This window comes from Jatropha curcas, chromosome 11 (genome assembly GCF_041381405.1).
Source record: "Jatropha curcas cultivar XTBG-Jc1 chromosome 11, XTBG_Jcur_1.0, whole genome shotgun sequence".
Taxonomy (NCBI): domain Eukaryota; kingdom Viridiplantae; phylum Streptophyta; class Magnoliopsida; order Malpighiales; family Euphorbiaceae; genus Jatropha; species Jatropha curcas.
In genome coordinates this window covers 5,490,645-5,558,243 of record NC_143161.1, presented here as the reverse complement: position 1 = coordinate 5,558,243, position 67,599 = coordinate 5,490,645, and the positions used below count along the sequence as shown (strand labels likewise).

At 32.7% G+C, this 67,599-nt stretch overlaps 14 protein-coding genes across 18 annotated transcripts in view; 7 read left to right on the top strand and 7 right to left on the bottom strand.

The window, feature by feature from the left end:
• The window catches only part of LOC105631851 (putative E3 ubiquitin-protein ligase ARI2), a 5,321-nt gene extending 472 nt beyond the window's left edge, over positions 1 to 4,849 (top strand). Inside the window, exons 2-7 of one of the 2 annotated variants that reach the window (XM_037641722.2) lie at positions 513 to 545; positions 642 to 924; positions 1,495 to 1,975; positions 2,248 to 2,796; positions 2,874 to 3,040; positions 4,356 to 4,849. In XM_037641722.2, the coding sequence (XP_037497650.1) occupies positions 513 to 545; positions 642 to 924; positions 1,495 to 1,975; positions 2,248 to 2,796; positions 2,874 to 3,040; positions 4,356 to 4,468 (1,626 nt within the window). In that variant the 3' untranslated portion in view covers positions 4,469 to 4,849. Of the gene's footprint in view, positions 1 to 512; positions 546 to 641; positions 925 to 1,494; positions 1,976 to 2,247; positions 2,797 to 2,873; positions 3,041 to 4,343 lie in introns of both variants that reach the window. The other variant, XM_012214052.4, reaches the window with a different exon arrangement.
• Positions 4,850 to 10,316: 5,467 nt separating this feature from the next.
• LOC149492414 (uncharacterized) lies at positions 10,317 to 10,739 on the bottom strand. The gene has a single exon (XM_089716429.1). It carries the CDS (start codon positions 10,737 to 10,739, stop codon positions 10,317 to 10,319), a length of 423 nt encoding a protein of 140 aa, XP_089572555.1.
• Positions 10,740 to 15,653: 4,914 nt separating this feature from the next.
• Positions 15,654 to 20,233, top strand: LOC105631832 (ternary complex factor MIP1 leucine-zipper protein). 3 transcript variants are annotated; one of them, XM_020678463.3, is made up of 12 exons: positions 15,654 to 15,790; positions 15,972 to 16,078; positions 16,507 to 16,579; positions 16,720 to 16,806; positions 17,167 to 17,292; positions 17,469 to 17,900; positions 18,014 to 18,423; positions 18,518 to 18,617; positions 18,720 to 18,779; positions 18,862 to 18,948; positions 19,137 to 19,265; positions 19,403 to 20,233. In XM_020678463.3, exons 2-12 carry the CDS (start codon positions 15,990 to 15,992, stop codon positions 19,700 to 19,702), a joined length of 1,893 nt encoding a protein of 630 aa, XP_020534122.1. In that variant the 5' UTR covers positions 15,654 to 15,790; positions 15,972 to 15,989; the 3' UTR covers positions 19,703 to 20,233. The 3 variants fall into 3 exon arrangements, with proteins under 3 accessions (XP_020534122.1, XP_012069414.1, XP_037497660.1); XM_012214024.4 differs by lacking the exon at positions 15,654 to 15,790 and having other exon boundaries at positions 15,936 to 16,078; XM_037641732.2 differs by lacking the exon at positions 15,654 to 15,790 and having other exon boundaries at positions 15,936 to 16,078; positions 19,137 to 19,279; positions 19,403 to 19,608.
• An 827-nt stretch (positions 20,234 to 21,060) lies between these two features.
• Positions 21,061 to 24,279, top strand: PDV2 (plastid division2). The gene is made up of 2 exons (XM_037641733.2): positions 21,061 to 21,578; positions 23,450 to 24,279. The coding sequence occupies exons 1-2, from the start codon at positions 21,258 to 21,260 to the stop codon at positions 24,089 to 24,091; spliced, it is 963 nt and encodes a 320-aa protein (XP_037497661.1). The 5' UTR covers positions 21,061 to 21,257; the 3' UTR covers positions 24,092 to 24,279.
• A 447-nt stretch (positions 24,280 to 24,726) lies between these two features.
• On the top strand, positions 24,727 to 26,301 carry LOC105631821 (anaerobic nitrite reductase MHB1). Its single transcript, XM_020678832.3, has 6 exons — positions 24,727 to 24,909; positions 25,019 to 25,177; positions 25,268 to 25,391; positions 25,530 to 25,644; positions 25,810 to 25,926; positions 26,025 to 26,301. Exons 1-6 carry the CDS (start codon positions 24,852 to 24,854, stop codon positions 26,169 to 26,171), a joined length of 720 nt encoding a protein of 239 aa, XP_020534491.1. The 5' UTR covers positions 24,727 to 24,851; the 3' UTR covers positions 26,172 to 26,301.
• Positions 26,302 to 27,189: 888 nt separating this feature from the next.
• HB1 (hemoglobin 1) lies at positions 27,190 to 28,250 on the top strand. Its single transcript, XM_012214000.4, has 4 exons — positions 27,190 to 27,366; positions 27,497 to 27,611; positions 27,734 to 27,850; positions 27,967 to 28,250. Exons 1-4 carry the CDS (start codon positions 27,254 to 27,256, stop codon positions 28,102 to 28,104), a joined length of 483 nt encoding a protein of 160 aa, XP_012069390.1. The 5' UTR covers positions 27,190 to 27,253; the 3' UTR covers positions 28,105 to 28,250.
• A 6,743-nt stretch (positions 28,251 to 34,993) lies between these two features.
• On the bottom strand, positions 34,994 to 35,697 carry LOC105634361 (uncharacterized). Its single transcript, XM_012217212.4, has one exon. It carries the CDS (start codon positions 35,661 to 35,663, stop codon positions 35,133 to 35,135), a length of 531 nt encoding a protein of 176 aa, XP_012072602.1. The 5' UTR covers positions 35,664 to 35,697; the 3' UTR covers positions 34,994 to 35,132.
• A 1,524-nt stretch (positions 35,698 to 37,221) lies between these two features.
• On the bottom strand, positions 37,222 to 37,632 carry LOC149492413 (uncharacterized). The gene has a single exon (XM_089716428.1). The coding sequence runs from the start codon at positions 37,630 to 37,632 to the stop codon at positions 37,222 to 37,224; it is 411 nt and encodes a 136-aa protein (XP_089572554.1).
• Positions 37,633 to 40,214: 2,582 nt separating this feature from the next.
• On the bottom strand, positions 40,215 to 41,202 carry LOC105631795 (Cysteine/Histidine-rich C1 domain family protein). The gene has a single exon (XM_012213975.4). The coding sequence runs from the start codon at positions 41,134 to 41,136 to the stop codon at positions 40,396 to 40,398; it is 741 nt and encodes a 246-aa protein (XP_012069365.1). The 5' UTR covers positions 41,137 to 41,202; the 3' UTR covers positions 40,215 to 40,395.
• A 4,736-nt stretch (positions 41,203 to 45,938) lies between these two features.
• LOC105631786 (CASP-like protein 5C1) lies at positions 45,939 to 47,483 on the bottom strand. The gene is made up of 3 exons (XM_012213967.4): positions 46,845 to 47,483; positions 46,328 to 46,460; positions 45,939 to 46,229 (listed from the first exon to the last, which is right to left on the bottom strand). Exons 1-3 carry the CDS (start codon positions 46,973 to 46,975, stop codon positions 46,035 to 46,037), a joined length of 459 nt encoding a protein of 152 aa, XP_012069357.1. The 5' UTR covers positions 46,976 to 47,483; the 3' UTR covers positions 45,939 to 46,034.
• A 2,001-nt stretch (positions 47,484 to 49,484) lies between these two features.
• On the bottom strand, positions 49,485 to 52,478 carry TOM6 (translocase of the outer mitochondrial membrane 6). Its single transcript, XM_012213958.4, has 2 exons — positions 52,177 to 52,478; positions 49,485 to 49,644 (listed from the first exon to the last, which is right to left on the bottom strand). The coding sequence occupies exon 1, from the start codon at positions 52,361 to 52,363 to the stop codon at positions 52,199 to 52,201; it is 165 nt and encodes a 54-aa protein (XP_012069348.1). The 5' UTR covers positions 52,364 to 52,478; the 3' UTR covers positions 49,485 to 49,644; positions 52,177 to 52,198.
• A 689-nt stretch (positions 52,479 to 53,167) lies between these two features.
• Positions 53,168 to 56,060, top strand: LOC105631775 (hypothetical protein). Its single transcript, XM_012213951.4, has 2 exons — positions 53,168 to 54,920; positions 55,706 to 56,060. Exons 1-2 carry the CDS (start codon positions 53,359 to 53,361, stop codon positions 55,731 to 55,733), a joined length of 1,590 nt encoding a protein of 529 aa, XP_012069341.1. The 5' UTR covers positions 53,168 to 53,358; the 3' UTR covers positions 55,734 to 56,060.
• Positions 56,061 to 56,572: 512 nt separating this feature from the next.
• On the bottom strand, positions 56,573 to 58,655 carry LOC105631763 (RING/U-box superfamily protein). Its single transcript, XM_012213936.4, has one exon. It carries the CDS (start codon positions 58,334 to 58,336, stop codon positions 57,047 to 57,049), a length of 1,290 nt encoding a protein of 429 aa, XP_012069326.1. The 5' UTR covers positions 58,337 to 58,655; the 3' UTR covers positions 56,573 to 57,046.
• Positions 58,656 to 62,694: 4,039 nt separating this feature from the next.
• Positions 62,695 to 67,599, top strand: part of LACS2 (long-chain acyl-CoA synthetase 2) — a 4,955-nt gene continuing 50 nt past the window's right edge. The window contains exons 1-19 of one of the 2 annotated variants that reach the window (XM_037641721.2): positions 62,695 to 63,034; positions 63,697 to 63,760; positions 63,993 to 64,088; positions 64,214 to 64,270; positions 64,372 to 64,420; positions 64,534 to 64,610; positions 64,735 to 64,774; positions 64,868 to 64,962; positions 65,064 to 65,228; positions 65,447 to 65,557; positions 65,651 to 65,738; positions 65,816 to 65,882; positions 65,968 to 66,043; positions 66,127 to 66,244; positions 66,347 to 66,592; positions 66,690 to 66,829; positions 66,897 to 67,079; positions 67,156 to 67,275; positions 67,356 to 67,599. The exon at positions 67,356 to 67,599 is cut by the window's right edge and continues 50 nt beyond it. In XM_037641721.2, the coding sequence (XP_037497649.1) occupies positions 62,886 to 63,034; positions 63,697 to 63,760; positions 63,993 to 64,088; positions 64,214 to 64,270; positions 64,372 to 64,420; positions 64,534 to 64,610; positions 64,735 to 64,774; positions 64,868 to 64,962; positions 65,064 to 65,228; positions 65,447 to 65,557; positions 65,651 to 65,738; positions 65,816 to 65,882; positions 65,968 to 66,043; positions 66,127 to 66,244; positions 66,347 to 66,592; positions 66,690 to 66,829; positions 66,897 to 67,079; positions 67,156 to 67,275; positions 67,356 to 67,403 (1,989 nt within the window). In that variant the 5' untranslated portion in view covers positions 62,695 to 62,885 and the 3' untranslated portion in view covers positions 67,404 to 67,599. The remainder of the gene's footprint in view (positions 63,035 to 63,696; positions 63,761 to 63,992; positions 64,089 to 64,213; positions 64,271 to 64,371; positions 64,421 to 64,533; positions 64,611 to 64,734; positions 64,775 to 64,867; positions 64,963 to 65,063; positions 65,229 to 65,446; positions 65,558 to 65,650; positions 65,739 to 65,815; positions 65,883 to 65,967; positions 66,044 to 66,126; positions 66,245 to 66,346; positions 66,593 to 66,689; positions 66,830 to 66,896; positions 67,080 to 67,155; positions 67,276 to 67,355) is intronic. The other variant, XM_012213947.4, reaches the window with a different exon arrangement.

Below are 67,599 nucleotides of genomic sequence, written 5' to 3'. Positions count from 1 at the left end.
GATTTTTGGATGAAAATTGTGTTTGATTTTGAGGATTTATCGGTGGTTTCACTGTAAAGACTGTATTTTTATGTCAATTTGGTTTGGTCTAGTTGGCGCTTTGTTGCTTTGTGGCTGAGGAATAGCTGTATTTAGGGGGATATGGTTTTGAAATTAACATTTCTTTTTATTTTGGGGGGGTTTGGGAAGGGGGCGAGAAAGGGGCCTTACTTTGTATCTTTAATTTGATTGTGCTTTCATTTTATAGTATTTTCTTATATCAGCTACAAGAAATTTGGCAATGTTGCACATACAGCTTACCATGTTGAGAAACAAGACATCCATTAAGCAGCAAATGCAGTTAATACTAGCTCAATAAAGTTTATCTTCTATGGAAACGAGTCTGGAATTCCGCCCAGCATGATATTAGTTAATGGATAACCAATATGAAAAAGGGATTAAAAATTCAGTCATTCAATACTTGATATGGAGAAGTGATTAAGTTTTTAAGTTATGGCTGGGCTTTTTTGCAGATAATCACGAAGGCGTCCCTCTTGGCAGCACAGGTAAAAAGAAAATAGCTCTCAAGCTGTTTCAATTTTCTTCTTGTATATGTACCTTTCTGCTCCAATAACTGATGTTTGTCTTGGGGGAATATGTAGAGGGAAGATCTGCGCAGAGTAATGGAGCTGCTATCATTGAGAGAACATCACGCAAGGACCTTGTTGATACATTACCGTTGGGATGTTGAGAGGCTGTTGGCTGTGTTTGTAGAGAAGGGGAAATCATACTTATTCACTGAAGCAGGTGTTACTGTTGTTGAGCAACTAGATATTGATTCACCACTGACTTCATCTTCTACGATAACATGTGATATATGCATAGAGGACATATCTGGTGATAAGGCAACCAGAATGGACTGTGGCCATTGCTATTGCAACGATTGTAAGCACTCAGTGAGCTTTAGTTATGGTGGCTTTTCTCTTTATGCCTGGCTATAGTGTTTGTGATGTCTTTAAAATATGGTTTGTTATTGGACCTTAACCTTCAATTGAAAGCAATGTGAACATTTCTAGAGGCAAGTAGGACAGACACATATGTATAATGAGGTTTACTGATATTGGGATTTTGGGACTTTAGCAATTCATCTCATGGATTTTAAACCTTTGTTTCTGTGGTTTCTGTTTATCCTACTGTATCCATTTTGCACATATTATGCACTTAAAAATTGGACAAGGGAACTCTGGGTATTATTCTACAATTACGAGGCAAAGGTACAAAAAGATGGATTTGCATTTCACAATGACATGCAAACAACATAGCTGTAAATATACTGGTGGTGTGGTAGCATATTGTAGGGGCTACCTTGTGTTGATTTTTCATATCAAAGTGTTCTTTTTAATACACACACACACACACACACACACACACACACACACACACACACATTCTTGTTACTCCAAAATGCAACAGATGTTACTGATTGATTTGATATAATGATATTGCTTTTCAAAGGTTGGACAGAGCACTTCATTGTTAAAATAAATGAGGGTCAGAGCAGGCGCATCCGGTGCATGGCACACAAATGTAATGCTGTATGTGATGAAGCTGTTGTCAGAAATCTAGTCAGCAAAAGGCATCCTGATTTGGCAGAGAAATTTGATCGATTTCTTCTCGAATCATATATTGAGGACAATAAAATGGTTAAATGGTGTCCAAGTACTCCTCACTGTGGGAATGCTATAAGAATTGAAGAAGATGAATGTTGTGAGGTAGAATGTTCATGTGGTTTACAGTTTTGTTTCGGTTGCTTGTCGGAAGCGCACTCTCCTTGTTCATGTTTGATGTGGGAGCTCTGGAGCAAGAAATGCCGAGATGAATCTGAAACAGTTAATTGGATCACAGTTCATACAAAGCCTTGTCCTAAGTGTCACAAGCCAGTTGAGAAGAATGGTGGCTGCAACCTTGTGAGCTGTATATGTGGTCAAGCATTTTGGTAAGTATCGCTTTCTTTCTTACCCCTCATCCTTCAACACCCTTTCCCATCTCTTCCTCTTCCTCCAACACACACACACACACACACACACACACACACACAGAGTCGTATTATGCTGTTTTTTTCAGCTACCTCGTTAATAGTGTGACTATTCTTCAATGTTCAAGTATGTCCTGGCTTTGACTTCATATGGTTGAACTGCTATTTCGCTGTTATATCTTTCTTCCATTCACATAGTTGCTTTTCTCCTCCACTTTATCCTTTTGACACAGTTGGCTGTGTGGCGGAGCTACTGGGAGAGACCATACTTGGTCTAGAATATCTGGTCACAGTTGTGGACGCTATAAAGAAGACCGAGAGCAAAAAACAGAACGGGCAAAACGAGATCTCTATCGATATATGCACTATCATAACCGCTATAAAGCTCATACAGATTCCTTTAAGCTTGAAAGTAAACTTAAGGAGACAATACTGGAGAAGGTTTCAATATCAGAAGAGAGGGAATCAAGACTTAGAGATTTCAGTTGGGTAACTAATGGACTCCACAGACTTTTCAGGTCAAGACGAGTTCTTTCATATTCATATCCATTTGCTTTTTATATGTTTGGCGAAGAGCTGTTTAAGGATGAGATGACGACAGAGGAAAGGGAAATTAAACAGAATCTATTTGAGGATCAGCAACAACAGCTTGAGTCAAATGTTGAAAGACTCTCCAAGTTCCTGGAGGAGCCCTTTGAGCAGTATGCTGATGATAAAGTTGTGGAAATAAGGATGCAGGTCATCAATCTAACTGCAGTTACCGATACTCTATGTAAGAAAATGTGAGTGTAACTGTTACATTTGATCTGAATGTTTTTTAGGCCTTTTGAAATTCATAAACTAATGAACTCATCTGCAGGTATGAGTGCATAGAAAGCGATTTATTGGGTTCTCTTCAACTAGGTACCCATAATATAGCCCCCTACAAGTCGAAGGGCATTGAGAAGGCATCTGAACTTTCGTCTTGTTGGAGCAACAAAGTGAATGCTACTCATAAGTTCCTGACATCAGATGGCAATGCAAGTGGTAAGCACTTTTTTATGGTGTTATGATTGAGAAAAGAAATTTTGACATTTGGTATGTTATACCTGTCATATACAATTAACAAAGCAACCTTGTAATACCTGATACACCCTGCTTCAACCTGCAACTGAACCTTCCCTGTCCCTGAATACTATGGGTCAGGTATGTGAATTCTGAAATTTGCTCTAAACCTGAAATAGTTCCCTGTACATAGCAATCTCTCATTTCTGTTGCTTATGATTTTTTACACACATATTGCTCAGCATTGTTATTTCACTTGCCTCTGGTTTTTTAAGTTGTGCCCTTGATTGCCTGACTTTTTATGTCATGGCCCAGCCCCACCTTTTTCACATAAAATAAAATTCAGTATTATACATTTGCATCAGAGTGTCAGATGGAAATAGCAAGTTTCCTTTCTGGAGTGAAGATACTCAATTTGTGAACACATTGTTCCATCCTGAATAATCTATGGTGGTCTCGTGAATCTTGTTTGCTCTGATCCTGTCAACAGAATTTTTCTTTATTGTTACCTAATCAATAATTAAGCTAGTTAATGTGTTCAGTTTTTTATGGCTGAACTTTTGTGTGAGCTAACAGCAACTGATGCATATGAAGGAACATTAGGAAAACTTAGAAATTTAAAACCTCATCCAAAAGTACACAATATTGTTATGCCTCACCCATGTATGATGGATTTCTTTTGATGTTATTGTTGTATTTAGGATAACTGATTCAATTCGAAGACACAAAATAATTGCCACTGTTGGTGCTCTGTGCGTGTGTGTCTGCAGTACTGCCATAGCGAACTTAATGGTCATTCAGATTTCTCCCCCAAACCTAGTAGAACTGATTCTCTCTCATTTCTTCTTCTCTAAGAATTTTCTTTCCAGAGATAACTATAGTTGAGAAACACGTGTCTTTCTTCTTCCCAAGATAGCTAATAGAGGAAAGAGATTTTGTTTTCGTTCTCTCAGGCTCAGCTCATCTAGGTAAAATGTTTAGTGACATTTCCTAATTAGTGATAGATTCTTAATGAGTGTGTAGACGATGTAAAATTAATTGTTAAAAATTGGGCTGATTGGTAAAAGTTAAAAGTTGAGTCCTGATTTGACTGAAAAAGATTTTGGGTTCAATTGGACAAAGCTAAAAATTTGAAGCTTGACGTCAGTTTTTCTCCCTGCATTTAGTGCATGGAGTTCCAAATTGGATATGATTCCTTGTGCAGGGGTGCTCTTATGCTTGGAAATTTCGAAAGGTTGTTGAAACTATTTTATATAAAATAAAAAGTACTGACACTGCATTGTAGGTGGTATATCAGAACTCGACAGACCTTCGGATGATAGTGGATGCTCTTCCCGGAAGCGTGCTAGGAAGGAGGGTGGTGGCTTTTTTGATCTGAACTTGCCGGCAGAGATTATGGATAGGAACTGAATTCAGAGACTGCAGACTTCATACGGGTACAAAGTGTACAGCTCTAACTTGAGGCCGTCCTCTTCTTCATGGAATTTGATCTTTTGTGGATTAAGAACCAAATTCTTTGCCCTTTACCCTAAATAGCCTTTTGTTCTGCATTTGACATTGCTTTCTGTTGATGGGATATCTTGGGAAAGAAATTTATTTCCACTTTTATCCAGTCTTTCTTTTTGTTGTATATAGCCGTTTATTGGGTTTTTGTGGGGGATAGATATGTAAATTCTCTAGCTGGGGACTTGGACTAGACTTCATTACATCCTTGACATAGTTTGCGGAATTTGATAATCTTATTGATTTCTGCATAATTGAATGCTGTACTCTTTGAGGCAGGTTTTCTTCTCTCTTCGCCAATGATTCACAAATTAGGAAAGCTATGGTTTCACTTTTGTATTTATTTATATCCATATATTCTGTCATTGTGGAAAATGTACAAAGAATTAGTTATATTCTCCCATTTTTGTTATCGTACTTGCTAACGAATAAAACAAGAAGCCTGTGGTGGAAGTGTTGGTTCTGCAGAATGGTTCTAGCTCTCATTATCACTCTTTAATTAAACTATGTAGGTTTCTTCAGCGAACTCTTTCGGATCAGATGTGGGTTAGACTGGGTACAGAGTTGCATTCCTGTTGTGTTTTGTATTTTTTATTTATTTTGCATTTTCATGCTCATAGATCATAACTCTTCGTGTTCTGTACAAGTCCGGACCTGTGAACCTCTGCATTATGGATGGAGAGATGGAGATGAGTTCTGTCTTGGTCGCATGATATCACAACATTTCAGCTTCTGTTTGCAGGCATGTGATACCAACACTAACCGAGTCTTGTTTTCAAATTCATACTAGTTGTATTCGGCTATATGGACTTTTTGTTTGCATGCACATAGCTGTTGGAGAAAAAGGAAATACAGTTTACAAATATGTAGCGGGAGTTTTGTTTGGTGTGAATGATTTTTTTATAAAATTTTGAGGCATTCATCGGGAATTTTACCTTTTCATGAAAATATTCCTTTCAATTGTATGAATTTAATTTTGTGAAATTCGATATAATTAAGTTTTCAGTAAATTGGCCAAATATATAAATAATACATTCATACTGTATGTTTTGCAGGTATTTAAAACTTATGGAAAATTATTATACTATTAAAAGTTGTAGATTTTCATGATGTTTTTTTTTTTTTGAAAGCAAATAAGATCATATATTTATAATGAATCCTGAGAAATAAGATTTGCAATACAATGGGGGGTCGAGTCCCATAGACAGAAACAAGAATATATACATGCCACACGAGCAAGAGTATGTGCAGGCTTGTTACCTTGCCTCCTAGCCCAAACCAATTCACTAAATGGTATTTGAGAAAGCAGTTGTTTAATCTCTGCTAGCACTGGTGCCCAATCGGAATAATATTCAAAATCGGTAGTTACAGCTTGAAACAGTCGCAGGCAATCTGTTTCCACCAGGACCTTTGATATGGATCCATTGGTGCTTCCTAGTGGGCTTGGATGTGTTCTTATCCTTTGTTGCTTGTTTTGGTCTAATTAATATGTAAGGGATGTGGGCTCATAGTGTTTATTTAAGTTGTTTTGGGTTGGTTTTATGATGCATGCAATCTGCCCAATATCTAGTTGTTTGTTTTGGGCTGGAAATGACTTTATTTTGTGTTTTAGAGTTAAGCCCATGTGTTTTGGCCCTAGGGCAGCCTAGTTAGATGCTCTTCTTTAGGGTTATGTTTGTTTAAGGCATATAAATAGCCTCCTTAAGATGTAAAACGAGATTTTTGGCATAATTTGAATCAAAGACAGATTGTTCATGCTCTTGCATGTTCTTCTTGATTAGAGAGATTGTGAGAATTTACTATCCTCTAATTGCATCAAGAATTAAGGTAAACTTATCAACTCGTTGTGGCGTTTATCTTGTTCTTTGCTCGATTATTGGTGTTACCGTTTCCTTATAAACGTGGGGTGCCATAGAGCGTTTTAATCTCGATTATTGGTGTTTCCGTTTCCTTATAAACGTGGGGTGCCATAGAGGCGAACTTATATCCCATTCCTTTGATTCCCGATCCCGGATCCTTATCATTTGGTATCAGAGCCAAATCAAAGTTTTGGGGTAAGTTCTGTTATCTTAGTTTAGGAATTTGAGTTTTCTATTTGCTGGATTTCCTTTGATGTTATCTTAATACTTGCTTTCATTCTAGATCTGGATTTTTCTCTTTAGATCGTGTTGGATCTAGACATTTTCTCTTTAGATCTTGTTTAGACATTATCTCTTTAGATCTTATTGGATCTAGACAATTTCTCTTTAGATTTTGTTGGATTTAGATAATTTCTATTTAAATCTTCTTGAATCTAGTTTTCTTTTGTATCTTCTTATTGTTTGCATCATTTTCTAGTTACCCTTTTGACTAATTCAATATCTATCTTTGAATATTCTTGTTGTTTGCTTGTTTCTTGATTAAAAAAAAAAAAAAAGGTCATTGATAAAGAGAGATAAGTCAGAATTTGTTAAGGTCATTACCTACTTAAGTTGAATTGGGAGACACAAAATTGTTGGACAACCTACATACTAAGTCAATATCTACCTAGATTGAAATTGGAAGACACAATTGCTGGGCAACCTAAAGGCATTTTGACTTGATTTGGAAATTTATTGATAGTCTATCTTACATTCAATTGAAGGATATTATATTTTGACTTGATTTGGGATCTTATCTTGAGAAAACACAAAATTCATTGTTGGACCACCTAAATATTAATTCATTACCTACCTAAATTGAAATTGGGAGACACAAACCATCCACTTATACCTTGTTAAGCCCTTACCCTACCTAAATTGGGTCACATTTGTAGGTTAAGTGAGGATATAAGTCAAAAACGTGTGCTACAGTAACTTGCTACAGGAACTCAGAAGCAAACTTGCTACAGTACCTTAAAACGTCTGCTACAGTAACTTGCTACAGGAACTCAAAAGCAAACTTGCTACAGTACCTTTAAAAAAAAAAATTTTTTTTTTTGGGTTTTCTTTGTTTGCTTGCTTTGATTGGGTAGAATTAATTAGGTCCATATTTGGTTTGCTTTGTAGTGAACTAAATTCATGCAATATATCCAAAAATTGTCTTTCAAATTCTAGTTTCTATTTCTTGTTTTTGTGCTATCTTTGCTTCATTTATATTGTTAGGGTGTATTTGCTTGTTCCAACACTCTAATTAATAATCAAGTAGTACATTGTTTTGTTCTTGTGCTACCATTCATTTTGTTTGAGTTTTCTTTCTAGAATTGTGCTTACGTTTCTTTTGTTAAGGTTTATTTTCCTTGTGTTCTAAACGTGCTTTGAGATTGATTGGTTGGCCTGAAATTCTGAAGTACAATTGGAGGATTTGCATGGAGTGATTAAAGAGTGTAAACACGTGAGGGAGTGCTTTATCACTGACTCAAATGTTTTTGTGATTTCTATTTTGAATACTAACCGTGAGTGCAGGCACATTTGGAGATAATAGTGGGGAGGGAAGTCAAATGGAGGATCCCCAGTTGAAACTTGTAATGGATTCAATCCTAGGACAGTTTAGAACTTTCAACAATTCCGTCCAAGATATGAGAAAGGAGTTACAGGAGTTTAAAGCTACCCAACGCTCTAATACAAGAAGAGCTCGACCTAGTGGTACACCAACTAGATTTCAAACTCATGAAGAGAAGAAGGTCGATAATCCTGATCGTTACTTTAAGGATTTGACTAATGAGTTAGGAAGGGTGCAGGGAAGGAAGAATGTGGATTACCTCAATAGATATTCATCCACAAAGGAAGAGCGGAAGACCATTCTAACACCAGTTTGGTCAAAGGAAGTATATGTAGATCAATGTAAAAATGAAAGTATGAGACTTCATGTTGAAAATAAAGAAAAAGAGTGTAAAAATAAAATGAGTGAAAATATACTGAGTGCAAATAAAAAGAAAGAGGGAAAAGAAAAAGAAAACAATGTGAGTTTGATAGCTAGAGCAAGTAAGGATACACATGCTTTGTACCACAATCAGCCTATACTTGTACCTTTGTGTAAGGGACCTTATTTGGCCACTAATGATCTTAACCCATCCTTGCCAAGTGTGTTTGTTGATCTTTTGCGGGACTTTGAACATGTGGTTCCAGAAGAGATTGCCCAATCTTCATGTGAGGGTGAAAAGGTGGTTCTTGCACCATTGACACCTCAAGAAGTGAATATTGATCAGAAAAAGTTGCTTGAGAGAGAGAAAGAGGAGTTCACTGATGTCTTTCTTGAAGAGTTGCCTAGTGGATCGCCACCTTTGAGAGGGATAGAACATCAAATCGATTTCATTCTTGGCTCCACCATTCCAAATCAACCAGTCAATAGAAGTAATCCAATGGAGACAAAGGTGTTGCAAAGGCATATTCAGGTTGTAGCAAACAATGGAGTTCAATATGGTCTAAAAAGGAGAAGAAGAGTAAAGAAAAGGGCATGGATTCTAAGGAGAAGTGGACTTATCCTAGCAAGCAAAAGGATACCTCAACTTTTAACTAAAATTCGAGGACGAATCTTTTTGAGGAAAGGGGGAATGATATGGATCCATTGGTGCTTCCTAGTGGGCTTGGATGTGTTCTTATCCTTTGTTGCTTGTTTTGGTCTAATTAATATGTAAGGGATATGGGCTCATAGTGTTTATTTAAGTTGTTTTGGGTTGGTTTTATGATGCATGCAATCTGCCCAATATCTAGTTGTTTGTTTTGGGCTGGAAATGACTTTATTTTGTGTTTTAGAGTTAAGCCCATGTGTTTTGGCCCTAGGGCAGCCTAGTTAGATGCTCTTCTTTAGGGTTATGTTTGTTTAAGGCATATAAATAGCCTCCTTAAGATGTAAAACGAGATTTTTGGCATAATTTGAATCAAAGACAGATTGTTCATGCTCTTGCATGTTCTTCTTGATTAGAGAGATTGTGAGAATTTGCTATCCTCTAATTGCATCAAGAATTAAGGTAAACTTATCAACTCGTTGTGGCGTTTATCTTGTTCTTTGCTCGATTATTGGTGTTACCGTTTCCTTATAAACGTGGGGTGCCATAGAGCGTTTTAATCTCGATTATTGGTGTTTCCGTTTCCTTATAAACGTGGGGTGCCATAGAGGCGAACTTATATCCCATTCCTTTGATTCCCGATCCCGGATCCTTATCAACCTTACTAGTAGATCTCGTGTGCAACCAAGATAAAACCTCCCTGAGGCCGATGGCCTCTGCGATGTGAGGTTTTAATACCCCCGCAAAATGACCCGTGCAAGCTACCAAGAACTGTCCAGCTTCGTTTCGGACAAGGCCGGCATACGATGAACGACCAGTCATATGGACAGCTGCATCAACGTTACATTTTACAACCCCAGTCGGAGGAGGAGCCCATGTAGGAACTGAAGCCGACGATACAGAGAGATTGCTTCGATCAATCTGCGCATTCTTCCATTCTCTAAGAAAGCTGGTAGCTGCCGTGACAATGTTGTAAGGAGCAATATTAGTTTGTTGCCAAACCCTCCGGTTTCTGTCGAACCAGATAAAGTAGCACAACACACCGAATAACAAGCAGTGATCAGTACTGCGCCGATCAATAAACCCCAATAGAGTATCACTGAAACTAGTGGTTGATCCATCCAACGGAATCCCTGTTAAAGTCCAGCACAGACGAGCTTTCTCACAAAGGAATAGCATGTGCATTGTTGTCTCGATTTCACCGCAAAAAGGGCAATAGTCATCCTCTATAATCCGCTTGCCAAAAAGTATAGATTTCGTTGGTAGAATATTACGACACGCTCGCCACAGCTAGTGCTTAACCTTCGGAGGGGAATCTAATTGCCATAATTTAGCCCAAATTGGTGAAGTTGCAGTCGCTTCAGGTTTCACAAAATTAGGTAGGACAAGTTTGTATCCTGATTTAACAAGGTATTCCCCTGAAGTAGAGAAATTCCATATTAGTGTATCTGCCTGGGTAGCCCGAGTAAACGGGATAGATAGAACCTTTGACACCTCCTCTGGAAGGAACAGTCCGGCAATTAAATCCACGTTCCAACCATTAAACATCCTTAGGTTTGCAACTGACAGATTCTTAGAACCAGGGACAACAGGGCTACGTGGGTAGAAATCACTATCATTTGGTAACCACGGATCGTGCCAAATGTTAACACTTGAACCGTTGCCAATTCTCCATCTAAACCCTTTTTTGAGAAGGGACTTAGCCGAAACCATGCTCCTCCATATAAGGCTGGGATTGTGCCCTAGGGGCGCATCCAAAACATTCCCCCCCGGAAAGTATTTTGCTCTGAGAACGGAACAAAGAAGAGTATTCGGTTCGGAGATAAGTCGCCAAATCTGTTTGCCAACTAGGGCAATGTTAAAGGAATAAAGATGTCGGAAGCCAAGGCCGCCCATAGACTTTCCCACGCACATTCAGTCCCAACAAAGCCAATGAATCCCTTTACCACCCGGACCCTGTGTACCCCACCAAAAGGAGTTCATAATTCTTTGCAGTTCATCACAGAAGGAAGTAACGGTTTTTGCACAAATTCTTTGCAGTTCATAATTCTTTGCACAAATTTTTACACTAAAAACAACGGTTTTTAGAGTTTTAATTTTATATTAAAAATATAAATGAGGTTACTACAACTTTAATACTTAACAAGTGCATTTTTATATTATAAATTTAAGTGTTCAACGAGTCAAAATTAATAAAATTGAATATGTTACAAAAACTTTGGTAAAAATTTATGTATTGAGGCAAATAAAATTGTTTACCGTTTTATAAAAGTTGAACATGTTGCATTTTACAATTGTTGAAGAGAGAGAGAGAGAGAGAGAGAGAGAGAGAGTAATATTTAATTGTCTCGCATCGCATCGGACCACACGTTGCACTGCAGATACAGCTTGAGAAGGCTCAAAAACCAACAGAAGAAGATGCTCTTTGTTTGCTATTGCCATTGGCATTGACTGAGTTGCCTTTTTTTTTTTTTTTGTCTGAGTAATTTCTTTACATTTTCTTCTTAAAAGTTGATGAAAAGATTGGATTTGAAGAAACTCTCTTGCTTAGGCCCTAACATATATATATATATATATATATATATCATCAAACAAATTTAATCACCTTAACAAGCAAATGAACATTTTTTGGAATAATTTCACATATCATTTAAAACAAACAACACTCTAATTTTATGAAGTACATCCATCCATATTAAAAAAGTTTTTCTAAATATATTTTTTTGTTGATAAGCTTTAAAAAATTTTTATGTGCATGATCTTAGTTGCCATCCAAATTCGAAAACCAAGACAAAGCTTTACCTACTCCAATGTTTTGCTGAAAATTTGGATTTTCTTAACTACATTTGAGGTTAGTAGTTGACCTATCTTTCTTAATAAAAAATCAATGGGATCCCAAAATTAGAGAAACATTTTCTAATCTAATTAAATTAATCTTGAGATGCTAATCAAAATGACATTGGAGTTAGTAGAATCTTTGTTTTGTAATACGGCTCTTGCTTTTAATTAATCCAGGAAGCATGTCTGTCAGTTTCCTTTGAACATTGGTGCATGGCTTCGCTCAAAAAACCAGTCTGTTGTCTCTATTATTATTATTATTATTATTATTATTATTATTATTATTATTATTTTTATAAATTATGTATCTTTCTGACTTATTTTTTGATTAAATTTGTGCATCGCACCAAATTAGAAACTTCTTCTAATGCCAAGATTTTCAATTTCAGTAGCCTATAGATAATAAAAGTTCATATCCAGAAGCAACTCACTCTAATCGATTTAATTATATATTTATTATTTTTATTTTTATTTCATGTTTATATAGCTATATGCAATAAAACAATTTGAATGCATGATGTAACATTATATTTCTTTTAATTATTAGTTTTTCATATTTATTATTATTATTATTATTATTAAATCTCAAATGTATAAATTAATTAAATAGTCTTGAAATCTAGGATCATAGTGCCTTTCCAGTCGTCTTGAAATCTGAAATGTTAAAAATCTTTTCAAGGTCTTGTATATCTGAAAATCTACGTTAATTGTGCATTAATTCAAATAACTTTGGATTATGTAAAAATTTTGTTTGTTCTTGTTTTAAAAAAAAAAAATTCTTCCAAGAAAACCACAAGCATGTCTGCCAATTTTGTCCACAAAATTTTAATGCTTGACTTGCTCAAGATCGAGACTGTATAACATTTTTTTTTTTTACATGAATTCCTGCATGCATTTTTGTTTAAAGATGATAATGATAATTTTATATATATATATAATCTATAATGATTAATTAATTACATTTTATACATGTTGTAGTAATTAATTACTTAAACCTGATTAGAAATAAGTGCCTGCAGGATCTTCCATGTTGACCCTTTGCCTCGATCCAAATTAGAAACTTCTTTTTTTATATATATATAAATTAGAAACTTCTTGAGATATCCAAACTATGATTAAAAAACTTATCCTCACAACAGACTATATATCTTAATTACCTTCCAAAAATTGAATAAATATTATACATACATATATAACATAAGATAATATTTCTTTTATTTTTAATAAATTTTCAATTTCACTTTGTTTTGATTTTTTTTTTTTTTTTTGACATTGAATATTGGGCATTTTATTATTAAGAGAAGAAACGAGCAATACAAGTAGGAACAATATCTCAAGTTCAAAAATAAGCCTCACGAGGAGCTGATTTAGCCAAAACATGAGCTATATCATTAGCTTGTCTTCTTATCCAAGCCAAGGTGACATTAGGCAATTGGACTAATTGTAGCTTACATTCAGAAATAACAACTCCAAACTCGGACCAGTCTTGGACAGAATTCCTCATAGCAAAGTAAACTTGCAGAAAATCGGTCTCAATCTGAATCTTCAAGCTGGAGTAGCCCGACAGCAATCAGGACAACACCGCTCTTAGCGCTTGAGCTTTTGCTGCTGCTGGAGAAGAAAAACCTTGCAATGAAGACGTTGCTGCTGATACAAACCCGCTATTACAATTTGAAATTACAGCACCAACGGCTCCGTGGCCGATAGAGGGGAGAAGAGTTGCATCAAAGTGTCAACAGGTGGCGGAAACCATTGACTACCTGCATGAGCACCTGTACCTGTATCTGAACCTGGCGACTTCCGCTGTGCGTTCTTCCAAGATGCTAGCATACTTCTGGCCCAAGTAACCACTTGATAGGGTCCTTCTTCCACTTGATTCTATTTCAACTCATTATAGCTCAACCAAACACTCCATAGTCCTATAATAAAACTCTAAAAAAAATTCGTTCTCCCACACCTTGTGTAAATGTCCAACAGGTGTAAGAAAGTTGGAAAATTCCTAATAGTAAGTTGAATGCCAAAAAGCTGCCAACAAACACTTACTCTTTGTTTTGATTTTAATAATCTACATTGCAGCACTTTATATATCAAAAATAAAAAGGCAACAGGCTTTCTCCTTGTTCTTTGACTAGCTAGAAACTAACAAAAGGGACTTTATCAGAATGTTATATGAATTTGTAAATATTCGGTCTATTTGGTAAATTAGCTGTTGTTGAAACGTTTAGCTGTTTGATTAGTTTTTCATAAAATACTACAAATGAAACGTTATATAAGTTAATTTTTTATAAAATACAATCTTAATCTCTAAAACTAGTCAAAACGTTATATTACCAAACACTGTCAAAATACTAAAATATAGTTAAAAATTTAATAACGAACACTAAAGAGAATTAGGCAATGGTAAGCCCACCAAAGACATTTCATGGCAAACAAAAACAATCCATTTGACCTATAACTTTCAGCCCTTTTGATGAGGCTACCTGCTTTATCTTTTGTAAATGTTACTTTCTTTTAGTTTTTAGAAACCAACACCACCCACTTTTTGTGTTAAGGGTTCAGAATGTTGCTAGCTAGCAGTAACCAGCAGCACCCTTCCGTTGTATGATCGAAAAAAATAAAGACAATATCTAATAAGTGGGAAAGAAGGATAATCCCCACTAATTATTTTAATATAAAATTTCCAACTTTCACATTTAATCATAAATAAATAAATAAATAATGAACACCGAGACATAATTTAATAGTTGTTTGTGATATCTTGAAAACTTTGTTAATCCCCAATTACGTGTAATGCAATAACAATAGCATTAGTTATCTAGGATTTGTAATTTAAAAAGAAATGGGGTTTTAGGGTTTAAACTTCTACTCTTTTATATTATTAGATTAGATAACTATTCAATCATTAGCTTATTAGGCTAATAATTTTTTTCCTTAGTCATTTGATTGAGCTCTTATGCAATACTAGTGTCATTAAATTTGTTAATTATGGCTAGAATAATAAAAATATTGACACTAATTACGATAGGCTATTATCTTTTTCTATAAATATTATATTTGGGCTAAATATATAAATTTAGTTAATTTTGTGGCGTCTTTAACTAAATATATAAACATTCAACTTGCAAAATAATAAAATCAATTAAAAATCTATTCGATTATTGAAAAGTGAAAACTATTGCTTTAAAATTTATGTTAATCATATATCAAATCAATATTTTATAGATAAAAATTAAAATTTTTAAAAATTGTCATTATTAATGTGAAAAGTGTATAATATTATCAAAATTTGTAATTTAAAAGACATAATATATCTCTCTCAAAATTGAAAGTGGATAAGATTAAAATAATAAAGACGAGGGGTAAAATTATGTATTTTGGCTATAATATTCATTGTTTGAATGTTTAATAGCATAAAGGCCATGTAATATAAAACGTAATTTGGTTGAAGCTCAAATCCCATGAATATTTTCTTGCTATGCACAAGTCAGTGATATCACCTCTAAGTTTCTTGTCTCTTTCTTCTTTTTTGGATAGCAGATTTTACTTTTAGGTATAAACCCCCTCCATCAATCAAACCCACGAGCTGATTTGCTCCTTTTCATGCAATGAAAAAAAAAAAAAAAAAAAGGCCATCAATGCAAAAAGCTCCAAAGGTGGAATTGCTTTCTAGGACAAGGGACTAGTAAAAAAAAAGAAAAATTGACAAACTTTTTAAGCACTATAAACTACACACACATATATATAGTACCTTCACATAAGCATGTCATGCTTTGCCCTATTCTTCATATCTCTACACTTGTTTTGTATGCTTCATATCAATAAGACAAATGGGTTTTTGGGTTTTGCATTAGATTTGCCAAGAATATATAATATAGTATATTCAGCTTTTTTATAAGAGCAAAAAAAGAAAAACTTGCCCATTTCTTGTGAGTAGTCTCTCTCCACTTCTGTGGTATCTCATATTAGAATTTAATGTTTTTTGGAATTTTCCATTATGTGGTGTGTTTTTCTTTGCATATTACTTTGTCAATATCTTATGGTGCTACTTGCTCTGCATTTAATGCTATTTCAGTGAACTTTTTTTTTTCTACTGTGGGGTCTGAACAGAATTTTCTTTGCCACACTATGCATGAATTGATGTGGCGGGCAGATTCAACTTTGAAGCCATTCAAGTTCATGGAAACAAGAGTTTCAAAGCATAAACGTTCTGTTAGGTACTCTTTTCATTCTTTTCTACTACTATAATCACTTTTCATGTTTGTTAAATGTTTTAACTCTTAATCTTTTTGTAGGATGATGGTTTCTTGGTATTTATAGGTATAATTTAGGTGCAGTCGCTTCTTTCATTTTTGGGTTGACAATATTATATATAAGCTGTTAGATGATTTGCTCTGTGAGCCTCTGAACCATTATTTTTCAAAGAATGAACTGGTTTTGCTAGATATTAGAATTTGAGCTTTCTCTAATATAAAAGATTTTCACCTTAAGATAGTGTAGATAGTTTCCCTTTTGCTTTTATTTTTGGCTATATTTTCTTTCTCACCTTCTTGCTAATGAATTATCGTTATATCCATTAAGTCTATAAGTACTTGTTCTGCATTATAATAACTTGACAATTAATCTGTCTTCTTCCCATTGACAGTGATCCAGTTGAAAGAAAAGTGGAGAAACACCAAGCAAGTAAATTTTATTTAGCTTCTCATAATATAAAATTGGTACGAATTGAATTTTTCTTTTAAAAGTTTATGCTTATATAATTTTTAAAAAACAATGTTGGATTTAAAAACCAATAAGTTCTGTCCATGTTTGATTCCATTAAGTTTGAGCTATTTTCTTGTTGATTTTTTTTCTATAGAACAAAATGGAACAACTGAAGGACTGTGTTGAAGACAACAACAGGCAACCTCCCAGCACAGAGGTTGAAGATTCTTTAAAGGAAGAGGTGAATATCTCTTAAATTTTGTCTGTGCTCACTGCCTAGAATATTCACAGAGCTCACGTAGAAATGCAAAATATGTGGGCACCAAACCTTAAAGCCCCTGCTTATTTCCAACCTATAAAGTTAAGGGCTTCATTGTATTCTCTTTCTGAGTTTCTATTATTTCTCTCTAAAGTGCATAGACTCTAGGCCAAAAATTCAAACTAAAACAGAAAAATATAAGTAAAAGGGGAAATTTTAAAGGGCTGAAAGAATTTAAAATAACACGGCAGCAGCTTGCACCATCAAAGTTTAATGCATCGAACTCTTATTCATTTGGGGAATTTTTGAGTTATGATATGGTTTTTCCCCTTTATTGTGCAGATTGTGGCGCTTCAGGACCAATTGCAGGACCAGTTTGTGACACGCAATGCATTGGAGAAGGCAATGAGAAGTTACTCTTACACCCCTTTTTCCTATGCAGCTATGAATAATAAGTCAGTCCCAAAGGTTAAATTCCTCCTCTTGAAAAATTATAGAATAAGTTTATACATCCTAAAATAAAAGCTTATGCACAAATATAACTATATTGAATTTTTTGACGTGAATAGTTCTCTCTGTATTGTAACTCTGGCTCTTGGAGTTTTAGCAAGTGGGTTAAAACTTGTTCTAAAAAATTTTTGCAGGAAACTAAAGAACTGATTAAGGAAGTTGCAGTGTTAGAACTAGAGGTTGTATACATGGAACGGTATCTTCTCTCTTTGTACAGAAATACATTTGATCAACAAATGTCATCTTACTCATCCATTGATGAAAGATGCAAAATGAATTCTATCATGCATAAAGGGGTGTTTCCAGAAGTTCCAAGAGAAGATATTATCACAAGTATACACAGTTCAGTTAATCAGTCAAGTATTTTTTCTTGCAATCGAAGTTCAAGTGCAAATCAAAATAAGGAATGCAATGGAAGTTCAGAAACAGAAAAGTTGTTTGATTCTAGTATTCATCAATGTCACTTTTCAAGATCTCAGCGTTCCTTTGGAATTTCTTCTCCGGCCATGAAATCTATCACTAGAGCTGTAGACGCGTACCATTCCCTCCCATTGTCAATGCTAGAGGTAACTTGATCAAGTTGAGACTTAGATCTTCTCAATAATTTTCAGTAAAATGTTTTCTTTTATTTAGTAACATTAACAAAATGATGTGATTAAATTTGTATTTTCCTCTTCAGAAAGCTCAGAATAATTATTCAAGTGCAACTAGTCTGGCCGAACATCTTGGGACTGGTTTTAATGATTATCTACTAGAAACACCAAACTCGCTTTCAGAAGAGATGATCAGGTGCATCTCAGCCATATATTGTGAACTAGCAGATCCACCTATGACAGATCACGATTATCCTTCCTCTCCCGGTGCTTCATTCTCTCCATCAACAAATGAGTTGCCAACACAAGGCCAGGGAGAGACATGGAGCCCCCCATCAAAGAACTTTTCATCCTTCAATTCATCTCTTGACAACCCGTTCCATATTGGAGATTCTAAGGAGTTCAATGGACCATACTCCATAATGGCAAAGGTCCAATGGATCCATAGAGATAGTCAAAAGCTAAAAGCTATGCAGCATAAGCTACAGCATTTTAGGTGAGCGTATCACTATATAGTTTGATTCAACAACATATTTTTCATATCTATTAAATAGAAATGCAGTTGAAAACCAAAAACTGTTGCATTTCAGGTCACTTGTCTCCCAATTGGAAGCAGTTAATCCTAGAAATTTGAAATACGAGGAGAAGCTAGCTTTTTGGATTAATGTGCATAATGCACTAATTATGCATGTAATTTTCTACACCAAGTATAAATTGCTGATGATTAGTTTGTTTTACATTATATTTCTGTTATTAATTTCTGAACAACTTGCATTCTGCTGCTCTATACAGGCATTTTTGGTTTATGGGATTCCAAAAAGTAATACAAAAAGAATGTCTTTAGTACTCAAGGTGAGCAAAACTTTTCCGATTACTTCAATATAAAAAAATGTCAGTTTAGTTTATCATTTTCACACTGTCTTTTACGTTTCAGGCTGCATACAATGTGGGGGGTCATACTATTAATGTAGACATGATACAGAGTTCTATTCTGGGTTGTCAATTGCTCCGTCCAGGACAAGTAATTTTTAAAGATCATTCTGTTTTTATCATCTGGAATTTGGATTCATGTTTAAACATGACTTCTCCAAAATTGTGCAAAATATTCTGACCTCTTAGAAAATAAATATATTACTCCCATAGTATTGAACTTCTACGACGAGCAATTCAAGCTATTTGATTTTTTATTGGAGCTTATTTTGCTTGCAGTGGCTACGACAATTATTTTTCTCAAAGACAAAATTCAAGGTTGGAGATCCTAGGAAAGCTTATTCTATTGATCTCCCTGAACCTCGCTTACATTTTGCACTATGTGCGGGAAGCAGTTCTGATCCTGCGGTATGTTATTTTAGGTACAAGACTTTTTAAATAATGCATACATGATAACAATGCCTTTTATGTGTTGATGGAAAGGTATATAAAAGGCTATTTGCTTCTTCTGGCATGTAAGTAATTAAAGTATTGTACTTGTTCAGGTTCGAATGTATACTGCCAAGAGAGTGTTCGAAGATTTGGAAGCTGCAAAAGAAGAGTACATTCAATCAAACATAATTATACATAAAGAAAAGAAAATCCTTCTTCCAAAGATTGTGGAATGCTATGCCAAGGAACTAGATCTTTGTCCTGCTGGTTTATTAGATATGATAGAACATTTACTGCCTAATTCTTTGAGAAAGAGCATTCAGCAATATCAACACAGAAAATCTGGCAAGCATATTGAGTGGATTCCACACAACGTTGTGTTCCGATATCTGCTCTCAAAAGAATTATCCTAATGATCAAAATGCTACTTAGCAGTCTGGTTCTTCGATATATTTCTCAGTTCTGCTAGCAAGAACATGTGGAATGATATGTGGATCATACTTTATATGGTCAACTTTTATGCTAATGATCATGTGGAATATTAAAGTCAGCTTCTTATATGTTTGGTGATCAAGTAGGCTGAAGATCATTAAGCTCTGATAAGATCAAAGATTTCTGAAACAATTGGCTTTCAAGGGAAACGAGAAAAACAGTAGCAGAAGTCAAGTAAGTAGCAGAAGTCAATTAAGTGTTGGTATATTGAGCTCTTAAAGGACTTGAGCTTGTCTGATCATCATTCGAAGAACATCATCGTTGTGATTCGGCTATAATTCCCAGTTGTCTTGCTTACAATTTCCAGTTAGTTTTTCATGTACACAAGATTAGAATGGTTGCTATTTCAGAGTTTGAATATTATAATATTCGACTTGAGTGGTTTACTAGTTCCATTAAATATTTCAATTTAATATAATTTTAAATATATATACCAATAATATTATCCTAAAGTCTAAATTTGTCTGTACATTTTCCACTATAATATGATGAATCATGAGAAAAGATGGAGATTAATTAGTAACCACCACCAACAATCTCTCGTTGATATCTCATTCACACACTTCTAGCTTGAACTGCCTAAATACTTTTGACTTTTCCTTCCAAGTCTAAACAGCTACCTTCTCTCTTTTTGACTATATATTTTAATGGGGAAAGACAGAAATAGCAAGAAAAGAACTTTTGTACTATCTTGATTTACATTAGAATTTTGAAAATGAAAATTATTTCACACCTATTTTCTCACATATAAAACTTAATGTTAGACATTCAATTTATTTAATTTGATCCATCAAATCAATCTATACATGTAATTTTTTTTTTTTTTTTTTGAAAGGAATCTATACATGTATATAATATATAAAAAAATTTGTGTTCTGATTTTTATATTTAAGATTTTTTATTTTGTTCTTAAAGAGAGAAGAAATTAAATGAATAAATGATATGTTTTTGTGAGATTATATATATATATATATATATATATATATATATATAAAATTTATTTTCTATTAATTATTATTGAAATTAGAAAAATATCATCCCAAACTAAAAATAAAAATCAGAAATGTAAAAATTAAAAAATAATAAGGAGAATATCAAAATAGAAAGATTTTCCCTGAACCACACATCCTCTCTTTTTCAAAAGCAAAACAAAAGAAAAAATAATCAAAATTTTAATTGGTTTGAATTTTATTTATAGGGTTTTTCAGCACACGAGAAGTGAAAAAGAGTCACTTGTCAATTGCCAAAAACAAAAACAACAGAAACAGTGACAAAGATCTCTATCTGCTGAGAGAGCACCACAATCACTTAAATAGCACAACAAGCCCAACCCAAGAAACCCTTTTGGCGCTTCTGCTACATAATACAAACAAACAAACAAAATCTCTCAAAGACCAAAAGTTAAACCTTTCTAATGTCTGGGAAACTCACATAGAGAGAGAGAGAGGGAGAGGGAGAGAGACAGACAGAGCTGCAATGGAAGAAGAGGGGGTTGAGGTAGTATTGGCTAGAGCCATTGAATTGAGGTTAAAGATCAGCAATTGCATCCAAAAAGCAAGTACTAAAACCAACAACAGCAATATCAATGGTAATTCTATATCTTTTAAAGAAAACAAAGAAAAAGAGGGTTTTGAAGAGGGCGTGATTGGGAAAGGGGAGAATGAAAAAAACCCTAATTCTCAGTCAATTACTGGGGGGTCATTGAATGAAGCAGAGGAAGAAGACGAAGAGGCTGAAAGGCTTTTGCTTATCCGTGATGCACTTGAATCTCTTGAACACCAGCTCTCTAACTTGCAGGTACAGTACCCAAATCTGAAAATTAGGGTTTTACAACAAAGATCCAAACTTGGGCATTTCTTTCCTTTTTTTACAAAGACATTGGCTTGGATATTTGTGAAACGGAAAATTATAAAGATTTTTATTGAGATTGATAATGATGATTTATTGTCAGTGATTTTCATTTGTGACGTTAAATAAAATAAATTGTTTAGATAAGCCTGTTTTACTTTGCTTTTGATTAACTGGGTTCTAGTTTAGGTGACATCAAAAGGGACATCGAAAGAGTGACCGACTTTCCTGTATTCTGTATTTAAGTTATGTGTGTATATCTTTTAACTTTGATATCAATTTGTTTGAAAACTCCTTTCTTACATCATTTTTATGGTTAGTTCATTGGTAAATTAAACATGCCATTAGACATTTGGAACTGAGGTTGCAGTGCTATTTGTATTTGTATGAAGTTGACTAGTTACTGTTTCTGTATTTGGAGTGTTTAATGCTGTTCAAGTCTACACCAAAAGCGCCTAAGCTTATGGTCATTCATAAACCTCCTTCTGTTATCATTTTATTTTTGGTACTTAGGAAATTTGTCCTGTTAATAATTTTAAAGCACCAAATGACCATGATTATGCGCAATTAAACAGATTACTTGCCAATATCTTGCTGGAACTGTTAGATCACTGGTGTTTTGATAATCCAAAAACTAACCTCAATGATTTCAATATTCCTACTGAATGAAGTTGTATTATAGGTCCATGAAAATGACCAACACATGGAAATGGTCTTGAGATGATCTATTTTTGGCTGCTTAGTAGGTTATTAATTGAGTGCTTGCTTGTACTGACAAATTGATGATCTTTGATTTCCCCTAAATCAATTGAAGGAATATGCTCTATTGGCTGCAGAATGTAAGAAACGATGTATGTGTGTGTGAATAGATGAAATACTGAAATATAGGGATAATTTCCAAGATGAAGATGAATTTATCCAGGTGTGTTCATGTCCTATATCAACAGGCTTTCTTATCCCCTGTCTAAAGGAGATGAAAGGATGCGCTATTTAAGCTGTTTAATTTTTTAAGCCAAGGGTACTTCACATATCCATATGTTGCTCTAAAGGGAAAGGAAACATTATTCCATTTGTTCGAGAATCATGAAGATGATGCTAATGGGCAGCATATGGTTAGCACCTGATGGAACTCTATAAAATGTTGAAGTGGATATCAGGCAAATAGATGATGGCATCTGGTCAACAATCTAGACATGCTACTTTGATGAACTGATTAAAGTTTCAACCAAAATCACTGATTACATATATGCTCTGATTTGTGAATTTAGTTCTTCTTTATTGCTGTAAACCAAACAAGATGGCTTTTCTTTTATGGAGTTTTTGTATGATATGTAAACTCTTCCTTTTGGCTTGCTGTGGACCTAATGAAACAATTTTCTGCTTCTTGATCTGATCATTTTCAAAAATTCCTTCAGTGTTCTTGAACGTGGCTCAAGTTTCTTGCTTGGGAGTGAGATGATTATGTGTAAAATATTCCTAGCTTCATTCCACTCATTTGTTATTCCAGGAAAATTCCATCCCTTTGTTTTTCTCTCATGTTTGCATTTGTGGTTATATCCATATGCTTGTTCCCACATGTTCGGGCGGTGCTCATATGACTCAAGAAGTGGAGGGCAGGCTTGCAAAATATTATGTTGTTTGAATCCAAAGATAGTTTCTTTTTACTTTTATATATGTAAGAGCTATTGTAAATATGAAGTTTAAAATCACAAGGGTACATGTTTTGATCTAACAAAGGGATGAATAGAAACAGAGTAGCTTCTGTGAAATGTCATACATAATGATTATAAACCCCTTAATTGTATTCCTCTGGTGGCCAGGATTTGCAGCAACAACAACGTTATGAGAGGGAAGTTGCTCTCAGTGAGATTGAGCATAGCCGCAAGATGTTGTTAGATAAGCTAAAGGAGTATAAAGGGGAAGACTTAGAAGTGATACAGGAAGCTTCTGCATTTGCTGGTGAAACAGTGGAGCATAACAATGATCTCTTGCTTCCTCCTTATCCAAGCCGCCTTCCACAGTCCCTAGTTGTAGACAACCGCCATGCGTTACACTTTCCTTCCACACGCAAGTTTGTGCGGAATGGTATAATCTCTGGTGAAGCAAAGAAGAATTTGAATGGATTAGGGAGCAATCAGGCGCAGGATATGCCCAAAAACTCAAGTAAAGGACTGGGACATGTCATTGGTGCAGCAGCTAAGACAGTGATCACACTCATCGGTGTGATATCTGTGTTAAGCTTGTCTGGTTTTGGACCTAGTCTCGGGAAAAAGAATACACCTTTTAAAATTTTGGGCTTCTTTCAGCAACCAGCAACTGAAGAAAAGAGAAGCATGCGATGCCCACCTGGGAGAGTTCTAGTTGTGGAAGATGGTGAAGCTCGATGCATCGTGAAAGAGAGGGTTGCAATTCCTTTTGAATCAGTGGTTACAAAACCAGATTTAAGTTATGGATGTGGCTAATTTGGTACCCTGTAGCCTATCCTTGTTTTTCCTTTCTTAAGTTTTTCTTCTCTCTTTTGGTAGATCCAATGATCCATTGTCTATCCTTTGTATATCTTGTTTCTTCATTATTACGGTGTGAAGATTTTGATTTAATAGTCTACACTAGTTGTTATAATAATAATAATTCAAGGTTGGTGCTTGTGTAAGGTGGGAAGCCATAATTTGTTCCAGATCCAATAATCTACCATTTTTAACAAAGTTCAACATCAGAAAACATATTATTTGTCTATGGTTCTTTCTTTTTTTCTCCCAGGAAAATTGACTGATGTTTCAGTTCTAGGTTCTGGTTGGTTTCTCTGTGAAATCATGAAACCGTAGCTGAAATGATTAAAAGCCAAAACATTTTCTGTGATTTTTTAGTGGAGTGGGAAGTCCATTTAGGGGAATCATCTTCTGAGGTCGAAAGTTAGAATATAAAGAAGAGTATTCACTGTATTCAAGATTATGGTTTTGTTTTTGCACATTGACGTCCACATTATGGCAACATGTCTTAGTGCATGCACTTAAATAATAAATATATAATAAATATAGAGACATGTTATTATAAATAATAATAATACAATAAATTAGAAGACATAAAGAAGTTGTCTCCACCCTTGCTTGAAAGGTTATTTCTAATTTAACTTTTTAACACAGTCGGACCCTTTTTTGTAATCAGAACCCAACTGGTGAAGCTACTTCTTATATCTTAGATTTGCATTATTGATACTTCTGTCAGATGATTCTCGGGGATACCAACGCTATTAGTTCTGGGGCTACTTTGCTACTCTCTGATGGTCAGTTTCCTTTGGCTTTTCCTTTCTTCAATTTCAATCACACTTCCCTTTTAATAAGTACCATCTAATCTTTCTTTTTGTTGTTTTTCTGTGGAAAAAATAATTGCAGCTACAGGCATCAAGAAGAATGGCAGAAGAGGTATCTATAAGAATTATGTAACTCAGAATTTTGGCCCCAGACTCTTGCATAAGCAATCCTTGCACTTGTCATGGGTCAGAAAAGATGGACCAGTACATGTAATATGCAAAAACCCAAAGTATCTCACAGGTAAGTTCCTTCATCTAATCTTGGGTTAGGTCTGTTTTTCCGTTCCCTTTGTTTTAAGCACTAAAATTATGATTTTTGAATTTATGAAAGGCGTGGAGAGCAGTATAAAACTGAAAGTGAGTGCATTTACAGAAGAGCAGGAAACTCTAGTGGTCAAATCATGGAACTCAATGAAGAAGAATGCTCCAGAATTGGGTCTAAAATTCTTCATTAAGTAAATCAACCTTCTTTATATTTGAATCTTGACCAAAGAAGTTAATCTGAAACTAAACGCTTCTTCTTTTTTGGTTTATTGTGTTAAATTACTAGTGGATTTGTGATTTGCATGTGAGTTCTGAGTTGGATTTTGCAGAGTCTTTGAGATCGCACCATCTGCAAAAAAGCTGTTCACATTTTTGAGAGACTCGGATGTTCCTGTAGAGCAGAATCCAAGACTTAAACCTCATGCCATGACTGTCTTTGTTATGGTGAGTCCATTCTTCTGTTACTAATCATCTCCATAAATCTTAACCAAACATAATCTTAAAGTAGAAACACGAACATCTGTTCAAGAAAGTAATTTAAGAGAATCCCAATCGATTAATCATCTATTTGTCAAGATATTTAGAAATTAGGCTATTGCTGTCTTGCAGACCTGTGAATCAGCAGAGCAACTTCGAAAAGCCGGCAAAGTAACTGTAAAAGAGTCCAGTCTGAAAGATTTAGGAGCTACCCATTTCAAATACGGGGTAGTTGATGAACATTTTGAGGTATCAGTTCTGATATAGTATTTCGTTAAACTATAGAAACAAATATTTTATACAGCCGTAGTAAGTTTCAAATAATTATGTTGATGATTCATATATAGGTAGTGAAGTATGCATTGCTTGAAACCATAAAAGAAGCAGTACCAGAAATGTGGTCACCTGAAATGAAGAATGCTTGGGCAGAAGCTTATGATCAGCTAGCTGCTGCTATCAGAAATGAAATGAAACCTTCTTCGGAAGCATTTTAACAGAGAGATGTTTGATGTATTAAGCTCTAGCTTCAATAATAGCAAACAACTTTGATGATTAAGATTGTACACATGAAAATTTGGGGATTTTGTATGAATTTAATAAAATTGTGTGATCGTATTCCACCAAGGTGTTTACAAATAGAATGAGAATGACTTACGCATCAAATTGGCACCTGAATTTTTACCATTCATCTAATCAAGTTCAATAAATTCTTTTCATTTTAATTGACTGCTGAAGTTCTAAGTTTACTTAGTTTAGTTCAAATCTATCTTACAAGAAATTGAAAATAGTAAAATGTACGCAAGTAATAAAACATTCACATCCAATTATTATAATTAGATTTCGATTGAACACATTTACGGTGAAGCTAACTTCTACACGGATTTCTTAGTTAAACTTGCCAGTTCAGTGGCTTTGTATTCTTTATTATAATCGGATTTCTATTTCATTTTGCAACTTTTTTGTTATTTTAAATTATTATGGACGTATAAGATTTCAATTCGATCATTATCTTCTAATCAAGTTTCTCCTTTCTTTTAAATAATTGATTTTTCAAATGGGGGAAAATGAAGGTGCAGATGGGATAAATTAGATCAGATTCATTGACCAATTAGATGGAAAATAACATATTGAATTTGATTGGACAAGTTGTGAAAGTTCAGCAACTAATTTAATATTCTAGCCAATTTTGAAAATTGAATTGTTGCATTTTAAGAAAAATACAATTCGTAGAATCTCCTTCCATTATTATTATTATTATTTTGTATCAGTAGAAGGGAAATTCAAATTGAATAATATATTAGTTATATAACTTTATTACAATCCAACTTGAACACCCAAAACCAGGTATTTCTAGGTTGAAACTAACAGCTGAGTGAGTCCCATGGTTTTAGACCTATGGATGCTACAACAGTTCATATCGGTACACGAACAAAAAATAATGGCTTTCAAATGTATTGAAGAGTTAACCTTATCTGCTTCAAATTTTGCATGTATAAATAATGGCTGCAAATAGTTAACCAACACCATAATCAAAGTCACCATCTAATTAAATATCGTAGTTCTAAAATTAAAGGCCATGAGTAGCTTGGAATGCAAAGGTTTTACAGAAGAGCAAGAAGCTCTGGTAGTCAAGTCATGGAATGTAATGAAGAAAAATTCTGCAGAATTGGGTCTTCAATTATTCTTGAAGTAATTGATCAAACCCATTTGTGTATATATGTTTTTACATCAGAAAATTCTTAAAGAAAAAGGATATGCCAAGATTTGATATTTTTTAAAATTTTATATTTTAATTAAATGGGATTGTGTTTTTTTGCAGGATATTTGAGATTGCACCATCAGCACAGAAGATGTTCTCATTCTTGCGAGACTCTAATGTTCCTCTTCACCAAAATGCGAAGCTTAAGCCCCATGCCATGTCTGTCTTTATCATGGTAACTATACAATATTTAATCAAGAATATTAACTAAACAAGTTCATTATTAATACATATATTTTGTTAAAAAAATGGTGAAATAATGCATTTTAAGGTTCTGTTCTTGGGGTTCATTTGCAGACTTGTGAATCAGCAGTTCAACTAAGGAAAGCTGGCAAAGTTACTGTTAGAGAGTCTAGCTTAAAAAAATTGGGAGCTGTCCACTTCAAATATGGAGTTGTGGATGAACATTTCGAGGTATGATTCCTATATATATATATTAATAAAATATTTGGGGAAAAGAAAAGTATTTTTAGTGAAAATATATTAATTTAATTTAACTAGTCCTTAAAAAAAGTTATTTGTACATGCAGGTGACAAAGTTTGCCCTAATGGAGACAATAAAGGAAGCTGTACCAGAAATGTGGTCAGCAGAAATGAAGAATGCTTGGGGTGAAGCTTATGACCTGCTGGTTGCTGCCATTAAGACTGAAATGAAGCCATCCACATAGGAAAATGTCTCTCCTTAAATTCTGATAAATTTTGTTTTATTAGAACATTAATTAAGAGTAATTAATTATGCTAGTCTGTAATTGTATGTGCTTTTACATAGTTGTTTCTACATGTCACTGTAATGAAATAATTGATGTTGTTTTCATTTGAATACAAACAATAACAGCTAAGTCAGTATGAGTCAGGCTATAGTAGTTCTCTATCTATATTTCGTCCTGTTCATAGCTAACTCTGCACTAATGCCAAGAAAGAGGAGGTTTTATTTAAATTTAAAATGAATAAATTCAATATTTCAGCATTTAATTGAATTATAAATTTGAATATTTCAACTTTATTTCAAATTTGGAAAAATCCAAAAAAAATTGAGTGCAAAAAAGTGCACAAGTTTGCACTTTCTGAGCACCTACTTGAAGACAGAACACGTGGAAATCTGGCAAGCATGAGTTGTTAGCACAGTTGGCACTTTTAGCCTATCAATTTGAAGCAAAATCTGTTTTCTCCTTCTAGCAACTAACTTACTGGAAAATTGGAGTCTTGTGTATTAATAAACTTTGTACAATTCAGCAAATAATGAAGTTAGATCAGCATTCATAACATTGCAACTTGTTCAAACCCTACCAAATTTTAGAATCTAGAAAAAATATTGCACAAATATTTTTGTTCAATGATTGAACTAATTTTTTTATTTTGGTTTAATGGGAAAAGAAAAAATTAAATCGCACTTCGGTAGAAATAAGTAACACCAATAGAGTTGTGTAATAATCATAAGAGAATACTAGAAAGAGGATCTTCCAAGATATAGGCAATGTTCGACAACATTTTTTTTAAGTAGCTTTTAGTCTTTTGATAATCCTAAACTTTATTTTTTATAGTTTTCGGTAATATAGCATTTCAACTAGCTATTAGAGTTTAAGATAGCGCATTATAAAAGGTTATCCTTGTAATATTTAGCTTTTAGTATTCTACGAAAAGTTTTTCAAACAACTATTAGCTACTCAAATAATTATATAATACAAAAATAGCTAATAACTACCAATACAGTTAATTTTACCCAACAGATCTATAATGCCTTGAAGAAAAAAGTAATAAAATGAGAAACTTAATCAACACTGTTGTTAGCCTCACCAAAGATATAAGTAATTGAACTAATATTGATATAATTGAATTCAGGTGCCTAAAATTGACCTCTCTAGCTCAAACTCCCATTCATCGATCCTTTTTCAGTGTAAATTATCAGTATTCAAATTCCATTATCAGGAACCGTCCAATCCGATTTGAGATTTAGTCACAATTAAGGTTTCTTACTTCTTCCCTTCATGTAGGTGCATTTAGTGGTGATCCAACCCATTCGTAAACCTTTTAATGTCAATGTAATGATATATTGTCTATAATAATATATCTTGCAAAAAAAAAAAGCTGCCTGCTTCATAGTGCCATGCCACTGATCTACGCACCTGATGATCAACTTTTCATTCCCATAATTATAAATCAACACCAAAAAATTTAAGCACATTTATCTCTGCTTTAATTCTGAATATGATGGAAAAGAATTCACAAAACAATTATTAATTCTGAATTAAGAAATTAAAAACTTGTTTGGGACCGTGATAGGATAAACTTTTCAGAATACATTACAACGTACTACTTTATAATCTCATTTTTGGAAAAAAAAAAATTTATAATTGATTCCATTTTTTATTTTATTTTATTAATGATTTATTATTTTTTTGATATATAAAAAAACTTAAATCCTTACTCTCATGTGCTAAAAAGTGATAATTTTTAATTTAAAACACTAGACATAACATAATGCATGCCTCATGTCTATGAAATCTAACTGAAACCTCTTCCACTTGAAACAAATCCAGTGTGCCAAAAGAATAATTTTTTTATTTTCATTTTAGACTTAAAAGAAATCTCACTTGATGAAAAGTTATGTACTGCATCAAATTATATTTTTAAATCCTATTTTGATTCAACTATATATATTAAATTCCAGTTCATGTTTTCATTTTTCCTCTTAAAAAAAAAATAATCAAATTGAATCTTACACACCACTTTGCCTCATTCTTTTAATATTTTCTATAGCATGGCTTGTTTGGGAGCAGCCCATTGTTACCATAAAAACTAAAGACCAAAAAGCAACAAGTTTAGGGTTTTGAAGAATAGGGCAATTTTCAATTTTCTGAAGGATATTCATGGCCAATTGTAGTTTATTTAGTAGGATAGTAACAAGTTGCTAAAGAGGCAAACTCACAATTTAATTAAAAGGCGATAAATTTTTAAGCATATAGTTAAAGTTATTAAAGCGACAGAAGAAGTCTTGTATTCGAATTTAAAATTTCTGTTTTCACCCGTGAAATGTAATTTAACGTTATAAATAATATCAGAATTAAATATACATTAATATCGATATCATTACATGACAAGATGTTGGGTTAATTTAAACAGTAAAAAGTACCGATTAGAGTTTAATAATAAGCCAACGGTAATTACTATCCTAATAAAGCCTTAACTACTTTATGTTCCTATAATGTGAAATGTGATGTCTAAAGTTGGCTTAGCAATTATATAGCATCAAAAGCTAAAAAAAAATAAACAATTACATATATAAATATTTGCCAATCACTAAAATAAATAATTAGACTTTCAATACTCAAATCAATTTAATGGTTGCTTCGTCCTTCCCCGCCGGAAAATTCACACCAACGATGTCAAAAGCAATCGGAATTTTACAAAACCGGTGACCACCAGCTGGCAACAATTTACTCCCATTAAACGATGTCGTTTTACTCGAAGGAGCATCGGAGTCCAGTTGATTAAGAGCAGCGCTAGCTTTAATAGCAAGTGCACATAATTCTTGCAAAGATAGCAAACCATTGGATTTAGAGAGTGGCAAGAGGAAATAAATCTGACCCAGTTGAAGTTCCTCATCATCTGGCACATGAGGCACGTGACAGTTAACGTACATAGATTCTGAGCTACAGAGAAAGCAATTTAGGTTCTGAGAAAGAACAACATTCGCCATTGTTGGTTGCTTCAATTCTTGAAGCTTCCCATCAATATGAACAATCTTGGTTGTGGGATATTGCCAATTTTGAGCAGTGAGAGTGAGAGTAGTATCCGTTTTTGTGTATTGAGGAGCTACACAATTACCCATTCTTGGATTATCTGTGTATTTGAAGAGTTAGGTTAGGGCTGTTTGTGTGGAAGTGAAGGTGTGTGGGATTTATATAGGAAGAAGAAAGGTATTGGAAAAGAATTATATTATTATAAGGCCAAGACTTTGACTACCCAATAGTGTTTTTTTTTTTTTCATCTTAATTAATGTTTTTTTTTATATGTTATTTATCAATTATGAGACTTCTTGTGGGCTGCTATTAATTGCCAAGGTGGGGGAATCTGCCTAGATTTGTTCAAGTCTCTGAGTGAGTGGTTTCGAACTTTTTGTTTTTGTTTGTATATGTTAATTTAACTCCTTTTGGAATGAGAAATAGAAAAGCAACTGCCTAACAAATGAGAAATGGTTTTTTTAAATTCTAACTATAAAGTAGAATACATAAATGCAATCAAAGATTCTATTGAGTTGTCAATTAATTAAAACTTTAATTAGCCATTGAGTAATATTTTCAACAATGAGCTTTCACTTAATGTATGGAGGTTATTACATTCAAAGATTCTATATATTAAGTTGAGGAACCCTAAACCGAACAGAGTAGTTCAGTCACAAATAGCACTTACAGAGTTAATCACCATGACTTAGGTTATGGGTTCGATTTTCTGCAACCCAAACTCCCCCTAGATCAATCCTTTTGCTTCCGAAAGCGAACAGAGATTTGTCAAGTTTGTAGACCGTTAAACGGATATGGACTACAGTATCCCGTGCAATTATATTAAAAAAAGGGAACCCTTGACTAATCTTTTAATAAGGGATTTTGAGTTAAAGTATTGAGATTATAAATAAAACTGAGAAGTTTCGAATTTAATCCTCTCATCAAGAATTGTGGATATGATTTGAATTGTATTAATATAAAACTTGAGTAAATCGAATTTTTTATTTGTTTATAAAATAAAATCGAAGTTCCATTTAATTTTCACTTACTTTTTGAGTTAAAAAGTTTAATTTTCAGGATTTTTAAAAATTAAACTTGTCGGTTGTTTCCTATTAAAATCAAAAAAAAAAAAAATGCTATTTTTATAACCGATCAATTTTGCTGATTATTTTGAGTTTGAAATTTTCATCTCAACCAAATTTAGCTCCAATTTATATCATTCATTTTAAAAAAGTAAAAAAAATAAAAAATAAATAAGCCAATAGAGAATAGGTTAGTTTAGTTACACTGAGTTGTTGATAATTACCATTGCCTAAATTACTACTAATAAGTGTTTGGCATTTGAAGATAGTAGGTAATTGTAATGTCTATATCAGGATTGAAACCTGCAATTTGTCAACAGAATGAACCAGAAAGGACAAACATTTCAGGATTGAAACCTGCAATTTCTGCTACTTCTATCATCTTCTTTGCCTTTCACACGCTACGGCTTTTGGATCCACTACTTCAACTTCTTATGTGGAGCAACTGGCTACCTAGTTATGTTTAACCGGTCATAAAAACCATTTATTTCCTTTAACCAGAAGAAAAAAAAAAAAAAAAAAGAAGAAACTTTTTTACTGAAAAATAATAAAAAGCTATGGTCGAATTGAAATTTATCATGCTGGCGCCAGTTAAACTCTTAATTTTCTTGTTCATTAAAATCTCTTAAGACACGTGCACTCATGCTCCATTTGTTTCTAAAAAATAATTCATCTGAAAAATATTTTTTAAATTTTTTAATATTTGAGGTGCTTAAAAAATCAATTAATGGAAAATAATTTTTTGGTTACATGAAAACTAAGTCATTTTCAAGGAAATTAACTTCTTATGTTTAAAGAAAAAAATATTTTTTAAATATTGACAAACTTACTATAACCTTATATATATATATACATATATATTAGTCACCGGTAGCCACCACCACTAATATTCACTAGTCAGTACAAGCCACGGACCACTATTGGCTACCACTAATTTATTTTATATTTATCATTTAAAAAATTTAAAGACAATTCAAAATATCACTAAAAAAGAAAAATAAATTCAAATTGAAAAAGCTTTTCACATGCACCTAACATCATATAACAGATTAATTAATTTCAGGGAAAAGGGAAGCAAAAAGGTGATTGAATTCAACAAACAAAAGGGGAAAAAAAAAAAAAGTTGTTTGGATGGGAAATTTCACTATAATTTCAAGTCTTGTTCGTATGCAGGCGCCACTCAATCACGTTTAGCTTGGAAGGCTTCAAATCGCACATGACCACAGTATGGAAGGAAGGAAGAAAGAAAGGAAGGAAGGCTTTCTTGATTTCAAGCTAAGGTCAAGATGAAACATTTCCTTTTTATGTCTAGATTACAAAAAAAAAGTGTGTTTGTTTTCTATTTTTCACACATAATGAGGCTTTCCTTTCATACTTCTTTTTCTGTTTTGAGGGTCCATTTAGGCATGGACATTTCTTGTCTTCACTCATTTACCCTACCTTTTCTCAATAGAACTCCATTTCCTGTGTCTTCCACTTCATTTCTTTCTTTAACATAACTATGGGCTAATTGATGCTCTCCACTCTCTCATTATCAAAATTTTTTTTAAAGATAGATTACCATAGAAATGGAAACATGAAAATGCAGATAAAATAAAAATAATAACATTCATATTTAACGGGTTTCGTATATTTTTCGTGAAGTAAATTTTTGTGCAGATTAATTGACCAAATGTGCTTTTTCTCTTTATTTTGGTCTTCATATTTTCAATCATTCTCCTTATGATATTACTAATTGGTTACGTATATTTGGAGTAGGATGAATATATAAATTTACCTCTAATTTTTATTATTTTAACATTGTAGCACCTTAAACTTTTTACTTTTGATATTATACAGTAACTTATTATTATTTTTTAACTTCAACCTTTTTCTTGATATCTCTATTAAATAAATAATAATTATTTAAAAATTGACAATAGAGAGTAAATTTAGTTATAATCATTCGTCTCTAGAATTGAGGTTGTTTATTGATTTTTTTTTTAATCCTTCGGCAAATTGAAATATGTCAATTTTAACGGAATGAAAAGACCATAAGAACTAATCATAACAATTATACGTAAAAAAAATTTTCTTGAGAGCTTAATTAAAAGATATAACTGTGATTGAATGGGTACAATTATAAAAAAAAATTTCAAAATTAAGAAAAAAAAAATATGATTTTAGTTTTTACTCTAAAATGTTTTAGTATGTAATTGTAATTTTCCATTAATGTTGTGATCCACATTTTATCCCCAAATATTTTCACAATTACATCACGACCCACGTCTTCTCATTTTCTTTACCGATAAGCCCCCTTTTTTCTCATTTTGGTCCGTCTTTCCCCTGCAATTACACGACACGTAGCAAGAAAACCTCACTTCTTTTTCAATGTCCAAATCAGTCAAACCCAGTAATTAACTTTATTCCACTTCCACTTCCACTTTATTCTTCCATAAATTTATCTTAGATTTGCAATCATGTGTTTCACTTTCACACAGTAAACTTTTGCTGTAAAAATATTAGTAAATTTTTTTTTACTATTTATGTTTATTCCTTTCTTCTTTAAAAATTTACTTTATTTTCAAAGATTCCCTTTCAATTTTTCATCAGGAATTTTTATTATATCGGTAAACTCTATTAGTTTTATTTTAGGATAATCAGTTCTGTAGCAGCAAAATCTGTCAGTTTTGTTTTATGCGTAGTGTTCAAATAATGTCTACCTTTGACCAAGATTACATGAACTTTATTTGTAATTCGAAATTGCAACGAAGTTTCAGATAATTCTAATATTATTGAATCACTTCTGGAGACGATTTCAACATTATTGAGATAAAATTTATATTCCACATGAACAACAAAATGATCTGATAAATCAAACTCAACAATCTTTAGCAATGGCATCACCTCCAATTAGTTAATCATTTCCTCTTCTAAAATAATACTCAAATCACTACTAGATTTCCTTTCTTTGCTTCCCTTGCTTCTCCTCGCCGCAGCTCCTCTCCCAAAACCACCACTATCGCTGCCGCCAATTGTCACTAATAGTTCAGTATCAAAAGCTTTCTTTTCATTCAACTCGACCAGATTCGAACTCCTAAGCCGAAACCAACGACAGTACCAAACTCTTCTATTACCAATTTTCATAGCCAAACTTGCCTTGACAGCCAAGGCAGCCATGTCTTCGGCCTTAATAGGACTGTCCAACCAGCTAATTGGCAACTCAAAGTAAATTTCACCTAATTCAAGATTTACCTCATCACCAATGGCGGAAACCTGGTCATCAAAGCTCAAATCGTCCGAGTTGCATATAAAGGAAGTGGGGTTTCCTTGTAATATCTGTGAAACCCTGATTGGATGTGAGAATTCTTTCAATCTGCCATCTTCAAGAATTAGTTTTGCCGTCGCCGCCGTGTTTTTCCGATAAGAACAGCAAATACCCATCTATTTGTGTGAATGATCATTAGGGTTGTGGAGACGCTACAATTTTTAGAGTTATTATCTACATATATATACATGTTTGGATATTTAAGTACAATTAGATATGCTCCATACAGATTATAAATATTAATTATTTCAATAAAAAATAAATTGATAGATTATTTTCCAAGTAGGTTGTTCTCACCCAAAATTAAAAAAAAAAAAAAAAAAATCACTCTCTTATTGGCTAAAATATAAAATTTTGAATTTAGGAAATAAAATCTAAAAGAAATTTGGGTAAGGGGAGATAATTATAAGCTAGTTGACTATAAAACAATAATTATGTTTTCTTAATCCTATTTTATTTGCTTAAAAATTTAGCATAAAATTTTGAACATCATAGATAATTTCTGGCCAATTCAAGCATTATTTCTTCTCTAATTAATACTCTTTCTATCTCAAAATATAAATCGTTTTATGATGACAAATTTGTTCTGAAATATAAATTATTTTAAGTATTTTAAAAAGTAATAAATGCTCTTTTTTTAATTTTATCCTTATTTATATAAAAACATGTTATCTTCACAAAATATTTTTAGTATCTCTTAATTTTACTATAATTCAAGAAAATTAATTATTTTCTTAATTTCCATGGAAAAATCTTGAAGAGACAGAAAAAATATATGATACATTAATTACTTCATCCCTATATTCTTCCAACCTTTCCTTTTTTACATTGTTTGCCCTTATCTTTTCGGCTTAACTTTCAATTTCACCGTGAATTTTTAAGTAGTTGCAATTTTATTCTAAATCAACATTTGTATCTTGAGCACCCTGAACTTAACAACTAGTTGCAATTACACCTTAATTTGAATTAATATCCAACTTATTATTTTTGCATCCAAAATTAGTTCAATTTTAAAACAAATACTAAATCTTGATTTTATTTATTTAATATTTGAATACTTGGATTTGATTTTATTATTTATTATTTAAATACTTGGATGTGGAGTTCATTCTTTTACATTATTTTAATCCGAATTTCATCCTTAGTTTACTTTCAGGGTGCAATGCAATAAATTTATAAGTTCATGGTGTTGTAATTCACTTTAGAGTGCAATTGAACCGTAAAAGCAAATTAGGGTGTAATTGCAATTAAGGTGATAAGTTTAAAATGCCCAGAATGCAAAAGTAAATTTAGAGTGAAATTGCAACTATTCGAAACTTTGGGATGAAATTGAAGGTTTGGCCAAAACTTATTTTCTATTTTCCCGCACAAAAAAACTAAACAAGTGATTTCAGCCATATAATAATATGAGATCAATGCATTTTGGAAATGTATCTCACAATTCTTTTTATAAATAAATTTTCCTAATTGATATTTTACATATTACTATACATCTAAACTTCATTTTTTAATTTTAAAAAAATGAAATTCAACTTCAAATTAAAAATACGAAACTCTAAATCAACTTTGAAATACTAAATATATATTAAACAAGTTTATACATTTTGGAATTTAACTTCAACACAAAGTTTAATGTATACTTATAATTTAAATTCATAATTAATATCCCTTACTCTAAAATTTTGGTTCTTCTTTAAAAAGAAAAATCTTGGCTCCGTCGTTAGGATCCACCCTCTTAATCCCTTGCCGTTTAATCCTCCGTGGTCTCCCGCCGGTGGTTTGTAGAGCTAAACTTGCTTTAACGGCCAAGGCAGCCATTTCTGGAGGCTGAAGCTTGATCTTTAGCCAACTAACAGGAAGTGCAAAATAAATCTGACCTAATTGAAGCTCCTTGTCACCATCAATGGCTGGAATGTAATTATCATAGTCCATATCGTCAGTGTTGCATATAAAACAGTTAGGGTTTCTTTGTAGTAAGTGTGAAACCCTAATTGGGTATGGGAACTCTTCAATATGGCCATCTTTGAAGATCAGCTTTGCTGTAGGTAGAGAGGTTAATTCCTGGGAACTGAAAATTAAACCCATTCTTTTTGTTCTTGATTTGAGGTCTGGTGGGTCTCTGTGTAGGCTTAATTAAGAGGTAATATTTATACACATAGTGCTTAAATAATTGATTAAGGATTAATTAAGTGTTTTTGTTAATTAAATAGTTACGCCATGATTGACTGATTTAGATGTTACGTAGTTCAATCAATAATTTTAAGTTTATCCAGTCAAACTTCTTCACTCTCAGTTACCTTTCTTCTCTAACAAGAAATTAGGTTAATTAATCAAGAAATAGTAAGATCCTAATCAATTATATTTTGAGAAGACTAGAATTTTGACGTATTCGATTGCTGCTCTCTGGATTGAAATGGTATTTTCTCTTATTTTAAAAGTATAACTAATATTAATTAATCTTAATTAGTGGCTCTAATCATGTTGCCTCCCAAAACTTCTCTGTTGGAACTTTCTCATTGGCATTGTATTCCATTCAAATCAAAACAATATGCTAAATTTTTTAGTAAACTGTAATAATAAACTCTTAAAACAAATATAAAATTTATTCTAAAAAAATGTAAAATTAAAATGTCACATATAATTTATTAATATCTATTGAGACCTGAAGGCCCATCTTATTAGTGGTCTACTATGTTGCAAACGGAAACGTGGAAGTGTGGAAACACGGAAACGGACACAGGAAACGGTATTCTTTTAAAATAAAGAAATGAAAATGTGGGGAAACATGTAAATATGAAAAATATAGAGTTCTATTTATAAATATAAAAATATAAATTATTATAAATCATTAAATATATTCAACAATAAATTAAAGTTCAATTAATATTTAATCATGTCCAAAAAAGTTACAAGTTTCATTTTCATAAAAAATACATGTTTTATGGATTTGTATTTATTTATGCATTTATTTTAATTAGAGAAATGAATTTTTGAGAATTTTTGGTTTACGGAAACATATTTAGAGATGAAAACGTGTTTCCAAATTACTCAATTTACAGAAACAGTTTCTAAATGCTTATGAGGAGTTTCCAAGCATTTCCGCATAAGAAACGTTTCTGAAAAAAAGAATCGGCAGCTAAAGGAAGTTTCCGTACAACATAGGTGGTCTAATTGGATAATATCATAGTGATGGGCCCTGTACATCTACTGGATTTATATGGGTTTCATCTGTTGAAGCTTAAAGGCCCATCTCATCAGTGGTGCTAGTTGGATAATATCTCAGTAATGGAGGCCTCATGCATCCACTATGGGTAAAAGAAAAAAAAAAACCTATAATATATATGAAAGATTTATGTAAATAAATTATTTTTTATATATTATATTAAATTATATATATATACAAACATGTGCTGCACATTGTTTGTGTTTGTATACGTTAATTTTTAAAGTAAATATAATTTAATTTTTATATATACTTTTATATTATAAAATTATAATATTACGAATATTTATATTACTGAAACAGAATGAGAGTATAATATAAAAAAATATATTTTATAAAGTAATAAAATAAAAAATTTAATAATTAAATAACTTGTTAAGAAAATGACATATTTATAATAATGAAATATTATCATAATTTGACAATTAAATTTTTATAAAATTAAAATTACTTATCAATCCATTTAAATTTTCCTATAAATTAATCTTTTCATATATAATATAATAACATCAATTGTCTATATTACTAAAATATAAAAAATTAATATTATATATTATAATAATTAATATTTTAATCATTATTTTAGAGCATCATTTATAATATATTATATAGTTTCGATTTCAAAACCGCTGATTCCAATTATAAAAAATGTGAAACTGAATAGTATTTACCTTATTTTATGTATACCTTGTATAGTATATAAATATAATTTCTTATTTTATCTAATAGATTTTAGATTTAAATAGTTAATTAATTTGACTAAATAAAATAAAATTATCTTTATTTTTTCGATCAATGAAATTAAAATATTTAATGATATTTATGTCAATCCATAAACTTAATAGTGGCGTTTTTTGAAATCCCAATATTTGCATACCCATTCCCACATCTATATCTATTAGTTTTTCTATGACATGCATTGCACGTTGTTATTGCTCATTTTATACTCGTCGTTTATTTTTGTATAATATAAATTATAATTATTTTTATTTTTCTAAATTTTTATAATGTTAAAATATGGTTTCACATTTAAATTAACCTAACTATAATGGCTAATTAATGAAAAAAAATAAAAATTGCATTAAAATTAAAATATACTAAAGTTTTTTAAGCAATTAGTTCTATATTCAAACAATCTCGTAAAAAAAAATGGACAAATAGATTCCAGTATTTTGAATAGTCATTCTTATTATTAATATCATCAGCTAATCTTATTATAAAAATTGCAAGTAAGACATGCAGTAACGGATTGAATTTTGAATAGATAAATTAGATAAATGAGAAAAGCACGAGAAGCATAACTGCAATAAAAACTTATTTCTGGGCCAAAATCACTATATATCTACCAATTCTTGATTATTAATTAAATTAAATTAGGCCAAAAAGGTTATTTTAACAAGTTATTAGTAAAATAAATAATAAAAAATCAGAAGCAGTAAAAACATTTTAAAAGCACAAAGTGGAGTAGAATTTATTCACATTAAAGGCACGTAGACACCTTTATCCCTATTGCCAAAGACTCCCAACATTTTCTTCAAACACATATATAAACTAATTTCAAATTTAAAAAAAAAAAAAAATCTAACCAAATATTCCATTATTCCCTATCAATCTTGTATTGATCATCACCCTCTTGAAATAAAAGTTCCAATAACCCCAGCAATAATAGCTGTCGGATCACCGAGCACGGCGGAGATGACAAATTGCACGGCCAGTCCAGCCATCTCACAGCATTTCTGCACCTTACCTTTCTTCTTACGGTGAGGGGTTTGAAGTACATTTTTCAAGCTTGGAAGTCTATTAATTTCCACTTTCTTACTACCACCGTAGCCATTAGGAACACTGCTATTACCGTAATAGAGACCAGCCCAATTTTCCACTAACATGTCCTTAACACAAGCCACATGCAGATTATATTTCTTGCATGAAGACCTGTAACTCCAACTTCTCCCTTTACGCCCACATTTGTGACAAGTTGCACTCACTTTCCTGTACAAATACAGCTTAGTTTCTCCATCATCAAGAACCGTAGGCAATTTTGCACAACATGGGTGTAAATCAAATCCACAATCTTTACAATGGTAAAGAAACCCACTAATGTCTCTCTCGCAAGCATTACAGTAACGAGGTTTATCACCTGGAGGTCGTGACAGGAACTGAAAGGAGCATTTAGTGTAAAATGGATGAAAAATTGAAGGAGAAGGTATTGCACAATGCATGTGTAGATCAAAATCACATTTTGAGCACTTGTATCTTGACCCTATCCCTACTTCTTTGCACCCATCGCATTTGAATGGAAATTCTGAGTACTCAAATCTTAATGTGTGTTGGGAATGGCTAAAGTGGGATATTTCACTATACTTCATATGGGTTTTTCGTTTTTTTTTTTTTTTCTTTCTTTTTGGATTTTTTATTTGCGGCCTCTAAAACTATGTGATTGTGAATATTTATAAGGGTTTGGAGAGATATAATGATGGAGAAAGAGATTAGAATCTTTTTTTTTTTCTGTTTTTAATAAAGAATTGGATTAGGTTTGCTAGTTAGTTAGGTTAATTTTTGTGGTTTTGGCGTGTGCTTGAAGCCAAGAAAGGAATTCTATGCTTGGTGATGTTTTGGTGATTGTGGTAAGTGATAGTGTGCATAGGAATCCTAAGGTCTAGAAGATTAAGGGCAGACACAAGGCATATATCTGGGTCATGTCCCTCTTAAGAATATATACTAATTTTCACTTTCTTGTGTTCTAATCTACTATTGTTGAATGCTTACATATACAAGATTATTAAGTTGTTTGGTATGTTAGAAAATTTTAAAGGGAAAATATAAAATGTCCAACTATTCTAATTCACCTGCATTACGATAATGATACTCGATTACGTAACTACTAACTCCTTTTTGAGCATAATATGTTTTTGGAATTAGAATTAGATTGTCATCAATGAGTAGAATTTTGTACCAAGGAATTTATTCAAAATGCTTGATATTTTGGAATTTGTTGGGAATGCATTTATGCAGGATTAGGTTAAAGGTTTATCTGGAGGGACAAGAACATACAAAAAAATTTAGGAGTTTCTTGAGAAAAAAGAATTTAGCATCATAAAAGATTATTAGGTTAATCACCAACATAACTAAGGTAATATTGTGCTTTTTTTTATCATAATCACGGACAGTCAAAATGATGATCATGTATTCTCGAAATCAATTCTATCAAGAATAGAATAGTGAGACACATCTTTGAATATCCTATGATGTAGAAAGAGAGTAGAGAATAAATCCCATTTGCTTGGATTATTTATCAATAAGCCTCTTGTCTTGATAGAAATGGTGACATGGAAGAACAAATTCTCATATCCAAGGAATTATTACCTAATCACAAAATTGTTCATCTATATCATAGAATTTTTGTTATGTATAATGTATTTTTTGTATTATCCATTTGTATGATTTGTATCTTCAACTAGAGAGTGCCTAAGTCATATATAGATGGCATCTCTCTTTCTTTTTCTTTTCTCCATTTCAGGTGGCATGCTATTCAAGGAATTGATTCCTTGTTTAACAGAATTAAAGTAATGCTTAAAGGCTTCTTGGAAACAAGATTTTGTAGTCAAGAATATTAATTAATTAATAATAAAAAAAGCAATTCAATTATCAACATAAGAATATATATAAGTGCAAGTAGTATAATGGATGAGGTAATTTTAGAAAAACCACTTGCTGTATATATGATTGCACTTGCAAGAATTTGAGAGGAACCATGAATATGATTCTTTCTTTTTACATTAAATATACCATTAAGTTTCTGGTTGGCTTTCTCACTTATGTAAAGAGTAGGAAGTCTCGAGTTTGAATCCTCTTGAATACAAGAGTTTTCACTAATTTGGCAAGTTAATGAGAGAGTTATCTCATATTGTATAGCCCACAGTGTTATTTCGACTCATTCGGCTTCTTTATGAATATATATATATATATATATATATATATACCCTTTAGGTTTCTGCTAGCTACTATAAGACTTGATATTTTCCTCATAATATTGTAATATTTATAATCCTCAAATTTTACATTTTTCTTTTTGGCATTTATCATTCGACTTTCAGATTGTTTGGACAGAGAAAAGTTTAAGCATCTTCAATTAGAAATATATCTAATCAAGTGGCATGTTATAATTGTTAGATGATGGTAGCAGCGGTGATTTGTCTTTGTGCTTTTTTTAAAAAGTTTAAGGAAGGTTCCCATTGAGATGATGATGATCAATTTGAAGATTAGTTCCCAGTTTAACTTTTTTGGGACCAAAATAATCCATCTTAAAGAATAAAGCACTTGAAGCTTGATAATATATAATTTTTATGGAATTTAAATTATTCCCTTCCTCCACTTCTATTGTGTTTTAGAAAAGTTAGATTTGTTCAAAATTATTTGTGCTTTAAGAAGATTAATTAGTATTAATTAGTTTTTCCCTATTCTACAACAACTTTTAAAGCGACGTTTAGTGTAACATCCTCTTGAGTTGAGTTGGGTTGAATCAAACCTGGTTGGGGTAGAATGGATGATAAGTGGACTTAGTTGCATGAAAAGTTTAGGACTTATTGGCATCACCATATATAGCTTGGGTATGAAGCTGCAACCTTCTTATAAGTGAGGTACCATGTAGAACTTTTACACACAAAAATCACTTTTTCTAGAGTCTATCTATTCCTTTCATTTTCACTTTCCCATTTTCACGTTTCTCATTCTTTTCTTACTTTTCCCTCCCATTTCCTTTGCCTTTTCACTGTAGTTAAGCATTAAGTCAACTCCAAGTAAGTAAATTCCTTGAAGTTAAAGGTTATTCAATCTTTAATTTAGCTATATTGGAGATGAATCATGAGAATTCTTGTGTATAGGAGAAGAAAGTTCAAAGGTAGCAGAGAAGAGAAACTAAAAACAGAGCCCCAGCTTTGTGGCAAGAAAGGTTTGATATCTCTTGTTATTTCCCATGTTCTTTGCATGAAAAATTGTGTGGAGTGTTGCTCATGAGATCATATGTTGCTTATTGTTGAGTGAGAGGATTGAAAATGATGTGAAAACAGGGGATGGAATGAGTTTATGCTGAACCAGAGTTTGCTGGAAATTTTACCAGCAACTTCATCTTGATTTTGACCCCATTTAATGATGGAACTAGGAATTGTCATAGAAGAGTTATTTGTTCCTCTATGTGTTATCTTTACGTGGGCTTTTGAATCATTCAATTTGGAGTTGTATATTGAGAGTTATGGCCAAAAGAATACAGACTGTACAGTCTGGAATCACGTCGCGCGCGCTGCGCAGGCTGGGCAGCGTGTCGCGCTCGCGAATTCCACATGCGCGGTCGCGACTTTGGCCAGAAGCTCTCTGACTCTCAGTTTGCGCATTTCGCGCTCGCGAACTCCACAAGCGCGCTCGCGACTTCATCTCGCGCTCGCGACTTGTGTTGCGCGGTCGCGACTTGAGCCAGGAACCTCTCTGACTCTCAAATGGTACATCTCGCGCTCGTGAGGTTTGAAGACGCGCTCGCGACTAAGGTTGCGCGGTCGCGACTTTGAGCCAGAAACTCTCTGACTCTCATTTGACATTCTCGCGCTCGCGACTTTCAAAAGCGCGCTCGCGACTTACCTCTTCAGTGTAACTCGCGCTCGCGACTTGGCATGTCGCGCTCGCGACTGATGCTTTGACATTCTTTTTGTCTTCATTTCCTATGCAATTAACTTCCTTTGCTCATCATGCATGCATCCAATCATTGTAAAACAAAAATACAACATAAGAACATGGATTAAAGCAACATGTAAGCATTTATATGATGTGAACTCAAATCAATATGATGAACTATGAAGTTGTAAAACCATTTATGTGCTATTGTGTTACATTGTTGATATGCTAAAATGAAGCTCCATTGAGGTTGGGTAGAAACCATATAGATAAGGCTATGTCGCGACATAGAATAGCAGATCTGCGCCCCATACAGTTTGGAACTCCGGCTACAGGCCGTTGAGTGGATATGATTATACAGGCCATAGCAGCCAAGCATACAGTATTCATACAGTTTCATACAGTTTATCTTATCACTTCGGTTTCACTATAACCTTATGGAGCCATACAGATATTTTAACTTGCTATTGCATGAATCATACAGTAAAATAAACAGTAAGAAAGATCATTAAGGTAAAATGAAAGCCACATGTTATGTGTGATTATATGTGCTTACATAATGCTTTTTGCTTATATGTGTGCTTATTGTTGTTTTATGTTGAGATATCCACTGAGCTTTAATAGCTCAGCGAGTTACCTGTTTAACTCGCAGGTTTTGAGACTGGTCTTTTAAGCGTCAGCGTACAACTGCAGCAGTTCATCTGTAGAAGACTCAGTCTTCAGGGTAGCTCCCTATTTTGATGTGTAACTTTTATTTATTCTATTCATGGCATGTACAGGGCACACAGTTGGGCCCATTTCACTTTAAAAACTTGTATCATGTATATCAATATTCACTACACTATTAATGTAAACAGCTTTTGTATACTATAATAGTCAATAGTCAGTATGATATCAGCATGTCAGAACATTTAAGTCAACCAGTTTGTATCATCTCGACTCGGTTCATTCGGGTTATTGGGTGGACCGGGAAGGGGTGTTACATTTAGCATTTTGATTGAGCTAAAATAATACTTCTATTGGATCATACTCTTTGATAACGTAATATTAATAGCAAGTCAACTTAAAGATTGAACGAGATTTCATGAAAAACATTATTATCTATAATATTATTTAGTATTTCACAATAATTAATTGAACATTTTTTAATTATTTTACATCTAACTGCTAATCTGACTTATCCTTATTTAAATTATTCTCATTAAATAGTAAACTCAAGACTTCACTTAAGAGATAAGAGCGTAAAACCATTTTATCAAATACCGGTTGATATATTCCTATAATTATTAAGATATCAATACTTTCATATCTCCACTTGTGAGCTTCTGAAAATCGTTCGCTGAATTCAAGAACAGGATATCACTTGAACCTCAATGCTTTACGTTTCTTTTTTTTTTTTCTTTTTTTTTAGTTCAATTTATAATACTAAAGCATTTTTTAATGTACCATATTTATCAGAATCTACTTACAAAATAGTACCTATATAATTTCACACTTGCTCTCAGCATTTGAAAAAAAACTGATGTAGAATTTGGATTACAAAAATCATTAAAAAAATCTCAAAATTTTTGGTATTGGGATACTTAAAAAAGGGTAAAAAAAATCACAAGGAAGGGAGTAACCAAAGATTGAAAAGAGAGGAAGACATGGTAAGAAACCAAGACAAGAAGGCCATAGCAGCAGATATTTGATATCTACTGCAAACCCTTGGAGGGCAATATGACCCATTAGAATGAAGTAGAACATCCACAACGCTAGCTGTTGAACATGCTGCACCAAGAATAAGAACTGATAAAACCTGCCATGAATTTAACCAATCTTGCATAATTAGTATTAACCTATAGACGGATCATCTGGTTTTAGATAGATAAATCATAATTGAGCTTTTTGTCTTACCCAATCTCCAACTATAATGATCATTAGTATTCCTTGTTGTCTGATAGGGCATTTCACAAAAACAGAGTATCCATCAACTATAGCTAATGTGAAACTCCATGGAATTGCCAAACCCATTATTGTAACCAGGTAGCTGAAAATCAAAATTAGAAACATTTTCACCATTAATGTGTTTAAGCAAAGTAGCCATAATTGTTGGAAAGTGAATTTAGTTTCATTATTTAGGGAAGGAAAGGTATGATTGTTGATCATCATTAAATTTTAATCTAATCATATCTGGGTTCTGCAAGCAAGAACCAAGAGGTAGAACTCGAGTGACCTAACAAATTCTTGATCATTATTTATGTTTCCAAGGACATGATGTTTTGAATTTAAAATTTCCAATTTAGACAAACTTATTTCTGCCAGTTATTAATTACCAAAACCCAGGTTAAATCATGAATTGAAATAGGAAATGAGTCATATAAAATTATATTAAAAAGAAAAACAAAGAAAAAGAGAAGGAAAGGAAGATTACCAGAAGGCAGTGTAGCTGTAGAACTGAATACCCATAGACATGAAAAACAGAGAAGCAGAAGAGAAAATAGCCTGTCCCAATCTCAAAGAAAAACTTGCATTAGTCCCAACTGAACCAGGTACCACTTCCATGGCTTTTGTTTCATGGAATCTTCATCTTCCTCTATTATTTCTTGGATTGCCTTCTCTTTAAGGCTCATCTTACATTTTCAATAATGAGTCATGCCCATCCAATCCAAAAAAACTCCTTATCACAAAATTTAAACCCAGAAAAACAATGAGCTCTATATTTATTGTCTATTATGTAAAAGAAATATCAAATGTAATTTACAAAAGGTGGGATTTTCTTGGAAGTGAAAAGAAAGTGTGAGAAAATTTAAAGAATGGCCAAGAAAAAGAAAGAAAGAAAGAAAGCAAGAAAGAAAACAGGAAAAGTCACAGAGAACTTGGAGATGAGCGGCTAGTTTTCAGGTCAGGAAGAAATTACTTGTGGAGAGGTTGATTTTGTTTGATTGATCAATTGACTCTTCAATTAGCAATGCTTATAATTAAAATTAATTGCCTTAATTATTTATTAGTATTAGTATTTGTTTGGTTTGTGGGTAATGGGTGGCACGTTTACGTTATTTCCTATTTGGGGCGCTCCCTTTGTTTCTCATCGCGCTTCCACTTAAATTTGTGACACGGCGATTCGTAAACGTATCAAACATTAGGCCAGCTGGCTCCCAAAATACCGAAAATGGCCTTGGCAAAGCCAAAGGCTTGTGTGATTTATCCACGTGTTTTTTTACAATAAATAATAATTACAATAATGGCCGTTCTGGCCCTAGCTTTTTCTTTCCAAATTTTTACACAGGTCCTCAAACTAATTTAAGCATATCAATTCAGGACTTTTTTTTTTCGATATTAGACCACCACTTTGACAAGATATATAGAATTAGAATATTATTTTTAATATTTTGTTTGTAACAAAATTTATAAATTATAAAATAAAAATAAAAGATTATAACGTAAAATTATCTTAATTTGTTGACTAATTTTTTATTTTTTGGAAACTTCTCCTTATTAAAGATTTAAAGAAAACATTTCTAAAAATCTTTTGAATATTGTTCTTTTAAAATATGACGTGCCCAACAGTATTTTCATTTTTAAAATATTTAAAATAAATCTAAAGAAAAATAGTATTTTATAAAATCATGGTAAATCCTTCAATATCTTACTAATTTGTGATATCCAAGTAGGTGAGAAAATGGGAAAATAGCAGGGGGGGTTATAGCCACAATTTTCAAATTTATTTCATCATTTTTAAATAAAAGCAATAATTACTAATCAGATGATTGTTTGATTGATCTTCTCGCTTATGTGAGAAGTGAAAAGTTTTAAATTCGAGTTCTTTTAATTGTAGTTTTTTCCCTAATTTGATGAGCGAAGGGAAGGGTTACCCTCTGTTGTTATTTCGGCCCATAAAAACCTCCAATAGATCAAAAAAGATAAAGGCAATAAGTAAGATATCATAAGATGTTACTAAAAAAAGAAAAGAAGAGGAGAAAAGCTTATATAATAGAAGAAAAGGCAAAACAATGCTTTTAGAAGGGAGCAATATAAAGTTTGGTATAATAATAGAAATAATGATATTCAATTTTTTTTTTTCATAAGAATAAAAAAATGAGCATTGATAATCACCCAAGAAATGTTTAGTTGTTGGTAAAGATTTGTATTAAAATGGTAAAAGTTACAATTTTAATTTGTATTGCCTGCAGCCATGGTAATTTAAAAGGAATTTTACAATTTTAATAGGGAGTCCCAACACCAAAAATTCTTTTTGTTTAGAAGTTGGGGAGGACTTGCCGTATGTGATGCCCTCAGAGACTGCCTTATTTAGTGGAAAGAGGAAAAGGACATGACTGGTGAATCTTCTCTCAACTCTTCTAAAGGTCAAGAAAATGGACAAATAATGTAGAGTAATAGTGTTCCTTTATAAGTGGAAAACCCTTATTCACAAACCAAAATTTTCAACTTATCTTTCATACTGTCATCAAAAGTGTACTAACAGCTTCAATCCATAAAGAAACTTCATGACAAAACTCTTGCCATGGGGTCACTAATTAAGGGTGTAATCATTTTGAGTTGAACCATACAATTCTGCTCTAACTCGACACTCGTAGAAAATCTGAGTTCATCTGATATAATCATCTCAAGGGGAGAAAATATAAAAGCTCAAGCTTAACTCAATTAGAAAACTCGAGATTCAATATTCAACTCGAGTTTGAGCATAAATATTCGACTTTCAATCGATCACACTCGATTATCATCAAAAGAAATAAGCATTTACTGATTAATATTAAAATTTAAGTATCTCAACAATAGTTTCAATCACTTGCACCATTACCTGTTATGCACTCTTGTGATATCAAGTCAAGGCCAGTGTTTTGAGCTATAACATTGGGTGGAGTAGCTTGCATATTTCATTCACCATCTCATTCTAAAGCATAAGTCAAAAATTTTGCGGCCTGAGCTATCTCTTCCAACATGTAAAAACTAAAAAATAAACGCAATAGTTTATAAATCACTGACACCCAGAAATCAACCGTGATTTGCTAACATGAAACAAAAAGTAACATTCCATATCCTAGCTCAGCGATGACATAATACTGAAGTAACACATCTTCCAAAATAATCGCAATAGTCTAATGGCCACACTAGAGTTACATACTTCCAGATGCAGGAAAAAGAGAAGAAAACAGACACAAGCTCAGCCACTCGTCTTCATTCCAACTCAATCTCTCACCTCCTGCACCACTCTGCATCAGAAGAAGTGGGATGAACAAACAAATATATAAATAATCAGATGTGGATAAGATAATCAAATCAAAATATTGATATCATAAACCTGAAAATGTCAAGTTCATAAGGCTCTGTTTCGTTAGCTTGCTATGGTTTTTTGTTTATTTATTTAGTATCCCCTACTGTATAAGAAAATTGAGAAGTTGTTTTATTGCAATTGTTTTTCACTTTTCACGTGAGGTGAAATTTATAAATTAACCAACCACATTTTCTCATTAGCATGTTTCTTTTATAGCAGAATCAAAAATTTTTGGGAAGTACCATTTAGAAAAACAGATGGCAAAAAAATTGACATATTATGCCTGAAGAATTTTTTATTTTGAAGCTCAATTTATGAGGAATGAGCTTACGATTTTAAAATTCAAAACTTGAAACACTTAGAACTGAAAAAAACAACTTTCCAGTTTCCATAGTAGAAGCTACAACTCCTATGCTTAAAGCAGTAATTAGTGCAAAACCGAAAATTGACAATTCAATTTGTAAATAGAAAAAGTAATCTGATTCACTCACTGTCAAACAAGAATTCACCCCAGATGCCCCGGAAAACAAAAATAAGAGCTGAATTCCTTAAACTAAATAAATAGAGAAACCTATGTGTCCATGGATAAATACAGCACTAGCTACAGAGCAGCCAAAAGTATTCCATAGAAAACTAGCACATTACTGAAGGGGCAAATCACGCAGCTCACATATGGACCCAGTTTCAAAGGGTAAAGAGTTTTCCTTTATCATGTTATGAGATTCAATAACAAACCTTATATCATCTTATAGATACATTCAGCTCAAGTTCATAGGCAAGGTAAAGAATCCCTCTTTTTTTTCCTTTCATAATTTTTTTATTTGTTTGCTAGTCAAACATAGCACATGAAATCCAATAACATACAAGAAAATTTATTTTTTCTTTCTTTCATGTAGATTTTATAGTACATTCGGTTCTTATCCTAGTAAAATGCTATTATATGTATACTATGCATTAACTAAATTTTTTCATGTATACTATCCATTAACCAAAAATTTTTCATCTTTTTATCTTTTGAATAGCATAGAAACGAGTTTTGCTTCCTTTTGGCCTGTGAAAATATAAACTCTTCACTTATTATAACCTTGCCCATAAGAAGCCACGCATGTCCCTAACATACAGTAAGTGGTGGAAATTAAACATCATTTGCAAATTTCTTATTTTCAAAGGAAAAAAAAAAAAAAAAATACAAGCAATGTGTCTTCAATTCTTTTCCTCTTTACTAAACCCATATCATATTCAGAAATCCAACCTTGTTATTTCAGAGTTCAAAAAAATAAGGATATCTTTAAATCAATAAAATGAAGCTTCAACGAAGCTGTAAAACCAGCCATACAAAAGGCAACAATAACAATCATATTCATGAAAAGTTAAGAACAGTTGAGTGGACAATAGCAAGGTTAGTAGAGACATAAACAGGTAGTTTACTAGTAACTATTGAAAGTAGGGGTTAATTTTGATATTGTACTGCTGAAAGTGCCCAGGCTAAAATTTTTGCTACAACAACAGTGAAAATTCGCAGATTAGTTTCAAAGTAAAGGTAACAGTCACCGTGGTTCAGATACAATGACACTGAATGATGCAGTGGTCCCGATGTGGAGTTGGTAAATGGTGGGTGAAGAACTGATAATGGAAAGAGAATCACACTGTAGAAGATAATAATAAGAGTACTAATGCAATTTAATATGAAAATTTTCACCACGGAAAGGGGGTAAAAGCAATAGTGAGTCTTCAGAAAGTGAGACAATGGAAGATTTTAAAATCTCGTGCACGAAATAACTCTAGCTGCCAGCAGGCATTAAGGTTTGTCTAAATAACCCTTGGGGACAAAAAGGCAGCTTAACACACGCATAATACCAAATGAAGAGACCTCATTCACCAAATCAAGTATATTATTGACTATCAACATAATGCCAATATGTATACATGCCTGCAAGTAGGAAAGGGAGGAAGACAAAATCATAACAAACTGGCAAGCCCCATTATAGAACTCTACCAGAACATACAGTAAGCTAAAACTTATTCAACCAAGATCAACTGCAAAAATATATGATTTTTTTCCCAAAGTGAATAAGATTGCAGCCAAGGATACAAAACACACATTGAGGCAAGCGAAGGTTGTCAAATAGAGAATATTCCCTGTTGATAAAATTTCACATCTCGTTAAGATATTGCCTTGAGCAGGGTTTACCTAGACATTGATATTAAGGGTTTTATTTGTGCATTCATATTCCAAAAATTTCATTCGTACATTGAGTAGAAGCTCTATTCACACATGAAACGAGACAAATAAACCTAATTCATAAACTTTAAACAAAATTTCAGCTTTATTATATTCGCATGAATCATTGAACAACTTCCAGAATTGGGAAAAAAACACTAATTTGGATAAATACTATGCACCTAAGTCCTAACATTAGTTCAATGACGCCATATTTTACAGACAAAATAAGATTGAACCATGAATTACCTTGCGAGGGAGATATAGAGGCCTAGAATTCGAGCCTGAGCTCATCTTTTTCATCGGAGAGGTAGTGGAGAATGTAAGGAGCGACTCGGACGACGGCGACCCAAACACCGAACATGGCTACATGAGTCTTTAGCTGCTTCAATGCCGCTGCCTTGTCTGGCTTCCGCATAAACATCCCTGGAAACATGATTTCTCGATTTTAATTCGACTGTATTTGATTTTCCTCTGGTTTTTCTATTTCGCAGCCTACTTTCCTTTCAGAAAATCTTAAACCCTAGACGCGGTTTTTAATTCTTTATTTTCTTTTTTCGTTATACATATAGAGAAAGCTCCCCGTAGTCCTTACGGTGGACCCTGTCCAGTTGGGGTTTTAGGGCATTCACACACGTGCGGCTTAAAGCACGGGCCATGCACGTGTTTGTTCTTGTGTTAATGTTCTTGCAAAATTACCACAAAACGTATTAAATATATGTATCCCAATAAATTCACATAAATAGATTTAAGAAAATATACTCAATAATTTAAAAATTATGTTAGTTCTTTTTTTAATCTGTACACTTCTATACTTAGATCTTAGAGACTGAAATATAAACTTTCTTATAAATAAGTAAATAATATTTAATATTAATCTAAAATTTATAAGGAACATACATTTATTATTAAGCTAAGTTTATAAATACAAAGTTTTATTACATTACATTCAATAATTTTTTTATTAAAAGGACTTTAAATTTTTAATTACTATAAAAAAATTTTAATATTTAAATGAATTGAATTATTTGTATTATTATTTGGAAAGTTACTATAAGGAAAACTTGAAACTTTTAATGGTCAATGAAGTGAGATTTGATAATGCTTAATGAGGCAATATAAATTAAAAAAAAAAAAAATTTAACAGAAAAAATATTAAGTTGAGCAAGAGAAAATTTTTTCTTTCTATAATATGAATTTATGATTATTATTGTTATTATTCGTGTAATTATCTTTTCATAGCCTTTCGAATAAGGTGTACGAATTCAATGTTGTTGAAGATATAATCAATATCCTGTTCCTCCTGGCTTTATATCGGAAAATAAACTGCCTCTTTCGTTTGAGAGACGTCTATCTACATGTTGTTTACGCTCTTCAATAAGATTCAAGTTTCAAAATTGAATCAAACCCATCTATCAAAATCCAATCTTTATGGCTCCAGAAACTCGATCAAGGTCAAGCTCTTCTAAAAGGACAAGAATTTCCGGCAATGAGGAGATGGAGCCGGATAGAGAACCTAATAAACGGCAAAAGCAGCCTGAATTGGAGGAACAAAAACAACGTTTTCCTTCGAAATCTTGTATAGGGAGGCTCCATTCTCGGTTTACTTCTGGAGAAATTACTCCTGGTAGGTTTGTTGATTTGGATTTTTTCACTCGGGAAGGATTTCAATTTGCTAGATGGTTTAAAGAAATGAATTGGGTATCAGTTATGGTGATGAAACAAAAATTTTATCCAGAGTTGGTGAGACATTTTTATTCTAATTTATCATACGATGTTCATAAAACCCAAATCTGTTCTTTTGTGAAAGGGAAAGAAATCAAGTTAAATCAAAAGTCATTGAAGAAAATTCTTGGAGTTCCTAATTTAGGGACTGAGATGTATGACAATAATAAAAAGTGGATAGAGGAGGCTAGTGTTAGTAGAGTAGAAGCCCTTAAAACCATTCTTGAAAATCCTGATTTATCTGAAGTGACAAAGATTAATTCTTGCCAGTTGACACTTGAAATGAGATTGCTTCACCAAATGGTTGTGCATATAATTCTACCTAGAAAAAGGAGTTTCAACTATGTATCTTCTATGGATTTATTGGTTATGTGGCATATTCTTAAAGGAAAGCCGTTTAATCTTCCATTTGTGTTGTTATCTCATATGATTGCTTGCTCAGAAAAGAAAAATGCATACTTGCCTTATGGGATGATTCTCACATCTATCTTTAACTATTTTAAAGTTTCTTTTGAGGGAGAAGAGAGTGAAGAATTGAAGAGTTCTGATATTTACAATGAGTTTACTTTGCATAAGCTGGAATATGTGAAAAATGAAAGGGGCTGGTTTCTTAAAAAGGATAAAGCTGTTGTTCAACCAAGTTCAGAAATCCATTTTGAGAATGCTAGTGGAACTGAAGATGCTTTTCCAGTACTGCCAGACTCAACTTCCCAGCCGAGTCCTTCACATGACCCTAATTCATTGTCTGTGCTAAAGGCTACGTCCTCTGCTCCTCCATTTCCAATTGTGTCCTCTGGGGAGGAAGGGCGGTCTTCAGAGGAAATTAGACAGCCAAGTCTTATAGAAGGTATTTTCCACCTTGTAAAGGGTATGAAGGAAGATATGAGAAATATGACAATGGACTCTAAGCTGGATGATTTGCAAAACAAGATTGAGCATTTGCGATCCCTAGTTACTCTACTGAGATTCCAACGGCAAGAGAGGACTCTTGGAGATATTTTCCTCCTCCTTGAAGTTATTATGATAGACATGAGGAATTTGCGGTCCAAGATGACTAATTTTGGAAATAAGATTGATTTTTTGCAATCACAACTTACTGAATTTCTTCGCCAAAGGCAAGATTTGGGTAAAGTTGATAGAGAAAGCATGGAGTGGATGATTGCTGAGACAGTTACTTTCCGAGGACAAAATCATGATATCATTTGTCGCTTTGAAACCATTAGCAGTGAAATCCAAGATTTTTGGGATTGTTTGTCGTCTAGAATGGGGTGAGTAACTTCTTGACCATCTGAAATTTTGGATATGGTATTTTTTGCCTTCTTTACCATTGGCTTGTTACTCTTGCTCAAGTTCTTTTCAAGCTGCTATGTAGTTCCTTCACCATTCATTAGCCATTTGTGACATATTTGCAATTACTGCTTTGATCATGTGAATTTGGACTGTATACTTTTGACCACTTCATTTACTTTTGCTCTTCACTTCACTTTTGAACATTCATGGGTTTGATGCATACTCTTCAATGAGGTGGAAGCTCATTGGATTTTCTTTCTATTTCCTCTTTTATAAAAGGTGAAAGGCGGAGAATTGCAGGGATATATGATGGATAATGAATATTACAATGTCACTTTGCATCACATGAACATTAATCTTGACAATTATGATATGTGCACTCTCATTCATTCGATTCATTGTGCCTATTCATTGATTAAAAAAAAGAATAGCACTGTCATCTGATATTAACCAAAAAGAGAAAAATAAAAAAGAAAGATCTGTTGGTGTTCTGGGTTTTCAATAATGATATAACAAAAGTTAATGAAGAATTCAACAACTTCACAAATGTTTTAGGAATTCTTAAAAATATTTGTGTCATCTCATATGATTAATGCTTGAAGAAGAAAAATGCATGTTTGCCATATGGGGAATGATTATGCCTGAATATTTTTGTGAAAAGCTGAAGATGATTTTTGTTTATGCGCTACCTTCTCCTCCTATTCCATTACCTCTTTAACCAACACTCCTGCTCATACATTTCCTAATTTTGTCTTCTTTGCAGAGGAAGGACGGCCCTCAGTGGGTGGTAGGCTGCCGAGGACCAGAGATGATAGAGTCAACTAGGTAGAGGGCAGAAGAGTAGGCATCATGAATCCCAGATGGACAGTTTTGGAAACAAGATGCCAACAATAAGTTTTCTTAAGGTTGACACAGAAATCAAAGAAAGGACCAATGTTCATAAGTTTGCCATTCATGGACAAGTAAGATAGCATGTCTTCCTTAAAGAGAATTGGTCAGATCCAAAGTTTATGGGATTCATTATCTTGTAGGATGAGATGGATGATTTTTCATAGATTTTTTTATTTTTTTGGGATATTTGAAGTCCATTAATTAGCCAGTTATTTCGGTCATTAGCATGTTGGATTTTCGTTGCCCATGCTCTTTATCTTCACACATCATGTCTTGATTCTTGACAATACACCCGCAAATTGATATTCATCAGTAATTGTATATACACACATTAATGTCTATCATCTTTTAAACTAAAACTTAAAGAAGCCCATAGCCCGCCCCAGCCCATGATATTTTTTCCTGAAAAAGATCCGATCTTGAGATTTTTGTCCATTCTGAAATGTTCTATTGCAATAAATGGGGTATTAAATGGTGAATTAATACATTAGCAAACATAGTATAATTGGTTCTAAAGACCAAATTGATTAAACATCTTACAAATTGACAATATAATTGGTATCTAAGTTCTGAAATTATTTTGATGTCTCTAATTTATTTTTTTATTTCACAATCATGCGCTTTTATCTAAAAAGTGAGCTATATTTTTACAAAAGGACCTGATGGAGCGATGAAACATTGATTAAGAATGTTATAATTATTTCTAATGCTATGTAATTTTCTAGTTGAGCTCCCAAAATGAGAATAACGTTATTGGAAAATTATTTATTGCGTATACCACAATACACACATGGGTGGGGTTGCACTTCATTTGATCCAAGTCTGAATCTAGTATTCCAAATTTAAACCCTATAAAGAAACCCACCGACCCATAGCCATCCCTCCCTCCCTCCCTCCTACAACCTTTCTCATTAATGAATGAGACAGAGAGAGAGAAATCCAAATCCAAGAATCAAGAAAACAATCCCCTTCCTTTTTTTTCTTTAATGTTAGAGAGAGAGAGAGAGAGAGAGAGAGACTAGTCGGAGTTTGTGTTTCTCTCATCTCTCTCGTCAATTTTTACATTAAATGCCCATTTAATGACTCTTCGCAAATTGCCAGACTACTCTCATGCCTCTCATTAACTCTCTCGCATGCCGATTACCCTTTCCATTTAATATCCGCACCGACCCGTCCATTCTCTCCGTTCATCCAATCATACCCTTCCACGTGTCTACCTCCTGTTGAACCTTTCCGGTGATATTAGCGCCTCTGGATCCCCGCACCGTAACCGGCTTGACGAGAATGCTGCTACTGACGATCTTTGAAACATTGGGCTTGCCATTGACTTGCTCCTCCTCGATGATCCTCCTCCTCCTCCGCCGCCGCCACTTGGGAATCTCTCTGATAATGGAAAGAATCCTGATCCTCTTCGTCTGCAAAATGGTGATTTCATGCTTCTGTAATATCTAAACGAGAATACTCTAGGCTTTGATAATGATCCGAACGGTGATGGACGTTTACTCCAGAAGCTACCTCTCCGGTAACGCCAAGGAGATGCTGTTGCTGGCTCCATAACTAACATTCTTTCCGATGGCAAGCTCCGTTCAAACCCGAAGGAGTAAGACCGTTTGAATAAGAAATCACGGCCGTTGAATCTATCCTCTGATTGACTGTGATTATTGAAATTATTGCTGTTTCTTCTCGATGAAGGTTCTTCAATGCATGGAGTAATCTCTGTCACCGTCGTTGTCGTGGTTGCCGTAGCGGTGCTAGCATGAGAAAGAGGCGGAGTTTGAATTATCGGTTCGAGGCTAATACTATGTAGAATTGTATCATCGAGCCTCGGTCTGATTCTCGCGGCCATCACCGGTATAAAAGGCGACTCCGACAGGAATATTCTGGCACGGCAGAGAGGACAGTTAGCGTGAGACCTAAGCCATATATCAATACAATCGACGTGAAAAGCATGAGAGCAAACAGGGAGTGTACGGACGTAATCGTTCTCTTCGAATTCGAGTAAGCAAACGGCACAGTCTTTGCTATTACTGCTCTGTTTGTGGAAGCCATTTTTGGTAGTGTAGAGAAACAGAGGTAAGGTCTTTATAACAGACTCGTCGAGTCCATATGGAGAATACATATGAAATCCGTCAGGTGAGTCGAATGGTGGGGGCGGAGAATCAAGGTCGCCGTTAGAAGAAGGAAGGTATCGACGGCGATGGCGGCGACGCCACCTACGCCAGCGGCGAAGTAGGCGGATGAGGTAACGAGAAATCAAGCGCGAGTAAGTGATTACGAGAAAAGCTGTGGCTACCACTACTACCATGGCTATCAAAGGTGGGCTGAAGTCAACTGGAAGTTTGGTGTTGACTGGTGGTGATGATGATGATTGTTTAGGATCCGTAATTGTGATTATGGAGGTGGAGGTGGAGGTGGAGGTGGTGGTGATGGTGGGAGCGGCAGCGGGAGATGGGGCCCACAGGGAGAATTGGTGGTGTTGCGCCGGTGAGGGAGCAAGGGCCATGGTTTTGATTTGGATGGTGGTTTTTACATGTGAGACGCGTTAATGGCATTTGGGTTTTTGTTTTGTGTAGGCGAGAGTGAGGTTTATTGGAAGGTCTAATGTTATGGTTGACTGTGATTTTTCGACTGTAGGGGCAGCCATTGAATTCCACGTCATTATTAAGGAATTTAAGGCGCATGGTGATTTTAATTGCATACAGATCGTATAACTTGTTCACAAGAATGAGTACCCTTTAATTTATGCCACGTCATAAACTTTGGAAATTGGGATGTTGATGTGGCATTTTATTTTTACTGTTCCGGTATGTGAACTGTGAAGCAGCGAGCTGGTTAGTGATACACGTAACTGATACGTGAGTGACAGTGCATGTTTTTTATACTTTATTATAGGAAAATGCAAATTGTTTAATGTGGTGACCCACAATTAGAGAAGGATTATTATTTTCCATATAGACTTTTTAGCACTTAGCTTCAAAAATTAAAATTAAAAAAATAAAAATAACATCCAAGGCGTGTGAATTTGACTGGTTGAGATCAGACCACTAAATTGGTCAGTAAACACACTAAATATGAACGTATCCAGCAGAATCACTAAATAATGATTTAATGCCATAATAGAATACTAAAACAGTATAAATTTTAAAATTACAATGATTTATTATTATTATTATTATTATTATTATTGCGAACTAACAAAATGAGAAGTTTGTCTAAATTTGTTTATACCAACAAGAATTTTGTAAAATTGCAATTGAAATATTATTTTTCTCAAAACCACAAACTCATTGTTCATTATTTAATTTATGAATTATAATTTTAACAGTATTGAATTATTTCTAAAGTATAAGATTGTGACTTCCAATTTCAATCAAAGCCAAATTTATCATAAATATCTGAACTCAGGCTCCGTTTGTTTCTGTAAAATAACTTGTAAAAAAATAACTTACTGAAAAATATTTTCCAAATGACTTATTTTCCGTTGTTTGGTTGTAAATTTGAAAATTATTTTAAAATATTAAAGTCTTTATCTCATAATACCATAAAAATATTAATAATAATAGAAATTTTATAATTTAAAAATTTTATTGTTAAGTATGAAAAGAATACAATATATATATATATATATATTATGAAAGTCGTCGGTGGCGATAACTTGTAGAAAAATAACTTGTAAAAAAATAACTTACTGAAAAATATTTTCCAAATGACTTATTTTCCGTTGTTTGGTTGTAAATTTGAAAATTATTTTAAAATATTAAAGTCTTTATCTCATAATACCATAAAAATATTAATAATAATAGAAATTTTATAATTTAAAAATTTTATTGTTAAGTATGAAAAGAATACAATATATATATATATATATATATTATGAAAGTCGTCGGTGGCGATGGTAGTGGTCGGTAGTAAATGGTGACTGGTGATAATGATTGCAATGATTAATAAATTAAAAAAATATAAATTTATAAGGTCTGTCAACATCCGGAAAGTGTTTTACTATTTCGAGAAAATGAGAAGTTATTTTCCTTTAAAATTGACTAAATTTTCCTTTGACCAAAAAAATATCTTCCATTAACTTATTTTTCTAAATGCCTCAAATAATAAAAAATTATAAAAAATAATTTTCAGCAAATTATTTTACGAAAACAAATGAAGTCTCAATCGTATTAAATTTACTTTCTTATCATTAACATACGCAAAGTTTTCATGGTTCTCCTTAAAAAAGATTATTTTAACAATAGATATGGAAATTTTATTATTTGATGAAATAAGAATTGTTATATCTAAAAATTATTATTTAAATTAAAATTAGAGAATTCATAAGAGAAATATATATACACCTCTTACACACATGTTTTGCATAATTGCATGAGACATAAGGTAACATTGATCCAAATGTTTTTCATCAAGCAATTCTATTAATCCAGCCCAATCCTCTTTCCTTTTACCTTATTGGGCTTGGAAGGGTTCTACCAGCATAGTTGGGCCCTTCTTTAGGTCCCACATTCCACTTTTTGACGATGCACTTGCAAATTTCTAGAAGAAAGGGACAAGGGGTGTGTGAAGTTGAAATTTTTATTTAGAATAAGAAAATAATTGTGTACACAAGTGAAAATATCAAATATGCATAGCAGAAAATTGCTAACAAATCTTCAAATTTCTAATTCAATAGGCAACAGCAAAAGATGCTTTCTCTTCACAACAAAGAAATTATAAATTTATTAATTGAATTTCTTTAGGGGAAAAAATAAAAAATGGTTGAACCATTAAATGGATTAGGAAGACTTTTACATAGTTGAATATTCAATAACCTCCAATTTTGGTAAGTGGCATTAATGTCATTTGTCATGCCCAACCTACCTATACTAGTATGGTTTTAATTATTCCAATGGAAAGCCACCCATCCATCCAAATCCACAACTACTTATCCAATCCTAACAATCTCTATTACTATTTTCTTCTCTAATCATGACAATTAATTTCCTCACACTTCCTTTCTTTCTCTCTGCTTTCTTTTCAATAGCTTTTTTATGATTATTTCTTTTATTTTCCTATTTTTTTAAGTTAATATTATTTCTAATTCTTAATATTATAACTAAAAATTATTATTTAAAACTCTTAATAATAATTAGAAGGAAACAATTGTCCGCAATCACTTATTAAATTTATTTATAAACTAAATCAATTATAAACAATATTTTAATTAAAAAAATATTATTGACCATGTCATGAAAAAAAAAGAATAAAAATAGTAATTTTTTATTAATTTAATATATCGGACCATCCATACATCAGGTGTAGCGAAAAATTTCGGTTAAACATATTCTCGTACTTGTATCATACACAGTTTAAAATGTAATATTGGTTGGTTGATGTACTATAATATATGGCGCTGTTTGCCACGCGAAACATGCAAAAATGTCAATGCCATCTTTAAATGGCCTGCAAGTTAGAAATATTGTCCCGTCACTGATCGCGTTTCTAAATACTCGTTATATTTAAAATTTTATATTTTTTTTAAAAATAATTAAATTTATTAAATTATTAAATAAATTGATTATATTATTTTTAATTTAATATATCTAAATATCAAAATTTGAAAAATTGAATCAATAATTATTAATCATATATAAAAAGGTAAACATGAAAAAAAAAATATTACTCGTTGGAATCATAAATTTAAAGAAATTGATTATATTACTCATAACAAATATTTTATAACATATTAATATTTTCTCAAATATTAATTAGTAAATAAAATTGATTTGAGCAATTATTGAGGGAGACACAATTGACAATTGCTGTCCAATCAGATTCGAGATTTAATAAATTTAAGCAAGTCATTTTCAAGGTTGATAAGTGGGTAACCCGTTATTAATGCATATATAATTATAATTACAAGAGAACTAATTAAATCCCAGCTATTAGTGCAGTGTAGTCTAGTTTAAGGTCAATGAGATGAACAAGAAGTCCTTGCTGCCTAACAATAATTAAGAAATTAAATAAATAAATTTGATTCATGACTTGCAATAATAGTAGTTAGCTTTTATTATTAATTTTCTTTTTAATACTTGAATCTTTCTCGGTCTGGTTAATTTTCTAAGCTGAACCCAAAATAAGAAAAAATATTACACACTGGCTCTCAATGTGGCTCCCTCCGTCCCATTTATATAGACTCAGTTTAACTTTAATATAGATCAAGAAAAACTATTATTTCAGTTCTATAATACTTATCGTATTTGAAATTTCATATTTTTTAAGAAATCGTTAAATTTGCCTAAGTTACAATAAATTATTGAGTAAATTGACTATATTACTCTTAATTTAATAGTAATTCTCTAAGAAAATCATTAAATTGAAGTAATAATTATCAGTCATATATAAAGGATAAAGATGGAAAAAGATATTTATTAGTCCTTGAAAACACAAATAGTATAAATATTTTAGAATAATTTTTTTTTTTAAATGTGACAAGTATTATGAAACATAAGTAGTAATTAATATATTTAAATTATATTTTTTGTTTAGTTTTTTTCAAAAATTTTCCAAATAATATTAAATGATGTATATACAATTGAAAATAGGGATATACAATAAATAGGGGTAAATTAAAAATTACATAATAAATGATCTTTGAAAATGAAAATAGGACTGAGGACAGACAAAGAAGAAAAGCTGAGCGTATATATGAGATGCATAAGTATATTTTAAGATGCTAGAGTACAGAGTTAAATTTCATATATATATATATATATATATATATATATATATATATATATATTCATATAACAGACTATCATCTACCACAATAAATAAGCTTGAAAGTTTTATATATATTGGAACATCAAACAGTTTTAAAGACTCATAGTAATTCAAAAATTTATTGCTCCAGCTCAACCAACTCTGCCCCTCTCTCTTTCCCATAAACACAAACTGTTTGTTCTTAATTCAAGAACATATCTTATCACAAAAATTATATATTCCACCTTCTACCATTCTTGAGAATCTTTAAAACCCAGTTCTTACATTTTTTTACTTTTTTCTGGGCAATGTCGATGGAATACATAGTGAAGGTTGAAGAAGCAAAGGCTTCAAGTGATGGAAAACCATCAACAGGTCCTGTTTTTAGGTGCATTTATGCCAAAGATGGTCTCCTGGAAGTGCCTGCAGGGCTTGACTCTCCATGGCAGTTCTTTAGGTATCTTTTTTAATGATCTTTACTGTATTGTATTGTTTTATTAGTTAGTAGTTTTTCTATTTTGTTTGTTCTGATAGTTTTGGCATCTTTGTTGAAAATGGTTCTTGCAAAAACAGAGCAAATCTTTTTTTTTTTTTTTTGCCTTCTTTGTCTAATTGTCTCTGTTTTCTTGAAGAGTGAAATGTAACGTATCAATGGAGGTAAGGATTTTGACATTGGAGTTTTCATTAGCGTCATTTGGCCTGTATATTCTAATTCTTATCTGATGCATTCAAGGTTAGATACTCATTATCGAAGCCATTTGAAAATATGGTTAAAGAACATTTTAGACACAGAAATTAATAGCCATTTTGAAAATTCGTATCCAAATTATTGGAGATGAATTTCTATGTTATGCAATATCAGGTTATGTATAGTTTTATTTATTTCATTTTTTTTTCATTACTAATACTATTTTTTGTAAATAGATTTTGATTTGGACAAATTTGTAATAATATTTAATCCATATAAAAAATGAAACAAAAAAAAAATTTGTAATGCGACCTTCGCATTATTAATGGGACCCTCTAATCAACTGAGCTAATAAACCAATTCATAAATTAAATTTATTTATTTATATCAAGATTTGAATTTAAATTTCATATGAATTTGTTCTAATGCAGTGATTCTGCCCTGAAGAACCCAAATAGCCAAATGCTGGGTCGACGTGAAGTGACAGATTCCAAGGTCATTCTCACTTTAAAAAGCTTGCTAACGTTGAAACTTGAATTGACTATTGTGCTGATAGGTTGCAGCTTGTCTCATAAAGCGGGCAAGATGTCAAGCCTTATGGGCAATTTAAGAACTTTCAATGTTAAGAAATAAAAATGAAAGAAAGACTTTTGATAGATTTTTCTACCTTTGAAACATTATTGTCCATAAAATAAATTGAAAGGCTTCTAAATTTTTGATATACAAGCTGCAGGTTGGTCCTTATGTGTGGCTGACTTATAAACAAGTTTATGATTCTGCAATAAAAATAGGCTCATCAATGAGAAGCAGAGGTCTCAATCCTGTAAGTCAAATCCTTAACTAATTTTTTTTTTCAATTAATGTCAATAAGTGAATATATTTTTTTCTTGAATACTGGTTTTGAAAATTAAATAAACATGAAAATAAATTATTTAGTTACATTTTTAGGGTGATTGTTGCGGTATATATGGTTCTAACTGCCCAGAATGGATTACTGCAATGGAGGTAATGATTTTTCTATTATTAAGATTAAATTCATTTTGGTTAATTCTAACTAAATTATCTCTTTTTTTTTTATTATTTTTTTCTAAATTTTTCTTCCTCAGGCTTGTAACAGCCAGGCTATTACATATGTGCCACTATATGACACTCTTGGTATGCACTTTTTTTTTTTATTTATTTAAATTCACTTCCAATGAGTATTATTTTGGATATACTTAATTTTAGATTCTAAGAGATTTAATTATTGAATACATTACCATTTACAGGTCCTAATGCAGTAGAGTTCATAATCAACCATGCTGAAGTTTCTCTAGCTTTTGTCCAAGAGACCAAGCTCTCTTCTGTAAGTCATCATTATTATCAATTAATCCCAGAAATTAATAATAAAAAAAGATTGGAATTTAAACTATTTTAATAATTTTTTTTATATTCTCTTTATTTCACACAAATAAAAATGTCTTGTGCAGATTCTATCTTGCCTGCCAAGATGCTCATCATATTTGAAAAGTAGGTCATTTTAAAAATAACAGACTAATTAAGAACTGTATTTGTGGTTCAGGGTTATAATAATTAATTATACTTTGATTTTCTTTTATTTAGCTATTGTTAGCTTTGGAAACATTTCTAGCCTGCAAAAGAAGGAAGCTGAGGAATTAGGAGTGTCTTGCTTTTCATGGGAGGAATTTTCTCAGCTGGTAACATTTTGACATTAATGATCATTTAATCCTGAAACTCAAATCATTACTTTCAGTTTGGTTTTCTAAAAAATTTTACCTTGCTACCGGCTTTTCGACAGGGAAGTTCGGATTGTGAATTACCCCCAAAGCAGAAGACTGATATATGTACAATAATGTATACTAGTGGAACAACAGGAGAACCAAAAGGTGTTATTCTTAATAATGGGGCTATAATGGCTGAAGTATTATCCGTTGGTCATCTACTTTCTCTTACAGACAAAGAGGTAAGTAATTGTATTTTTCATTGAGATCGAAACTATTTTTCCAAAATGACACTATTCGCGTGTTTTCCATTGTTGCTATGATTGCTTTTTCCATTGACTGAAGTCCTGACTTTGCAGAGATCGTCCGTTGAACTCAAGTGAATCTTACCACTTGAGCCACTTTTCATGGGTAGAAATTGTTTGACTTTAATGTTTGACATATAGTGTTCCATACGCAGGCTGGAGAAGAAGATTCATACTTCTCTTTTCTTCCTTTGGCTCATGTATATGATCAAATAATTGAGACCTATTGCATCTACAGAGGTGCCTCTATAGGATTTTGGAGAGGGGTAAGGATCAAGAATCAGATTTGATTATGTTTTTCCAAAATCTTGAATTTCCAATTAAATTCACTGAAGTTTTTTCTTGCATTTTATTCATAGGATGTAAGATATTTGATTGAGGATGCTCAAGAATTGAAGCCAAGTATATTTTGTGGAGTCCCTAGAGTCTATGACCGTATATACACTGGTATATGCAATGATTAAATATAAGTAAATATATCTGTTCAGTAATTGTTGTTTTAAGCATTTTCTTTATTCTTGAAGGTACATTAAGTAAAATTTCATCTGGAGGTGCTTTGAGGAAGAAACTGTTTGATTTTGCATATAATTAGTAAGTTATAATTTTAACCTCTTCACCTTTTTTTATTTTATCTCCTAAGCATATAAACTACAACTGATAAGGAATTTGTTGACAGCAAACTTGCGAATCTTGAGAAGGGACTTCCTCAAGCTCAAGCAGCTCCCCTATTAGACAGGCTTGTGTTTGAGAAGGTTAGGCATTTTATTTACTCTCAAAAAGTTCCTTTCTTTTTTTTTTTTTTTCAAAATAAAATCTAAATTACGTTTCTTGATAGACAAAACAAACGTTGGGAGGTCGAGTTCGAATCATGTTATCTGGTGCGGCACCTTTGCCTAAGCATGTAGAGGAGTTCTTGAGAGTCACTGCCTGCTCTACCTTATCACAAGGCTATGGTATGAAAGAATCAAGACATCTGATGCTGCAATTTTTGCCTAAGCATATAGAGAATGCGCATTAAAATTAGTATTATTTGCTTCTTTTTTTTGGTGTAATAGGTTTGACAGAAAGTTGTGGAGGCTGTTTTACATCAATAGGTGATGTGTATCCAATGATTGGAACTGTTGGAGTTCCTATGACAACAATTGAGGCAAGGCTCGAGTCTGTGCCAGAAATGGGATATGATGCATTATCTAGCGTTCCGCGTGGCGAAATCTGCCTTAGGGGAAATACATTGTTTTCTGGTTACCACAAAAGAGAAGATCTAAGTAATGAAGTTCTTGTTGATGGGTGGTTTCATACAGGTAAAATAACTTTTTTTCAACTGAACTTCTTTCAAGTGCCTAAATAGCTTCTTTTAGCACATTTTACTTAGCTGCTAATAATGGAAATTCTTTGCAGGTGACATTGGAGAATTGCAGCCCAATGGAGCAATGAAGATAATTGACAGGAAAAAGAACATATTCAAGTTATCGCAAGGCGAATATGTTGCAGTCGAGAGTCTTGAAAATACATATATGCGATGCCCTCTTATAGCATCGGTAAGTTGTTCATAGTTTCTGTCTTTCTATAACATAGCAGTTGATTTAACTTTTTTCTGTTCTGCAGATTTGGGTATACGGCAATAGTTTCGAGTCGTTTCTAGTTGCTGTAGTAGTTCCTGAGAGACAGCCACTTGAGAATTGGGCAGCAAACAATAATTTCAAAGATGATTTTAAATCTTTATGCAAAAATCCTAAGGCTAGAAGATATATTTTAGATGAGCTCAATAGCATTGGTCAGAAACATAAAGTATGTGTATGATTTTCTTTGTTCTGTGCATATTAGTATTTTTATCTCCTCAACTAACATGAGAAATATTGCACAGCTCAAAGGATTTGAAATGCTAAGAGCAGTTCATTTGGAACCACATCCATTTGATATTGAAAGGGATCTGATAACTCCAACATTTAAGCTGAAGAGGCCTCAGTTACTCAAACACTACAAGGTGTTTTATAATGCATATTTGCCAAATTATTAAGGAAACATGACATCATTTCTGACTTTACTGCTAAATATTTTGTGCAGGGCTGCATCGACCAACTGTATAGCGAAGCCAAGGGATCGAAGGCATGATAACAATTCTTTAAGCAAGAACATAATATCCAGATGTGCAGAACTGACTGGAATTTCAAGAACATAAGGCTAATATTGTGTGATAAGCTCGAAGAGGGGGAAAAAGTGTAGTGATACCTTAAAGCAACTCTTTTTATCATTTTCAATTGTCATGGAAATTACTTATAAAACAATATTATACTTTTGTTAAAACTAT

Bases quoted from the DNA above. Each gene is read 5' to 3' on its own strand.
- LOC149492414 (XM_089716429.1), bottom strand. From the start codon at position 10,739: ATGGTTTCGGCTAAGTCCCTTCTCAAAAAAGGGTTTAGATGGAGAATT.
- LOC105631832 (XM_020678463.3), top strand. From the start codon at position 15,990: ATGCATGAATTGATGTGGCGGGCAGATTCAACTTTGAAGCCATTCAAG. The intron at 18,949-19,136 runs GTAATTTTTAAA...TTTTGCTTGCAG, and splicing joins AATTGCTCCGTCCAGGACAA to TGGCTACGACAATTATTTTT. The intron at 19,266-19,402 runs GTATGTTATTTT...GTACTTGTTCAG, and splicing joins GAAGCAGTTCTGATCCTGCG to GTTCGAATGTATACTGCCAA.
- PDV2 (XM_037641733.2), top strand. From the start codon at position 21,258: ATGGAAGAAGAGGGGGTTGAGGTAGTATTGGCTAGAGCCATTGAATTG. The intron at 21,579-23,449 runs GTACAGTACCCA...TCTGGTGGCCAG, and splicing joins ACCAGCTCTCTAACTTGCAG to GATTTGCAGCAACAACAACG.
- LOC105631821 (XM_020678832.3), top strand. From the start codon at position 24,852: ATGATTCTCGGGGATACCAACGCTATTAGTTCTGGGGCTACTTTGCTA. The intron at 24,910-25,018 runs GTCAGTTTCCTT...AAATAATTGCAG, and splicing joins TACTTTGCTACTCTCTGATG to CTACAGGCATCAAGAAGAAT. The intron at 25,927-26,024 runs GTATCAGTTCTG...ATTCATATATAG, and splicing joins TAGTTGATGAACATTTTGAG to GTAGTGAAGTATGCATTGCT.
- HB1 (XM_012214000.4), top strand. From the start codon at position 27,254: ATGAGTAGCTTGGAATGCAAAGGTTTTACAGAAGAGCAAGAAGCTCTG. The intron at 27,367-27,496 runs GTAATTGATCAA...GTTTTTTTGCAG, and splicing joins GGTCTTCAATTATTCTTGAA to GATATTTGAGATTGCACCAT. The intron at 27,851-27,966 runs GTATGATTCCTA...TTGTACATGCAG, and splicing joins TTGTGGATGAACATTTCGAG to GTGACAAAGTTTGCCCTAAT.
- LOC105634361 (XM_012217212.4), bottom strand. From the start codon at position 35,663: ATGGGTATTTGCTGTTCTTATCGGAAAAACACGGCGGCGACGGCAAAA.
- LOC149492413 (XM_089716428.1), bottom strand. From the start codon at position 37,632: ATGGGTTTAATTTTCAGTTCCCAGGAATTAACCTCTCTACCTACAGCA.
- LOC105631795 (XM_012213975.4), bottom strand. From the start codon at position 41,136: ATGAAGTATAGTGAAATATCCCACTTTAGCCATTCCCAACACACATTA.
- LOC105631786 (XM_012213967.4), bottom strand. From the start codon at position 46,975: ATGGAAGTGGTACCTGGTTCAGTTGGGACTAATGCAAGTTTTTCTTTG. The intron at 46,461-46,844 runs GTAATCTTCCTT...TTTGATTTTCAG, and splicing joins TACAGCTACACTGCCTTCTG to CTACCTGGTTACAATAATGG. The intron at 46,230-46,327 runs GTAAGACAAAAA...AATTCATGGCAG, and splicing joins TCATTATAGTTGGAGATTGG to GTTTTATCAGTTCTTATTCT.
- TOM6 (XM_012213958.4), bottom strand. From the start codon at position 52,363: ATGTTTCCAGGGATGTTTATGCGGAAGCCAGACAAGGCAGCGGCATTG.
- LOC105631775 (XM_012213951.4), top strand. From the start codon at position 53,359: ATGGCTCCAGAAACTCGATCAAGGTCAAGCTCTTCTAAAAGGACAAGA. The intron at 54,921-55,705 runs GTGAGTAACTTC...TCTTCTTTGCAG, and splicing joins TGTTTGTCGTCTAGAATGGG to AGGAAGGACGGCCCTCAGTG.
- LOC105631763 (XM_012213936.4), bottom strand. From the start codon at position 58,336: ATGGCCCTTGCTCCCTCACCGGCGCAACACCACCAATTCTCCCTGTGG.